General features: G+C 52.6%; 2 protein-coding genes across 2 annotated transcripts; both read right to left on the bottom strand.

Annotated features, from left to right (window-relative positions):
- Positions 1-6,524: 6,524 nt before the first annotated feature.
- On the bottom strand, positions 6,525-19,201 carry SLC60A1 (solute carrier family 60 member 1). The gene is made up of 10 exons (XM_088526899.1): positions 18,909-19,201; positions 15,479-15,677; positions 15,120-15,359; positions 11,023-11,191; positions 10,155-10,270; positions 9,616-9,789; positions 8,625-8,772; positions 7,943-8,013; positions 7,641-7,761; positions 6,525-6,946 (listed from the first exon to the last, which is right to left on the bottom strand). The coding sequence occupies exons 1-10, from the start codon at positions 19,136-19,138 to the stop codon at positions 6,882-6,884; spliced, it is 1,533 nt and encodes a 510-aa protein (XP_088383025.1). The 5' UTR covers positions 19,139-19,201; the 3' UTR covers positions 6,525-6,881.
- A 9,265-nt stretch (positions 19,202-28,466) lies between these two features.
- Positions 28,467-58,401, bottom strand: CDK18 (cyclin dependent kinase 18). Its single transcript, XM_088526897.1, has 16 exons — positions 58,177-58,401; positions 41,891-42,045; positions 35,924-36,072; positions 34,932-35,057; positions 32,631-32,687; positions 32,276-32,390; positions 32,051-32,145; positions 31,867-31,929; positions 31,338-31,461; positions 31,075-31,195; positions 30,597-30,694; positions 30,171-30,276; positions 29,915-29,957; positions 29,204-29,294; positions 28,916-28,993; positions 28,467-28,611 (listed from the first exon to the last, which is right to left on the bottom strand). The coding sequence occupies exons 2-16, from the start codon at positions 42,012-42,014 to the stop codon at positions 28,577-28,579; spliced, it is 1,425 nt and encodes a 474-aa protein (XP_088383023.1). The 5' UTR covers positions 42,015-42,045; positions 58,177-58,401; the 3' UTR covers positions 28,467-28,576.
- Between the last annotated feature and the right edge of the window lie 211 nt (positions 58,402-58,612).

Below are 58,612 nucleotides of genomic sequence, written 5' to 3'. Positions count from 1 at the left end.
ATTCATGTTGCTGACGTAGCTGCGGTATTCTCAAATGCTCAGTAGTTTTTGCATTGCAATGGTTAACACATAGATGACAGCAGAATGAGACTGGATGAGCATGGGAGCTGAACATCTGTCTTGCTTCTGGAAGCCTCTTTTTCCCTGGCGCTGCTGCTTGGTAAGAGCAGGGAGCTGAGAAGCTCGTGCTGCTCTCGCCCTCTGTGCCACGTCTGGCCCTTCTTGAGGTCCTGAACTGCAGGATGCCACTAGCAACGCGTGCTGCTACCCAAGGAGCCAGAAGAAACGTGTCAATACAAACCTATGCGTACAGAACCACACTTGTTTTGCCTCCACCTGTTTCCAGGGAATATAAACCTAGCAATGAGGATGATGGAGGAAGGTGTTTTCCCTCCCTACCCTCTAGACAAGGTCTAGACCCTTGTTTCAGAAGACTGGTTTCAGCGGTGTCTGCTGAATGTTTTTCCTGTGCTCTGGCACGCTGCAGCTGCATGTTGCAGTAGCTCAGGAGGTGTTCAAATTCCTAGAATTGGAGCATTCTTTGTGTTCTGGAGACTTCACTATCCATGCAATTGCTGGCTAATGGCGCGTGCGTTATACTGTTAAAGGCTTTAGCTATTCAGTGGTTTGATAGGATAATTCCACCCTTTGATATCTTTTCAAGCTCAGATATCTAGCAGATAGATTGTTTTTGTTTTGTATGGTGTTCATTTGAACCCCAGGAAGGCTGCTTATGTGTGTATCTTCCTTTACAGAGCTTTTAAAAATGCAGTCGTTTCATGTAGGAAGACTCCCTCGTGATTTCAGCTTGGATGCAAGGACTCCTGCAAAGTGAGAGCGGATCAGAGAACTAGACTGTCACATTGATGCAGTTTCTCAGGTGAACTGAAATGCAGAGTTCTGATCCACTTCTGTAGCATTTTTCTAGCGCTGCGCTCAGAAGCCGATCCGTGTTTTATTCATATACCCTTTTAGTTACTTTTTGCTACTGTTTTATAGCCTTTTTTGTATGTACTCATGTTTTATTACACAATTTAACCTCTTCCTTTTTTAATGCATGCTTGTTTACAAGACGCATCTCAGTGTTGTATCAAGAGGTGATCTTGGTATTTATTGTCAGCTATGAAAATACTACATCAGTAGTTAAGGAACAGTGTCGAAGTTGACAGATATTTTAAAACTTGACGTTGGGGTTTTGGGTGTCTGCAACAGTTCTGTTTTGTTCCTTAGTTCTCCTGTGTAAGAAATGCACGTACCTTGGGTATGGATAGTTTATTTTGTCTTAATTAGGAGGCATGGTATTGCAAACAGCCTGAGCCCCACAGGATCTTGAACGCAGCAGCAAAGTCGATGAACCCTTAGAATTGCAGTCACGTCATTGAGGAGCTGATTGGGGGTGTTCTTAACAACATCATAGAGTATGTCTTGCCTAAATAGGAATTTTAATGATTTGATTGAATTTAATTAAACGCTAAATGGCAATGGTTGCTCTTCAGGCTGAACAGTATTAGCAAATCTGCTTAATGTAGAAGCCTTTGGCTATGGCCACCAAGTTGAGTAGCGGTTGACATGTGAAATGCCACAGTTGAGCTGCTGAAATCGAGGGACTGTCAGATGAAGATTAAAAGATAAACTGCAGTGGCCGTTCTTGACCTTAAAGGAGCCTGAAAAAAGCTGATTCTGCATGGAGAAAAATTTTGGAAGACGACCCAAGCCCTTTCTCTTCAGCCTGCTCTTATTGCATCCGTGAGGATGCAGCATTGGATCTGCAGAGCCACAGGCTGGGTCAGCGCCGGTACCGCGCCTGGTTCCATCTCTTGATGCCAGCTAAAGCAGAGGGTTCAACTTTGGCTTTGGGTGTCTAGCGACGCCTGAATTTATCCTATTTTTGCCTTTGTACGAAGAAATAAGGGAGAATGTTTGCAGCAGAACGTTGATCCTTTTGGAGGACGCAGCTTTGCTGCCCACGACCATGCTTTTTTTTTAAAAAAAAGAAAAAGATATAACTTGCAAGGTAGGAAAGCAGGGCAGGGCCCAATGTTTTGTCTTGAATGTATATGCTAATGTATTTCCCTTTTGGGATAGCAAGCTTCATATGTATTATTCTTAAAAAAAAAAAAAAAAGTCAACTGACTAGAGCTGATTTTTATTTACTCTCCCTCTCCAAAGACTTTTGTAGAAGATTTTGATGTGGAGCTAGTCCATATACCTGCTAGAAAGCGTGCTCTGACGGCTAAGACTTGGGTTTTTATAAGCAGCGTTTAACTGGGCCGGGACTAGCTCGCTCATCCGCACATACGTGTGTCGCACACGCGTGTGAGGCCGTGTGCCCGGCGTGTTCTGGGGCCAGCCTTGCACAGACAGCGCGTGCCCTGGATCCCAGAGGAATTCTGCACTATGCAGGTGCCACTTTTGAATGTTTTGCACATATTGTTGTGGTTTTTTTTGCGGGGGGGGTGTAGCGCTCTAATCCATTTTACCACATCGTGGACTAAGTAGTTGCCAAAGGTTATTTTTAAATGCATCGTTGACGTTGTTCTATGCCGCATCCTCCAAAAAAAAAAAAAAAAGGTGTCTTAAATTAATCTCTGCATAGTTTTATGTTCATGGAACAAAAATTTGGGATTTTTCTTTTGTTTTTTCCTAACATGTGCTTCTCGGTTGAGCCCAGGCGTTGCAGAAGGTTTTCATCTCAAAGTCTTTTTTGTTTTTGCTTTGTGCCATGGTAATTCTGACCCTTTGGAAAGCGGGGGTGGTTCTTGCAGTGAGACAAGGCTTGAGCTGCGAGCGGAGCAGGGAGCAGCGGTCGGAGCCCGTTTCAGTCCTCCAGCAGCAGCAGAGCTGCACCAATAACTGGAAACTCTTATTTTTTTTTGCTTTCTTTTTGCATTTGTTGTTCTTTGAACACAGGAAGGCTTCGTGGACAGCCTCTGCATGGGTCCTAGTGTGTGCTGTGTGCTGGGGGGTTACAATACCTGCCTTTGCTCGAGGCTCCTTGAGATGTGTTGTGGTTTTTTTGGCTGGCATGTCTTAAATCTTCAGGCTTTGGAACTGCTTTATAGACTTGTGTTGACTTTTTGTTCTGCTGTTGTTCAGTTGCACAGAGTTTTATATATATGATGTACTAGTTTTAATGTTAACTCTCTGTGAACAGGGTTGAGATTATTCATTGTAGTTAAAAAAAAGAAAGTTGTATTCTGAAACTCCCTTTTAAAAATCCTGTTTGTATTCTGTTGCAGTGTTACCAGATGGCCTTATGTACGTCACAGTGTTTTGTGATAAGTACAGTAGCACATTTATGCTTATCTCCCTCCCTCCCTCTGTTTTTATAGCTGAGAAGTATATTCTTAATAATAGAGGTGAATAAATGCACAAATTCTAGTGACATGTACAGTAAGGATACGAATAGCGGTTGTTCTTTGTAACATTTATTAGGACAGCTGGAATTAATCTGAGACTGAAACACCAGGGATCAGTAACCAGCAGGACACTTTGTCTTGGGAAACTCGAGAGCTTTTTCCTGCCAGCAGGTTCGTGGCGGGGCCCAGGGGCTGGAAATGGGAGCAGAGCCGCTGCCGGATCCCATTTTCCCCACGGACACTCTGTTCCTTGCAGCTTTTGTCCAATCCCCGAGACAAGACGTAGGGGAGGGAAGTTTAAGTTAAATTGTAGAGCACTTAATAACCTAATCAGCTATGATAATATGTGGCAGTTGTTTTCTGTTTGCTTTTAAAGTGCATATCTGTTTTGGAAAGTGACTTTCGGATGCTTTTCCTGTTACTCCTCAATGGAATTTTTAAGTTAAGCTTGGAAAACCAGCAGCTGATGTCTGCAGACTTTTTTTTTATACCACAGCAGCTCTGACATCTTTACTTAGGGTAAACTGAGACAATCATGTCAGTCAACTTACTCCTTTACTCTGTGTTTCAGAGTCTATTTTACTTTCCTGTAAGTTGAATCAAACTGTCAGTAAAATTATATTGAAGGCAGCAGATAACATTTTCTACTACTCTTTCCAGAACAGAATTGCATTTAAGGTATACTGCCGAGTCAAGAGATGAAATAAATTTCTGTTATGGTGTGGAGAATGTCTGCTGACTTCCTGCACCAGAGATTTATTTAAGGATGGTTTTTTAGGAACAGCCGTGATCTCGCGCCGCTCGGAGCGTTGGTTACGGTCCGTAAACCTGCCTGGGATAGAGTAGCTTCTCAGCCTAACATCTTTTTTGGAACACACACCTATAATCCAGAGTATCTTAATGCCATTGTGTTAAAAAAAATGCTGGTATGTAATGCAAGTACATTAATAGCCAAAGTTTTCTGTAATTGTTCGGTGTTACTAAATTTGCTTTTATTTAACCTTCCAAGATAACATATTAGGAAGACCTTCAGCATGTTGATAGCATATTAAAACAAAAAAAAAAAGAAAAAAAAATCAGCTTTACTATAGCAAATATGCAGTTATTTGAATGCATTTCAGGTGTGGCAACAATTTGCAGGGCAAAGTTCTAAGCTACAAAGCTTACTTTGGAGGAGGTGCACTGTAATGACACTTCGGAGTATCAAATGCTGCTTTTAAACAGTGGCATTTTTGGCAGTTGTTACTCAAACATAATGAAGGTCTTTCCTGAGAAATCAGGTGACTTTTCTATTGCTTCAATTTTTTGTGCAAAAAATAATAAAAAAAAAATCAATGTATTGCAATCTTTTTTAAAAATGGGGTGGGAATAGTTAAAGAAAACTATTTTATGTAAGAACTGACAGAGGGATTTGCTTTGTATAATGCAAGCTGGCTTTAAAAAAGCATTGTAGCAAATTATCCAAGTCAATCATATGTTAATAGTTATGTGCAACCAGACATGCAAAACAATTGTATTTTTTTAAATAAATATTTTTAACAAAGTTACTGATCTTTTTGCCTGTCTTTGCTGTAGAGGAGATGGAAAGTTAGAGGTGCAGGACAGCGAGCTCTGCACTAAGCTCGTGCTAACCTGTCTGTTCCTAGGGGCACGGGCTCCATCCCACCGTGCTGGAGATGCTGCTGCAAGCCTTGGAGTTGCTGCATGGGCTTTTTTTGATGGATCAGGTACCATTTGATTAAGATCACCCTTGGTGAGTAGCTCCACACTACAAAATGCTGCTTGTAAAAAGGAGATTTGCATTATCAAGCACACTTCTGGCAAAAGAGAAACACTATTCCGTATCGTTTAGCCAGGTTTTGTCCACCTTGCAAGGATAAAACCAGATTTTTATATACTGCTGCCACCCTCTGTACTGACATATATGGAATCTGAGTAGACTTCTTTCAAAGTAAACATAATTTATGGTTTCATGCTGATTTCTGGTGTACAAGAGTGGAGACAGTGCTCTCACAGAGCTCTATTAATGACAGATTTTATTTTCTGCTGCAAATGGCCTTTTCAACACCACTCTTCTCATCCCAGCTATCTCAAGCAGAAGAACAGTGGCATCCTGTGGTGCTAGAGAAGAATTACAGCTCCTAGTGCTCTGGATAAGAGGTACGAGCAGGACATTTAGGAGAAAGCCCCTAACTCACTTGCATTTAACACTTTCTCTCTGCTTTGGCCTAACACACGCTCAGCTTTAGGCCTATGAAGTCAACTCAATACATCCACTCTTCTGAAAAGAATTCTGCTGAAGAAGGTATTTTCAGAAGGTAAGACACTAATGCTTGGAACAAAAAAAAGAAAATTCTAAAACCACTTTAAATTAAACAGCTGTCATAATGATTGAGTCTCAGGTGAGAGCTGGAACTGTTCAAGGTGTAGCTGATAAGGGCAGAAAGGGCTTAAGATACCCGAGTCCAGTCATGCTGAAATCTAGCAATCAATCATCTTTAATTAAACACTGCTTTATATACACACATACATATGTACATCCACATACAGCAGTTAAAGCAAAAATACATGTCCAATCACTCACTGAAGAAATAGATGTATGTAGCTTTATGCTCTTCTAAAGCCAGTCCTTTCTTCATAGCTTGTAACAGGGCATGCGTGGGGTATAAAAGAGTACCTTACAGAAGGCACCTGTTATAATTAAGTATTGCACAGATTAAGCAGCTGGAGACTGGCTCCCCAATACTTCTGTTTAAGCTTCAACTGGAAGCTAGAAATAAAACCGCCCTATAAAACACTGCAATGTAGCAGCTAAACTAATGACTGAAAGCAAAACAAACCACCACAATTCATTGTTGACTCTTAAAGCTAATGATTTTAATGATCAAGAGGCCCTAGCATGCTGAGTAAGACACTGTCTCAGTGAATGGCTGATGCTGTGTAAATATACAAGAATTATCAATTGTGCAAATATCGATAGATCCTGCTACCACTGTGCACTTGGTGGTTTGAGAGGAATGTCATTTTTCCCTTTGGAAAGATACATGGAGCTCACATATGTGCCCCAGTGTTGCCAAAAATGAATTCAAAACCAGTACTGTTCTGTAACTCATAAAGGCTCCTGTATGTTATAGACCAAAAGAAAAAATTGTTAAGTTCCTTGACTAAGCCAAGAGGTAATTAAAGTGTAATAAATGGAACAGACAGACTCCTCCACCCCACCTGTTCTCTGATTTGGTACAAAACAGTAACCGTTCTCCATCCTACCTGCTGTATCAGCCTTTTGGATACAGGGCCAGGCTGCTGTTTCCAGTCTTCTTGTTGGTACACATGACATGGGCAGCTTGTGCTTATCTTGACACAGTGTTTTAGGGCAATTTCTTGATTCTGACTTACTCCAATCTACTGTGCGTCTGATTGCAGAGAACTTGCTTGATTCAGTCATAAAATGTGAAATCATCCTCAATACTAACGCTTAATTGTGTGTTGTTTTATTGCTTGTCTAGGGCTTGTCCACTTTTCTTAGCGCTGATAAAGTCCATTGTCATCCGTTACTGCTGGCTTGTCAGGTGAGGTGGCATCCAGATCTGCAAAATGGACATTAAGACACTTCAGCTGAACGCACTAATTCTGTAGTGCTTTAAATGCACTAATTCTATTGTGCTTAAAATGCCTGTGCTCTCTTAACAGGGGCTGTTGCTGCTCTATCACTAGTATCAGCTTCATCAGCCCTGGGGGAAGGCCTCCAGCTCCAGCCAAGCTGTTTGACTGTCAAACTGTGCTGCTTTTGTGAAAGGTGCTTATAAAAGCAGCTCATCTGAGGCCGTAGGTAAGAGGGATCCTTTGTCAGTGATGCTCTTGGAAGCCTGACAGCTGCCTTGGAGGGGAGACTCCAGCTCTTCCCAGATTTTGGCTTTCGGGAAGCTTGCAGAATGCTCTACCAGCAGGTCATAACCCCCTCCTACCAGCTCTGCAGTAGCTAGTGCCCAGGGGCACTTTCACAGCATCCTATTTGGGTTACGGCTCTTCTGTGCTCCACAGAACATTCCTAGTTTTCCCTCACTTCTCTAACTGCAAAAAAAAAAAGAAAATAAAGCAGATCCAGAGCTGTGGCTGCCAAGGCTTTGTGGGCAAGTCCAAGCAGGAAGAGGGAACAGGAAGCAGAAGTAAAATAAACATTTCCTTGCATTTTGCTGAAGTGTTGCACCCTGGTTATGTATCGATGCCTATGGCACTCTTCCTCTCATTATAAAGCAGAGCTGAATGCTGGCGCTTTCTTACCTGATGAGGGCTTGGGGTACATCCTGTGGAAGAATAAGAGGAAGGCGTAGAAGGTAAAGGCCAAACCTCCAAAGATCATCCCACAGACCAGGAAACTGTAGCTGCCCTGCTCGTGTATGATCTGCAGTTAGAGGAGGGGAGAAAAAGAGAGGAACATGTCACAGCACTCAAATATCTAATGTCTTTTGGTGACGTTAGTGCCAGCTTTGCTTTTGGCAGGTAGCTCAAGGGTAGCTCATTGCTCTTCCCCAGAAGCTGATTCCAGGCTGGTTTTGGCATTCCTGGGCTTTGTCCACACTTACCGACCCCACCAGGAGCTGTAGGACCATCTCTCCGATCCCAGCTCCGGTCACTAGCACAGTTGTAGCACAACCTGCAAAGAAAACAGTGTGAGTCATGTTGACAGGGAACAAACAGTACAGCAACAGTCAGGTGGCAGCTTCTTTTAAACTGCTCTTTCACGTCTTTCTCTGCAGCATTTACAAATCCTTAATGGGTGTTTCCTTCTAGTGCTGAGAATGACTCTTCAGACACACAGTAATACAGAAAGGTAAAAATTTGAGCCAAGAAAAGAAAAAGCTTGGCCTGTTTTGTCACTTATGTCTGCATGAGCACCAACGTTTCCTGAAAAGATTTCCATCCCTCTGTAGCACTGTCCCAAAGGCTGCGGTTGGCAGGGATGTCCTGCAGCCGCTGACCAAGCTTGGGGGTTCTCAGTTCACTGATAACCAGGGCTGTGTTTGCAGAACAAGCTGCCGTGAGCCTCGAAAGCTGCTTGCAACGCACAGGAACCCTAAAGCTGGCACAAAAACGGAGCTGCAGGAAGCCAAGCACCAGCCTGGATCACTGGTTACTAAACTGGGACTCGGATACTCTGCTTTTCTGACTGCAAACCCAGAAAAAAAGGTAGTTTTCCCAAGTATATCCTGTCTTTCTAAGCATCCCTGAGCAGGGAAGGGACTTGCAGCCCCGGGTGCTGCCCACCTTTGTACTGCAGGATGTCCTCGGTGTAGGCCAGCATGCTGGGGAAGGTGCTGCTGAGGAACAGCCCCAGGCTCGCCGTGCCCACGAAGAGGAAGACGACGCTGGAGGAGAAGATCAGGAGCAGGAGGAAGGTCACGAGGACTCCCACCTGTGCGAAACAGAAGCGGAGGTAAAATGCTGACTGCGAGAGACTCAAGATTGAGGTTTTTATTTAAAAACAAAAATTACTTTGGAAAAGAAAATAAGCTATACTGAGAAAGTGATCACAGTGTCTGAAAAAACGAAATAACTAGCTTAATCTAAACCTATCTACCTCAACAATATAGGATTTGGTCCTCTTTCTAACAAAACTTTATATAATTAGTATGTCTCACTTTGACTAGCTAGACACTTAAGATGATCAGAAAAAAGTATTTTTCAGCTTTTAAATAAACCAGTACTGCCACTTCTGTAATATTCAGCTCTCTCAATCACAAATAACTTATTCAACCGGCTAAGGAACCTACTCACAGTAGCCATTCAGAACCCTAAAACCTATGAGGAGCAAAGCTGAAGAACCAACATTTAAACAAACTTGCTCTGCCTCCGGTTCACTTTAGCACAAGTAATAGCAAAAACAAGATGAACTGTTAGCAATGGCGCAGAGTGGCAGCAGAGGGAGCTCATGCCGTCTGCAACACCCATACATATTATTTCTCTTAATTGTTTAGCCTCATTATGGATGTGGGCAGTTGCACATAGAGCAGTTTGGATCCAGGATTCTCTCCCCTTTCTGCAAGTAGAAGATTAATGAATTTAAGGAGTGCAACATCACATTATTTCTTACATACTAAGCAGAGAACATACTGAGCAATCTGCCCTTTCCTGGGACTACATGGGCATAAATTTCCCCGCAACAGCTACCCTGGGCATTGTAGCAGAGTAGCTAGATGCAAAGCCAGACAGTAGCTTGGAGACCAGGAGAAGGACACGACAAAAAAAAAAGCCTCACCACGTTGATGAAGACCATGGTTGCTGGCTTCATCCGGTAGGACACGGGGATGGAGATGAGCCTCCCCAGCGTGATGAACCCCCAGAAGAGGCTGGGCAGGTACCCGGCCACCTTATGTACGACGGAGAGCGGCTCTTCCACGGCGTAGCTGTAAATGAAGCCCGAGTACTCGCCCTGCAGGGAGAGCGGCGCAGCAGGTCACGGCGCTTTGCAGACCTCCTGCTTTGCACCTTTCCCTTCCCCCTGTCCTCCGTGCAGGATTGCTGGAGAGCCCACCTGGGGACTCGCAGCCTCACCCGAACGAGCCCTATTCCCAAAAATTCCCAAGAAATTGCAGCTGGAGACAAGCTCCCACCAGAAGTGGAACACAGGATGCAAGCACTCCGAAAGGGCAGGACTGACAGCAGCATTGGGCAAAATGCATGCAAAGTGCTTAGCTTTAAAAGGGAAAAATCGTTTTTCCCATGCAAAGGCCTGCCTTGGAGGGAAGGAAGCTCCACAGCTTGGCTCAGCTGAGCTCCCCGCCCAGCTGAACTCACCACAATCCCATCCGTCATGAAGAGAACAAGCGCCCCGGTGATGTGCACCGCGAAGTAGGTGCACGAAGCCCCTCGGAAGTTTTTGCTTTGGCAGCAGCTGAACAAGTCGTCGTGACCTGGTGACAAACAGTGCAGAGCAAACGCAGCTGGACGTGGCCCTGCGGCCGGAGCGCGCCAGGAGCAACCGTGAGCAACGCGGCCACCTGCTAGCGCCGTGTCTGCTCCACTACCTACGCGTCCCGAGAGGGCAGGGGGGTTGCACAGGGGCTGCTGCCCCGCGCTGGGGGCTCCCTGCTTTTCTTATGGGTCTTGTTTGAGCAGCTCGTGCCCTTTAGGAGCTCCGTGCTGCTGGCCCTGCCCTTACAGGGCTCTTAGAGGAGCAAAACCTTATTAGACACGAGGGATCCCACGCTGCTGGTGCCCTTGTGAAGCCTCCGCAGCCCCTCACCACCTCCATAGGTAAACTGGGCTTAGATTTATCCAAAAAATCAGCTTTTTGCAGAATCCTCGTGACTTTTAAACGCAACAGAGAAGCCAAAATCTTGACCAAAAGCCGGGAGGAAATTAAAGGCACAGCTTTCACACAGGCTTAAGGGACATAGGAGCCAAGGTTATTTTGGAGTGACCCAGTCTGGGATCCCAGTGCCTGGATCCTAACCCATGTTCTTGGGTCAAATTCAAGGGTAACTAGGCCCAAAAATACTTGGGGTTGGGCACCCCTGCGTTGCATTCACTTGTGCAGTGGGGATGGTCCCCCCTAGCCAAGAGGGGATGGATTTCACGTCTTAAACTCCATGGAGAAGCTCCGAATGCCGCTTTTTCCCCCCCCGGCTCCTTCCAACAGCCGGTTCTCGCGGCTCCAACTCACCCCTCTCCGCGTGGGGCCTGTGCAGGGCGCTGGGGAGCTCGTCCTTGTCGCCCGGCCGCGCTTCCATGGCCAGCTCGTCCGCGGAGAGCAGCGGGTGGCTGCTCCCGTTGAAGCAGGGCACCATGCGCTCCTTGTAGAGCAGGAAGAACACGGCGATGGGCACCGGCAGCTGCGCGGGGACAAGAGGGGACGGGGACCGCGTCACGGGGGTCACACAAACACCGCCCGGCTCCGGCAATGGGCACGGAACCAGCCCGGTACGTAGGGGCTTCTGGTAGGAAAAGGAGCACGTGGAGAGCAAGATTCCCAGCCCAGGGTGTCTCCTGTGGTCCCCTTTGGGCTGCCCCGTGTCCCCAGTGTCTCCTCCGCTGCTACCTGTCCCAGGAGGGTCCTGGTACCACTCATGTTTTGGATGCCGCAACAGAAGGCACCTAAATGCAACCCCCGTGAAGCACCAACCTGCCCTTCACCTATGAAATATCTGCATTTCCACACGGCTGGCCAAAGAATAAAGTGGCAACGATACAAATAAAGTGGCTTTTGCCCAAGGAAATCGGAACAACTTTGATGGGCCTCTGGCTGGGAACCTTCGAGGGAAGAGCGGCTGCTCCAAGAGCCCCTTCGGGGCTCAGGGCTGCGCAAGGGCCGGGCTGGCACCTGCCCTCCCACATCCCGGTCCCCCGGCAGGTCCCGGAGCCGGGCCCAGCTCCATCCTGCTCCCTTCCCACGACTCGGCGCTGCCTCCAAACCCAGAGGGATTCGCTCTTTTTTTGGAGAGAAAATAGAGGGAAGTGAATGAGCAGGGTCTGCCCCTCTGCAGCCCTCCCTGTGCCACCGCGCTGGTTATTCCACAACAAGCCGGGAGGGAGCCGGGATATCCCCAAGCAGCAGCTCCCTCTCCGGCCGCCGAGCCCTTGTTTTCTGCCCCGTGAGCAAGCTCGAGCTCCCAATTTCCTGCATTTCACTGGCTCGTGGCAGCATTTAAATGTATGGAGAATTCCCCCCCTGCTTCCCCCTCCCGCCTCTCTCGACTGAATTCATTTACGAGGATTTCATTGTTCTGGGAACAATGGGAATCGGAACAGTTAGTTCGGTCCCATGGAAGAAAAACGCATTTGCTTGATAGTTCTAACCCTTCCGGAGGTCAGGAGCAGATTTTATTCTTCTAAACTGCAGATTTTGCAGAAAAACAATAAAACACACACGGAGGGACTGACCATACGGATAGGTGCTCCCAGCCCTAAGGAGCCTGGGCAGAAAAGGGCCACGGATCTGGCCTTTGGAAAGCCCCAGGGCTCTGCATCCCGTCTCCAAAGGCTCCCTTGTCACTTAATGAGGATACCGGACCCGGACGCTCAGGTGCACAAGGGGACCCTTCCTATGGAGGCTGCAGGGAAGCAGGGAAAGCCAACGGAGCAGGATGAAGGGCAGGCAGCTGCCCGGGGCTGCTAGACCCACGCTGTGCCCCGCTGGCAAAAGGCCTGGGAGAAAGTCTTCCATGACGGGAATGCGGGAGAGGCTGGCCATAAATCCAGGGGGTGGACGGGGCCGCAGCGCCCGCGAAAGCAGCTCGGGAACACGGAGAGGAGCCAACGGAGCCGGACGCGCCCGTCCCAAAGCCAAGGGACACAAGGGACAGCGGCCCTTGGACCCGCTGTCCCCGCAGGGCTGAGGGTGCCCCCCAGCAGCATCCACCCCGGCCAGCTGGGATCCAGGGCAACGCGTCCCTGCACGTGGGGCTGGTTTTGCAGGAGCCCCTTTGGGGACATGGGGTTTTCTTAGCCGGGGAGGAGAGGGCCACGACAGCACCGGGCACGGGGGCGAAAAGCAAAACGAGCAGCGCTGGCCCTCGCGCTCCCACGCGGCAGCCGTTCGTATTCCCGAGCTCCACGAGATTCCGCGGATGCGCACGGAGGCCTCTCCCTGCGGCTCCTCCTGCTCCCGGGCGCCCCAAGTTGCTCCCTCCTATTGTCCCCCCGGCTACTTTTGAGCAACCTAAGCACAATGGAGCGTCCCGCGCTTCCCGTGGGAAACCACCTTCCGGACAAACACATCCCTCTCCGAGGAACATTTTCCTGAATCCCAGCCCCTTGGAAAGGGCTGGATGATGAAATTTCCGTTCTGTGGGAAACTGAATTTTAAAATGTGTTTTTGTTCCAAATCGGGATGAAAAGCCAAAATTTTCTCTTAGAATGAAAAATTTTGGCTGGGAGTCAGCCAAGCACTTCATTTTGATAATGTTGAACCATTTAATTTCACTAAAACAAAAACATTTTGCTTCAGTAACCCTGAAACAGCTATTCTAATAGCTTTACACGTTGCACTTATGCCAAAATAAAATAGAGACATTTCAACTTTAAACAAAGCAAGAAAATTGAAATGAATCATTTTGTTGCTGTCAGAATACACGCATTTCTGAAAAGACAGCATGGAATTGTGTTTTGTATTTTTCTGACAAAAAAAAAAAACACAACTTGATGGCCTTGGTTTCCATTACTGCATCCTACTCATTGCATCCCCTTCCCTGGGGTTTTGCATGCCAATCACCATCTCCTTTCTGTGGTGTTTACACCTAAAAGAACGGCCATTTCTGGAGCAAAACCACTCTCACATCTGGGGCCGGCGGGTTGGGTGGTTTAATTTAAACACGGAACCAAGTCAAGTCACTTGGCAAGGGCACGGGGACTTTGCTTGGCCCAGGAGGGGTCTGAAACCACCCTCTCCTCTCTGCGCTCCAGGGATCAGGCACTAAACACGGCCCTTAAAACCAGAACAGGAGCAACTGCTAAAATAGGTAACGCTCTGGTGTAATTAAAAGCCCGTTTCCCACAGCATCCGCGGCCTCCGAGGTAATTAGAGGTGGTTTCTCCTTCCTTCCCAGCTGCAAAGACCCATCGTGGCGCCTGCCCTTGGGCTCCTTGTGCCAGCGCGGGCCTGGGGCTAATGGAGGCCACCGGCTACGAGGCCCTGGGGCGTTTAGTTAACCAGGAAACCCACGGAGAAACCTGCTGCTCTGCCCCACGCAGAGCAGGGGGTTGGGGAAATAAGAGACCCCGATGAGCTACGCTTGACCAGACCCATTTCTGCAGGTGATGAGTAGCTCCTTTCTGATTGCAAAGGGCTATTTCTCAAAAAGAAACCCCACTATTTGCAAGCCGCTCTGTCCAGAGCCTTGCAAGGGGATAGCTGAAAAGCCTGGGGAAATGGCAGGGCCCTGTGCCCTGGGGCGAGCTGAGCACGGGCCGCTCTCCCCAGGTGGCCGCAGCCTCGCGGGGACCCCGGGACCAGGGTCCTGCCCCCGGGTGAGGCTGGAGGAGCCGCTGCGGCTTCCCAAGGAGCTCCCGAGCGCCGCGGGTCCCCTCGGCACCTATCGCTCTTATCGCACTTATCGCTCCCATCGACACGGGCGATCGCAGCCGCTCGCTGGGCTCCTGCCGCCGGGAATGGGACAAGGAACAGGCCACGACGGCAGCGGGAGGGCGACCGGGGGTGGCTACGGGGCTCCCTTTCTGCAGATCCCCCTTTCCTGCCGCCTTGCCAAGGCTCGGTGCGGTGCCCGCCGCGGTGCCGGTGTCGGTACCCGCACAGCGGGGATGACCCGGGCCAGCACCTCGGGCCCAGCAGAACCAGCAGCACCAGCCGTTCCGCAGCGCACGTTTCCCTGTGACTAAGGGAGCGAATCCTCCTCCTGCCAAGTCTTTTCCAAGCCCTCAAGCTCCTCCCTGGACTGACCGCAGAGGCCTTGATGGCCTTGGTTTCCATTTCCGCATCCTACTTATTGCATCCCCTCTGTGCATGTCAGTAACTGGTGTAACCCCTGGCTGCAGGATGCTGGAGTGAGCCTGAAGGTGGGAACAGCTTCCAAAGAGATTCCCAAAGGCCGGTGCATCAGCCACGGTCACACTGAATGATACACACACGTCCTGTCCTCCTGCTCCCAGCAGGGAGCCAGGCCTGGAAAAAGGAACCTCTGCTCTCCACCAGCAGCACCATTCCCGTTTTGCTGCAGGGAAAAACCCAACAAGCGCCGACACATCCCGGACAGGGCTGCAAAGCCAAGAAGCAGGACGGGCTCCTGCTCCGGCTGCACCACTTACGTTGATGAGGGCCATGATCCAGAAGGCGTAGGAGACGTGCGTGACCACCAGGCCCTTCATGGGCAGCTCGTAGCGGGACAGGTTGCCCGGGTGGTGCGGGACCAGGGACTTGCGGATGTGCGGCAGGTTGCTGGACGCGTTGGCCGTGCCGTTGGAGAGGATGCAGTTGGTGTCCGAGAGGAAGGGGTCAGCGATGAGCGGGCTCAGCAGCGCCCCAAAGCCCACGAAGAAATGAAGGGCCTGCAAGAGACGAGAGACACAAGGGCAGAGGTGGGATTTACCGCCTCTCTGCGGGGAAGATGCTCAAGGCCTTCGCTCCTGCGGCCTCCTCTTCCTCAGCGTGGATGCTCCCCGCTCACCTGCAGGAAGATGGCCGAGTCCTTCTGGTAGATCTTCACCAGCTGCATGTTGGAGATGGTGTCGATGCAGCCCATGGCCAGGCCGGCCACGGCCATGACCACGGCCAGCACCACCACATTGTGGCACAGAGGGATGATGGCAAAGACCAGGGAGATGGCCAGCGACGAGGCGAAGAGCGCGAACAAGGACTGAGCCAACCTGGGCAGGGAAAAGAGGAAAGAAAGAGGAATTACCACCGTGGGAGCAGCATCTGCGCTGCAGCTCTGCCTTGCAACTTCAAATGCAGGTCCATCGACAGCATAGGCACCTGCAGGAGATGCACCCAAAGGCTGCGACTCCAGTGTGTGCTCCTGCTCGCAGTGCAAGGGGGATGCTCCGCACGTTGCTCTGCTGCAGGAGAGCTGTGGAAAACCCCAGCTCCGGGCAAGGAGAGGGAGCTGGAGCTGCCGGTGTCCCCGTGTCACCCAGGGAGCTGTGACCCCCATCCCAGCCCTCTCCCGCCTTGCACGACAGGGAGCCCCTGCCCTCATCTCCTCTTCCAGCAGTATTCCCGGTGCAGAGGGCGGATTCCCTGCGCTCGCAGCCCATCCGAGGGGATGCTCGTGGTGCAGCAAAGCGAGTGCTCTGGTTACATCACACGAGCAGAGCCGGGAGGCTGCTCCGCGCGCGAGCGGAGCCCAGGCTGGCACCGCGTGGCCTGGGAGCTGCCAAGCCTGGAGGCAGGAAGGAAGGAAGGAAGGAAGCAGAGACCAGACAGCAAAGCACCGCGCGGCCGAGCCCAGCAGATAGGAGGGACTGCAAAGCCAGAGCGAGGAGCACAGACACATCCCAACCCCAGGGCCTTCCCGGCCCATTGCAACCACCTGCGGCTGCGGGATCTCTTAGGAACAACCAACCTCCTCAAAGGCACCTTTGATGAGGTGCCCTGGGACTTCTGAACCCACATCCTGACGATGGGAAACCAACACGGCCCTCAGCAGCGTCCTGCCAATGCGCTGCGTGATCCTGCCCTCCCCGGCACCGCACAGCTTTGCACCAGGGCACGCTCTCCTCTCAAAACCTATTCCCACTCATACCAAAGACTGATTCTGAGATACTTCGTTAGAAATTACATTCTTCTGGCCCACAGCTGTAATTGCAACAGAGCAGACACCAAACACAGCTCAGCAGAAACCAGCACACTTGTTCTGTGGACTTGGTGGTGATATGAACCTCGCGGCTTGCAGCTGCACGGGGCATTGGCATCTTCCTGCAGTCCAGGTTTGCGCCTCCCAACAAGCCACGGAAGAGACCGCTCAGCAAATCCAAGTCTCAGCACAGAACAGTGAAGGGGACACCTGCATTTCTGCACGATTTGAGGAAACGCACAAGGGCAAGCTTTCTTCTTCCTTGAAATCCAGTAAATGGGGAATTTTGGAGCTAATTCCAGCACTCCAGGCTCGTAGCAAGCTGCAGAGGGAAGGCTGCCATCATTATGTTCTCTTCTCACAATGCTCCGAGACTCTAGCAGGGCCACGAAAGAGCCGAGACGACGACCCAGGGTTCATTAACGTCTCTGGAGAGAAGAACCGGAGGGTTTCGGTCCCCCTACCCCTCCGCAGCAGCACCTGGTAACGGCGGCACTTCCCTGGGCAGGCAGCTCAGACCAACACTTGGATTTTAACCTAGAGCAAACAATGCAATCCAGGTCCTATGGACACTGCCAACTGAGCCTGGCTTGGACCTACGGACACTGGAAACTAAGCCTGGCTTGGACCTAGAGCCTGTCTTGTCTGGGGCTGTGGGGAGGTGACGCTTTGTGAGCCTCCAGCAGCAGGGAAGCACCATCCAGCACCCCCAGCCCAGGGCTGGATCGCCAGGAATACTCCAATTACAAACCCCAGGATTGCCCAGAAAAAGGGGATACCATGGGGAGCTCTCAGAACCAAAACAGTTCACATTTTTATCCAAATACATGTTTGGACACTGCATGCAATTCCGCACAACAGCAGCAAGCCACCATGCTCCTGAACGTGCCCTCCGGCCCCACGGAGGGGCTGTCCCTCCTCAGGGGACACTTGGCCATTGCTCAGACGGGCTATGATCAACAGCCTCAAATGCACCCCGGTTCGTAGCAAGACAAACTCGCTCTTCTTCCTGATGCAGAGTGAAAGGTTTGGAGAATCTGCCCACGAAAACCCGAGCTGCTTTTGCACAACCAGCACCGGCCGCAGGTGGGAAGGCTCAGGGAGGAACCTGCAAGAGAGACAATTCCGCACTTTCCTCCCCTGCTCCTCAAGCGGGTGCAAAGGTGCCGGCACAGGCAGCACCTGCTGACCCAGCAGCCTCAGACCCAGGCCCAGGACAACGTCCCCACGTGCTGTCCCTGTTCTCCAGTGTCCGACCCAGCACCTCCTCTCCTGGCACAGCCGCTCAGTGCGGCTGTGGCTGCTCCACGAAGCCTTCGGGGTCCACACGGACCAGGGGACTGGGACAGGGGCCCCAAAGCCGCCCTCCCTGCCAGGCATCACTCGGGATCCTCCACAACTCACGAGACAGGAATTTAGCAGACACTTAATGGCATCTTACAGAAACTAAGGTCTTTTATAAAATCCTCTCCTATGCTTGTTAAACATATACATACGTATATATGACCCACACAGGAGAGATGCACGCTGAGCTAACGCCTTCCACCTGTGCAGGAAGAACCAGTGACAAAGTAAATCCCCAGCTGACACTCAGGAGGGCAGAGCTGTCACCACGCATCAAACCAGCTGCCTGGCTGGCAACCTTCGCGGTTTCGCCTTGGCGTGTGATTTATTTCAAACACATCCTGGAATGGAGACGCGGAGCAAATCCCCACTTGGCTGCGCCCGGACGTCTTCCTGATTTGTGGAGTCCCTGTCCCCGGCGCGAGGCGGAGACGCTGCCTCTGCCCGGGCTCCCGGCGAGCCTGGCAGCACCTCAGAGCCCGACACCGAGGTTATTAAAACAGGATTTCAGCAAGATTTTTGTGCTAAGTGGTTGGGTTAAGGAAAACATCCTCCAGGAAGCTCTGGCTGTAACTCCAGCTACGGCTGCCCCAGGCTCCGGGGAGCTGGTGGGCACCGGTGCAAGCGCGGGAGGAGCTGCCAGCGGAGCGGGACCGCGGCCCCGTGCTGTCCCCCGCGCGCTCAGGTGAGCGGGACCACGCGCTGCCCACGCGCGGGGCCGTCCTCCCCGCAACGCTCTGCGCTCGGCCGCCAGACCCGAGAAACGCACAAGCATCAGGGAGAAAAAAATGCAACAGCAGCAAAAAAAAAGCAGGTCAGGAGAGGAGGAGGAGGAGGAGGGCTGCAAAGCCGGGGAAGGACGGGGGTGCCAGAGCAGCGGGCAGGGAGCAGCCAGGGCAGAGCGGGGAGGCAGGGGAGCCCCCCCGGCGGGAGGTGCGATGAGTTTGCCCGGCCTTACGTCCTCTTGAAGACCCCTCCGAGGCAGCTGCCGAGCAGGAGGCAGAACTGCTGGGAGAAGAAGACCCAGGTGATCTGGGAGAGCGAGCTCTGGGTCTGGCAGCGCAGGTCCAGCAGCGTGGGCCCCAGGAAGGCGATGCAGAGGCCGAAGCTGAAGAAGACGCTCCAGTAGGTGAGCGTGGGCTGCAGGTTCCTGCGGAACCGCGCCGAGACCCGCTCGTCCCACCACATCGTGGGGCGGCGGGAGCCCGGACCGCTGCGGCCCCCGCTCCGCTCCCGGCCCCGCGCCGCCCGGCCGGGATGTGGCTCCGGGGGCCGCGGCGCCGCGCGGGCGCTGGCTCCGCCTCCGGCACCGGGCGGAGCGGAGCCTCCCCGGGCCGGGCCGGGCCGGGCCGGGCGGAACCTCCCCGGGCCCGGGCGGAGCAGCGCGGAGCCTCCGCGGGACCGGGCGGAGCAGCGCGGGGCCGCCCCGGAGCCGGTTCCGCTTCACGGGGCACCCACGAGAAACTGCTCGTGCCTCCTGCCCCCCAACCTCCCCCCAAACTGTCACCTTCCCCCCCAAAACGTGACACCCCCCCCAGGCACCCTCAGGCCGCCCGGGCGAGCCCTGGGGCACCGCTGCGGGCAGGAGCGCAGCCCATCCGAGGAAACGGCAGCGAGGAAACCCGGCTCTGCCTTTGCTCTAGGCAGCCTGGGTACCGGTAAATAAATGCAACTGTTCCAGACAAATGCAATTAAAGTTGTCCCTGCCCCTGCAACGGGCAAGAAGCCTCAGATGGCTCGCTGCGTGTCTTTTAAAGTCGGAGCGGCTGATGCTTACGCAAAAGGTCTCCTCCAGAGGATGGATTTATAAATATTTCACCTACTTTAGGGAAAGGCTGGTAATTTTTAGAACACTCTTTCCAGGCAAGCCAGAGCTGCTGGAGTTGGGCCATGATAGAGGGGCAGTTCCTGGCCCTGCCGCATGCCGGGTACCTTTTCATGCTGGGGGAAACACATGGATGCTCATGTGATCCCTGAGCCGTGCCTCTGGAATGCTGCTCCGAAGCCTGCAGGTGCTCATTTCCACCTAGCCACAGTTTAATGTTTAGCTAATGCAAACTGTGTCCAGCTCTCTGCTCTGGGCATCAGCGGGAGCCTTCCCTGAGTGCGGTGGGGAGGCTTTTGTCCCCTCTCCCCTGGACAAAGTGACCAAAGTGACTGTGCAGGGACAATTGCAATGGGTTTCAGGTGGGAAAGGGAGCCCTGATGGCTGAAGGGAAAACACCTGTGGTTGGAACCAACCTGCACCTGGAAGCAATTAAGCAAGTGCAGCTCGGCTGCCTGGAGGGATCCAGCAATGCTCTTACCCGGCTTTACGGATGGGGAGACCGAGGCCGGAAAGGGATGAAGTGATTTGCTTGCGGACGCAGAATGAGTCAACAGCATGACGGGAAATGGGTCTATCGTTATATCTCTGCGAGCATCTGTTAACGGGCCCTAAGGCAGGGGCCTGGGAGTGTTTGAGAAGTCCTGCTACCCAAGACTACCTTTGTCCCCATCCAAAAGTGGGGACAAAGCAGCGTGCAGGAGGCATGAACGTCCTTGCATGAACCAGCAGCTGCCTTTGCCCCCAGCCTCCTCACACTGGGTGCAATTCCCCAAGAAAAGGGCTGTTGTGCCTTGTTGCAACTCCCCAGGGGGGTTCTGCCCAGGTCACGCTGTGCCACAGCTCATCAGCCCCTCAGCCCTGGCCCCCTGGTTATTTCTAAGTGTTTCCGGGCAAAATGGGTTAAACTCCATCCTACTGCAGTGCAAGTTGCCAGGCATTTTACACATACTCTGCAACTCCCTTGATAAAACTTGGAAATAGTCCGTTTTCTGCAAAACCTGAAATGGAGCAGCCCTGAGAGAGGAAATAGCCACAACTCTTCTGCTGACAGTGGCAGGATATGGACTACACGGACAACTTTGTTCTCGTGATGCCAAATGGCTCTTGAGGAGGCCTATTAGGGGTGGCCAGATGCTCTGTATCTGAGACAAGGATCAGCTTCAGAGCAGCAGAGAGGGAGCCAGGAGACCTGCAGTCTACTTTCCACTTCCATTACTCCATCACCATAACTTGATAGCATTGGCAGTCTGCGCCTTGGCTCCTCCAGCTACAAAATGGCTGCATGATGTTTTCTGTGCTTTTTTTAAGCTCACTGCATGCACACACTAAAAAGGCAGCATCTAAGTATCAGGGGTTGCAATTATTAGGACAGCCCTGGCCCCAGCTATAGCGGGTGACCCCGCTTTGCTAAGCAATGGCCTAAATGCCAGGGTGCTGCTTCCAGGAATATCAGGTTGTTTTGCCAGGGATAGCACAAACCATGCAAGATATGCTTGCAAATAAGAACTGAAGCGTAGGTGGGTTAGTCAGCACAAGAACACACAGATCCATTCTGGCTCCATATACTGAAACCCAGATCCTCAGAGGTAGCTCATAAAAATGCAAGCCATAGGATTAGGAGTATATGCAATCCCAGAATTAGCTTCACGAGGAGGCATTTCAGGCTGTTTTCCAAACTGAAATCTATGTTGTACTTGCAATGAATTAAACACCCACATTTCTGTGCTTGCTGCAAACTGCAAAGTGAAATCATGAATGAGTGAGCAGCAGAGCTGCCTGATGACAGGCGGCCGCGTCACCCTGGTGCCAACGCTGCTCAGAAGGACCCGCCGAGCACTGCAGAAACACCCTCCTTTTGCTTCCTGTGGCCTCGCACATTCTTCCTGGTGCAGCAAGTGGCACAGCAGGTTTTTTTTTTTTTTTAACAGAGGCCAATTATATAAGATTAATGTTTTCAGCTAATGGATCAATTACCTATTTAACATGTTAGGGCTTGGTTTGCAGCAACTGCTTCACGGAGCATGAACCCCAAAGCCCCATTTTATCAGATTTGCTCTTGTGATACTGGCATAATTTCCCTTAGCTCCACAAAGTGGGGGAATCAGCTCCAGTAACAGGTTTGCTAAGATGTGCGGGACCAGGGCTACCAGCTCCGCCTAGGAAGGGGCTTGGTGCTCCATGAGCTGCTGGTCTCCCAGTGTGTGGGATTGGGATAGCGGGTATTTGGGAAGATTCCCATTGCTCTCCAAGCAAGCGGTTGGATTATTCCTGGCTGTGCGAACCGTACTCAGCAATCCCGGCTGGATGAGCTGGGCATGGGCAATGGCAGCACCTTAGAGACCTCTCAACCTCATATAATTTGGGGTCAAGAGTTTCAAAACATGCTGTGTTATTTGGCAAGCCCGGCTCCACCTTAGGTCAAACATTATCCTGAGATCTCAGCCTAGTTATTACAGACATTGCAACGCTTGTCCGGGAGGAGGAAGCGCTCACCTACGTGTTTTCCTAACGTCCAACTGAAATAATTCAACACGCCCACTCCATTTTAGCTGGAATCAATATGCTTCCTCCTTTGCCACGCTAGAACTGCCACACAGGGATCTGCAAGAGACCCAGGGAAACAGTCAGACCGACCTCCTGAAATGCTCTGTCACTTAACCATGCAAGCTAGTCACACTGGGGACAGTTGATATCACCCCTGCTTTGCAGAGAAATGCTGAGAGACCCGGGAAGCAATTACTGGGGTCACTTGAGCAGGCACATGAGGCATCCCAAGGTATCCCTAATGAGCACGGAGCTCCTGGCTTGGAGCAGATGGTGACATCCTGACTCCTGAGAGCTCCGGGGTGCAGAATGTGGCTCTCGGCCGCTCGGCCGCATTCCTCCGGACCCGATGCCGGCCCTGCCGCACCGGAGCAATGCGGAGCAATGAGCCGGCACACGGGGGAACTGGTTTGACAACAGCTTGTCACCGGGGCCAGCTTGTCACCAGGGCCCTGCCCACGCCGGTGGCCACCTGGCTCCAAGGGTGACTCACATGGGCTGGGCTCTCACCAGAGCGTTGCCCCGTCCCTGCTTGGGGACCAGGTCCCCAAACTGTCCCCATTTCCACCCCTGGCTCTTCCCAGGATCAGACAGGGGGCTGGGGTTCTTTCCAGCACTCCCTGGGTCACGGAGAGCTGGGCTCATCCAAGGTGAGCAGCTCTGACCACACAGAAACCTTCTGCTCCGAGGGATTCTGAGGAGCAGGACATCCCTGTCCCTCCACAGCTCTGCCCTTGACGTGGTTTGCACCCCCGGGCAGGACATGCACCTTCTGCGCCTTATCTGCCCCACAGGCTTATGGCAATATTTGTTTAAGCCCTTAGGACCCACACAAGGGACTACAGAAACATTTTCCTCTTGCGTACAAGTTTCTTTTGTTTCATTTGTTTCAACTCACTGGAAAGGTCAGGTAGAGGGAACCTCCCCCCGCAGTCAATCTGTTCCAACCTGGGAATCCAGTCACCACAGCCCAAGAGCAGGAACCGATACGGAAAGTTGCTCCTCTCAGCAGCCCATAGTGGTTTTGATTCCCCTGGGGACAGTGCAGGGCTGCAGCAAAGCCCAGGGCAGGACAGTCCGGAGAAGCTCAGGCCAATGGTGCAAAGCGGAAAATAAAGATCAAGGCAGCAGCAAGGCAGCCTCCGAGTCCTCTACGCAGGCAGTAATTCAAGCACCAAACCTCAAACTTTAACAACCCTGTCCCGAGCCAGGCCCTGCAGAGCTGCACACATTGGCTTGACCAGGAGGAATCCGAAGTTTTTATAAGGGGTTTCATCGAAAAAAAGATTCCCTGAAAAGCATAGGAAAACTGCTGTGGGGAACAAGAGGGGAAAGAAAATACCCACTTTAAGGTCCGAGCAGCCTCCTGGCCTGCTCACCCCATAGCAAATCAACTTACCTGCACAGGGAATGTACTGCACCCCCGAGACACCACTTCTGCCTATTTGAAGTTCAAAAGCAAACTGGATCCTTATCCTACCAAAAAAGAATAATTATATCCTGCACAAAGCTATCCTGTACCCAGTAAAGTTTATTGTCCGATCTTAGCTTTGGAACAGTCACAACACATCTGTAATATTGCAATAGTAGCCTCAGCAAGAATGAGCACATCCACAAAACAGTCCATGTAACATCTGAAATACAAAAATGCAAATATTTTTATAAAACATTCAGACACAGGGTTGATGGATGGATACAATCTTTTATTCTTATGATGTATCTTTCCATTTATTCCAGAAAAACTTTCTATAAAAAAAAATCATTGCTCCTTTTGGAATAAATCTTTAAAACCGTTTCTTTTAAAAGGCATCTTCTGACCCTAGTTAAATGCTAGTTAAATACATTATTGGCAGTCTGCAAACGAGTCGCACCGGAGAGCATTCGCAGTGCCTGTACCCCGGCCGCTCGGGCTGACCTTGCTGCTGGAGGACAAGCGCGATGCTTAGGATGGAAGAAGGCGATGGAGAAACCAGAACGTTCCCGAGGATGTTCCAGAGCGTGGGACTGGGGTTTTGCGCCCGTTAGCCCCTGTCACTGCTAGCGGGGCTCAAAATGCAGCTCGGGGGAGGCCCGGGAGTGCAGGGCTGCAGCAATCTGCTCACGTAGAGGATTTGGCATGCGAGAGGACGGCCCTTTCAACTCGAATTCTCATGCAAACCCTTGCAGGACTCCTCCTCACGCTGGGTGCGGGCTGCATCCTCCGGTTAACCCACGGGCACGGATTTAGCATGTACTTACTGTGATTAGACACTTGCCACAGGAATGGCCATCGTGACTAAGCCCCTGCTCCCCTAAAACACCTCTCTGCACCAGGGCCAGGCGTCCGGATGGAGAGTGTGCTCCCGGCTGCAGGCTCCCGCCTCTTCCAATCTCTTCCCTTATTCTGGGACACACAACCAACCCCCTAAATCTGTTGATGCTTTTTGCTCCAGCAGACTAGACCAGTTCTCCGATGTCTTCCCACCTGTCTGTTCCAGCCTGATCCTGGGAGCTCTGGGTTTTACAATAGCCTAGTTTCCGACCAAAGATATGTCCTGGGAAAACACACAAACAAATTAAACCAAACACTTGGGAAGCTTGGGAAAATGGTTTTCTATTTTTAATTCACCGTGTGTTAGGGGAGGGAAAAAACACCTATTATCTCCTTCGTTTCCAAGATACAATGTAGATTTGTTATTTAAAATCTTAACATAGATCTGGCAATGGGCTGGGCCAGGAAAGGCGTGTGCCTATTTCTATGGAGAGAATAAAAAGAAAAAACTGCCTGTAAAGTTTTATTGTTGTCCTGTAATGCAGACCTTGGTACTGACATTATTTTACTTGCATTTCTTTAATTAGCTATCAGCTGGAGAGATGGAAGAACGCAGCCTTTCCTGAGAGCACATCCAAACTTCATTTTCCATCTGAACTGGCAAAAATAAAAATTGCAAGAAAAAACGTCTGGAAGACAAGCAACAATTTCTTTTTGTCAAAACTCCCTATCTGTGCAAAAGTGCCAGCTACATGGTGAAGCTGTTGATGGAGAACCCACAGAATGACAAAATGAAAAACAGAAATTCCCGAGCACCACCGAAATTCCCAGCATTTTCATTAGTGCTACTTTAAAATCCAAATTTGGAACCGTCCATTGCTCCAAATGCTCCGAAAAGCCGGCACTGTTGGCTGGCTAAGAAAGCTGAGCGCGAGAGCAGCAGCCAAAGCTGCAAGAGCAGCCGGGACCTTGGCAAAGACGCGGGCTCCTCGCTGGGGTTTCGGCGAGGGGCGATGAGGGACATCGCTCCGCATGGAGCGTTTGCAACCCGCTGGACACCTTGGTGTTGAGTTCTGCCCTCCCGAGGCCTCCCTGGGCTCTGTGCAGCGGGATGGGAGCAGGATCCAGGCCCTGCATCCCGTTTCTTGGCAGCGGGGCAGGCGGCCGCGGGCACCGCGCCACGCGAGCCCGGGCACCGCGCAGCCAACACGTGCAAGCGCAGGAGCACGGGGAGCTTATAAATCCAGCCTGGCTCTGCGGGGTGCCAAATATTTACACACGCTATTGCTCTCCTGAATAGGAATCAAATATCCACTAAACGCGGTGGAACAAAAGGGGTTATCTTAAACTCGGGCTGTTAGTAGCGCACAGGGCTAATAAATAATATGCCTCTGCACAAAGATCTCCTTCAGGACAGACCCAAAAGGCAAAGACTGTGAAAGAATAAACAGCAGCTCACAGGCCCTTTCTCCTTGCTCTCTGACCCTGGGCAAAGCGGAGCTGTTTGCGCAGCGGCTGCTACGTCTTTGCTCCAACCTTCCCCCCCCTGTATCGCGATGCTCTTCCAGGAGGTGACTTTGCCTTTCAGGAGCAGCGGGCCCTGCGGGGACAGCCGAAGGACAAGGTGCTCCTGTCACCCCCAGGAGCTCGAGGGGAGCAGTAGCCCCTCTCTGCACGTGCCCATCGTCACCTCTGCCCCACGCGCGCCCGTCACCGGGCCCTGGTCCCCAGCGGTACCTGCCCCGCGGGAGCCGCTGCCTCCTTGAGCTGGCTGCCACCGGAGCTGCTAATTCGGGACAGGCGCTGGCTGCCCTGGAAAGCGCAAGTCTGCTGCACAGATCCCTGCTGGGCCAAGGAAAATTCCATGTAAAACGCCTTTGCGAAAGAGAAGATGACAATGTGCGTGTTCAGCCTTACTCCAGCCAGCACCTCCCTCCCTTCTGCTCTTTTAAAAAGCCCCATGCAGCAGGGCACACGAAACCAGGCAAAACACCACCCTGTAGATGCGCCTGTATCAGGGCAAAATGCGTCACTGGTGGCTGGTGGGGCTCTTCATGCGCTCCCCTATTAAATGGAAACAATTAATGAACTATTCAGCCCGCTGTACACTGGACATACCGACAAAGGCACTGAGCAGGGATGGGCAAACCTCAAACAATGCAGACGTCTGGATGCTTGTCTAGGACAAACCCAACTTAACAGCTTTGGTCTGATGGGAGAAGCGCTGAGCTCGGGGCAGAGCCACCTCCTGAAGCCTCGAGGAGATCTGGGATCTGCTGCTTTATCCCCACACTTTGCATTTGCAGAGAGGCGCCAAAATGCCACTCAGCAAAGTGGGAAAAGGGGACAAGGGGGCTCCAAGTCCCTGCTCACTGGGGCAGCAAAGGCATGGAGCGTTTCCACCCCCTGAGCAATGCCTGCCAGGCTGGGAGAGCTGCAGGATGGGCTAAGACACTGGCATTTCCTGCCAGTCCTACTGCCAGTAATGGGGTCACAGAGCCTGTCATGCCCAGAGACTCCCAGCCATTTCCTAGGGCTGCAGGAGTGAAGGGTGAGAGGACGAGTCATCCAGGAGAGCCAAGAAAAAGACGTAAATATTATACAGGAGAAAAACCTCCTGCAGTGCTCACATACTTGAAGACATTTCAGACTGTAAGCTGTGAAGAAGTTAAGCAAGGCCTCTTTGCCCTGGATTTGGCATGTTCCTGAAACATACAGAGGGGAAAATGCACCAGGATCCATCCTCAGCCAGCAAAGCACATTCGGAGCTATGCACACATGTCCGTCCCGTTGCATGATCCGGCATTCCATGCAGAAGGATTTCATGATGTCGAGGCCATGCGAAGCGGGTTGAGGGATGCTTTCTGCTCCTCGCTGGGTCTATTTCTGGTCCCACAGCTGAGCTGTGGGAGGTTTGGCACCTCTCCCCCTTCCTCTAGGTAGGGATGCGCCGAGGTGGGTGTGCAACGCTTTGCACAGAGCCTGGAGACGGCTGGGTGGGAAGAGCAGCTCAGATGCACCCGAGATGCTGGGAATCGTGTCCTGTCCCTCGTGACAGCAGAGGACATGGTCATGGCCTAGCAGGGTGGCAGGCTCTGGGGATGAGGAATGGGCTGTGACATCGGTGCCTCGGAAAAGGCTGGACGAAGGGCTCATCATGGCAACAGAAACCACTGGGTGCTTGGTGTGTGTTTGGCCCTGCTTCTGTACAGCTCTACCATCCTGCATTCCAGGCAGGCTCCTGGAACCGCTTTCCCAGCTAGGGTTATCTCCGGAGCAGCCAGTTGGCTGTATTTATAAATGCAATGCTGGCAAGGAGGGGGAGATGTTGGGGGGAATCAATGGCAACCCTTTACTCCCAACCGCTCCATCCTTCTGTCAGGATTCAGGTCCAAAGATAGGGAGAGCAAAAGGGTTCCGTAGGCGGGGAAAATGAGGGAGGGCTACCCCATTTTTTGAGTTTCAGGCTCTCCAGTGCCTGTCCATGACCCCAAGTCTTAATGTGGCTGCAAAATGTCTCCCCAGGAGACAGAGGGTGCGGAGGCGGCCGCGTGAGCAAAGGTGGTTGCCAGAGATGCTTGTCCAGGCCAAGGACACTACGTACCAGGATTTGGCCACTGCTCAGCTCTTGGAGGAGCCACCCGCTGCTCAGCAAAGCTCCCCGTCCCCAAGGGCAGCAAGTAGGTCCCCTCAGGGCCAGCACGCGCCCCGAGCTCAGGGCAAATACTCCCTAAAGCACCTGGACAGAGAGTAGCAGCTCCTGTGTGATGAGCACAGCATGAAAACCAGTGAGGAGAGGGGTCACGGGTCTTGTGATGTGTGCTGGGGGCGAGGGGTGGTGGGAGAGGGTTGGGACGGGCAGGGGAGAGCCTGTGGCCACGGGTGCTTCAGCATCGTCCTGCTCGAGGCAATAATTCTTCCATGGGTCAGGTGGGAGCGGGTTGCTGTCTCCTTTCTCAGTGCTTTGATCTCCATGGCGACAACGGGAACACGAGATCCAGGTTTAAAATATACTCTGCCTCCTGTTCTTCCCTCGGGCTGGGGAAGAAAGAGAAAGATGGGTCACAGAGGGTGGACGGCGAGCGGCGCTTTGCAGGGACACCCCCCTTGCACCAACGGGTTGCTTCGGGGATACTGCCCCACAGCACCTGGATGCAACTTGGGTGCAACAAGTCAGGATGCCCCAGGGGTAACTTGTGGCTGCTGTGGACTAAGGCGGGTGGCAGGGATCCAGTTTTTCTTTTCCCTACACAGGGAGCAGCTGGGAGTTACCCCAACGCCCATGTGGTCCGTGGCACCTCTGCAGGCTCTCTCAGCCCAGTATCATTTTCCCCAGTGCTACCTGACTGCTGAAAGACTGAGCCTCGGTAGCCAGGGTCCTTTTGAAGCTGGATCTCCTTCAGGGAGAAGATGGAGACATCTGGGAAGAAGGGGCAGATACAGAGGTCAGTCCAGCTGTAGTCTGCAAATCCAGGGTCAAGACTGTGCCACCCTGCCCATCATACCCCAAACTCTTGCTCCCCATCCCCAAACCCCACGCACGAGCAGCGCCTGAGGAGCCCCAGCCGCAAAGCACCGCGCGGAAGGTGCGGAGCAGCTCGTTGCACCGCGGGCTGTCGCACACACTCACTGTCGGGGAGGAGCTGCACCCGTTCCCCCAGGCTCTTGAAGTACGCGTGCCGCAGAGCTGCCTCCGCTGAGATCCGGCTTTTGGCTTCATACTGCGCAGAGCCCCGGGAGAGGAAAGCAGGCACCGTGGGCACGTGCATGACGGCACAGAGGCCTGCCCGGGGTGCGTGCACATGCGAGGATGTATGGATGTGCAGGTTATGGGTGTGTGCCCAAGGAATTTCATACGCTACGTGGGTGGGAGTGTGTCCTGAGCACATCATGGGGATGTGCAGGCAATTGTGGGTGCCTTCTGCATGTTCACAAGGACCTGCATTACCCTGGGTGGCTACGGGAGCGCCCCATCCGTTTCATGCCTTATGGATCATGACTTTTTGTTTGCAGAGGCTGCGGGTGAGAGGATGGGGGAGAAGGATGGTTCACCCTTCAGCAAACGTGATGAAGGGGAGACAAGGGCTCTGAACAAGCAGGGCATAAACTCATGAGGAGAGAGAAGCACATCCCCAGAGAATTTTGGAGTGAACCCACTGCAGATCAGACAGTGAGATAACGGGAGGTGGTTTAAGAAAGCATCTACATGGCCATAACTGTATGACCATGGCTGACTCTGCAGCCCCAGCCCCTCCTCTGCCTGGATCCAAATTAGTGTGAGGACTGCTGAGGTGCTTCCACAAATCCCAGCGCCGTCCACCCGGATGGTGCTAGTGCTTACCAGGAGGAGGTTCATGAGCAAGTCGATGCCTTCCGAGTCCAGCCTGAGAGAAGAAGGAAATAAACAGTGCAACATTATCACGCCCAGGGGACACTGCAATAGCCATTACATGGCTCAAGAGTCATCTGGGACCTCCAATGTCCCGCTTCATGCAGAGACTGCCATTTCCACGCTGTGGAAATGAAACTGGTCTCCGCAGGTTCCCATTGAAGACCAGCGCAAGCCTACCATGCCTTATGCATGCTCAGGAAGGTACCTTGGGGCGTGATTTATTAATGGCTGGGCTCGGTACTGTGTGAAATTGTAAGCCTTAAACTCCTCGTTGGATGTTATTCCAGGCCAGGTGTCTTCTGTTGGGGTTCCTGAGAGGGGGAGAGAGGGAACCCTGTCATGATCATTTGGTCTAGAGAGAACAGCTTCATAGATGCAAGGACAACGGCTAGTGCCACCTCTCCCAAGGAGGACCCAGGACAGAAAGCAGGAATTCCACCATCAGACCTGGACTTGTGGGCACATCCTGCAGCCCACGAGGCCGGTGCAGGATTCGGGCCCCAGCTCTGCCCACCCGCTCCCCTGCTTTGCCCACGGGCCCTGTGCGGGCAGCGGAGGTGCCGCTTTTCCACAGTATCTGCAATGAGCCACTGCCCTCACGTGGGGATTTGGGAGATAGCAGGAGACTCACCCAGCAGCCTGAAGATTAAATGCAGCTCTTCCTTCACCGTGGAGCCGGGGAACATGGGCCGGCCGGTGACCATCTCGTAGTGGATGCAGCCCACTCCCCTGAAGGAGCAGCACAGCATCAGCAAGGTGGAAGCCTTGGAAACATCCCCCTGCCCCTTAGCAAGGGCTGCATGGGGTCCTGAGGCCCCAGCTGATTGATTGGGTCCCAGAACCACTTCCCATCATGGATACAGATAACCATTTACATGGAAAGTGTGCTCCAAAGACCTCAAGATCCATGGGACACACATAGCAGCACTGCATCGAAGACAGGCAGACACCTCTATTTTAACCATCGACTCAACACTGTCAGCCCATACGGGGCTGCACAGGCCGCTGGAAGGCTATGTCCAACCCTCTTGTCTTGGAAACTTCGGGAATCTTAATTTGGAGGTTCCTCTCTCCCCCACTCCGCCCTGCAGACGAGCACCGGGACTTACCACATATCAATAGGTGTGGAATATTCAGTGGATCCTAGCAGGACGTCTGGGGGCCGGTACCACAGCGTGACCACCTCATTGGAATATGTTTTTGTAGGGACTGACTTGGCTCTGGCTAGTCCTGGGAAGGAAAGGGATGTGCATCAAGGAGCTGCATCCAGCTGCACCTTGCTGCAACACTGTCTTCCTCCCGAAAGGCAGAACAAGGCAGGAAAAGTTCAGCACAAAGCAAGGGGCTGCGCTCATGCAGAGATGCTACCTACCAAAGTCAGCCAGCTTGAGCTCTCCTCTCTCATTGATGAGCAGGTTCTGGGGTTTGAGGTCTCGGTGCAGGATTTTTCTTCCATGACAGTAAGCCAGGCCACGCAGCAGCTGAAACATGAAGATCTGCAGGCAGGGAGAGCAGTTGGCAATTAGCATTGGGGCACAGGCATCCAAAGCTTGTCTTAGGAACTGTAAAATCTGTGGACAGGTAAGATGCCTTGAAGCTGGCCTGGGATGAAATGCACTGTAGACAACTGCTCAAGCCTCTGATCAGCAACTCAAAACAATGCCTGCCACAGTGATTTTATTTAATATAGTTGTAGCTTAAGAAAAGCTGGTGGAACGTCAGAGTCTGCTGAGAAAGGTCAAAGAAGGGTATTGGGAAAGGACTGATTGAAGAGAGGATGGGTATCCCAGCCTCATCCCAGCTCCGTGACGTCCCGGGATACGCTTGGGCTGAGCTCCCCGCAGCTCCCACCTCTCTCTGGGAGGGACGCAGGGCACAGGTCCTGGGCAATGCTGTCCTACCTTCACATTGTGCACGCTCATGAGGCTCCCACAGTTATCCAGGTACTGTTTGAGGTCGTTATCCTGCAAGGAGAAGAATCCATCAGCTTCGGCTCCTGCCTCTCTTGCCCACTAAACCTTCCGTATAAGCAAGCCCGGCTCCGTTTCACAGCAGCCGTCCCCACCAGGACTCCCCCAGACCCACCAGGTACTCGAAGACGAGCGTGAGGGAGCGCTCCGTGTGGATGATGTCGTGCAAGGTCACGATGTTGGCGTGCTTCAGGTTCTTCAGCAGGGACACTGCAAGGAAAGGAGATGGCAGCTCCGGGACCACGGTGCTGCGCGGTGGCAACGCCGATTGCTCTCTGCACAATTAGCGACACCAGACCTCGCTCATTAAGCTTGTGATCTAACCCGGGGAGCCCCTCACCTTCCCGTATAGCTGTGCAAGGGGCCCCTTCCTCGTGCTCCAGGCGAATCTCCTTCAGTGCCACGAGATTTTCTGTCAGCTTGCTGCGCCCCTTGAAGACGGTGGCATAAGTGCCCTCGGGAAGACAGAAAATACAGGCCATGCACACCATTTTATCAGGATGGCACAATGCGGATATATTTTATGCCATTTGCAGGAATGACAATTTGAAGCTAAATGGCCAAGTCTGAAATCCGCAGAGAGAATTGATCTAAAGAGCCTTAGATATTGAAGAATTTACTCGTCTGTATTTTGCACTTTAAGCTGTCCTTACAACTTAATTTAAATCGTTGTAAGGGATTCATACTCTCCTTACCTCTCCCAGTTTGTCCAGTTTAACATAGGTTTCCAGCTTCCCAAACCCGATATCTGACTGCAAAAGAAAAGAGAGAACATCACTGGGGGAATCTCATCCAGGGAAAGCTTTGCCACCTGTGGGAAGGTTAAGTCAAGGATGCAGGGCAGTAATAGCTTTAGGGGCAGATAAATCAAGGCAGGTGTTTGCATGCAGCAGCCCAGCTGATCCAGGTACATTAAGCCTATTACTTTTCCAGAGAAGCAGTGCAGGCAGCCAGGCAATCCATCAGAAACCTCCACAACTGCCTGTTTAAGGAAAATGGATGACACCTGCTTCCTACAGCACAGCGCTGGCCCTGGCTCCGTCTGCAGGGTGCCGGAGCCTGGAAGATTGCTCCTGCCTGCTCCCATGGCTCCAATTCCCTTTTTCTTCTCCCCACTTATCCCTCTCACCCATCATCCTGACATGCCACCAGCAATGATTCAGTCTAACAAGAGCAGTAGTTTTTAAAGTCCAGATGCTCTTTGTGCTGGAGAAACCTAGTGGGATCACCCTGCCAACGCCTGGCCCATTCCTTGAGTGCTTTCCTATGTGTTGATCTGTACAAGCACTCAGCCCATTTCTCGGTGTCCTTTCCAAATCAAGCATGAAAGAGACATTTCCCTATTTGGAACAGTGAGTCTTTAACGTATTGCTCAGATCTGCTCTTGTATACGTGGTGAAAGAAAGGGCAAGCACCGCGATACAGGAGATTTAGGTTTCACTCCTAGCAGATCTCTTCAATCACATGTAGTCTCAGGTTTCCTGTGCGGAGAGAGACACTTCCTCCATTAATCCGGATTATTCACAGGCCAGGGCATGGACTGGTTCCTAGCAGAAGCACCTGAAACCTGAGGCACTCGTTGCTCCTTTAGCATAAATAATAAACTCGCGTCATTCCCCCTGCAACACATTTGCACCTGGGGAGTCCCAGGCGTGGAGCCAGCTCTGCCTCCAGGCTGGCTAAAGCTCCCAGCCCGGTGCTCGTGCTGTGCCGTGCCGTGCTGCAGCGCGGAGAGACCGGAGCAGCCCCCTCTGCCCCACGGAAAGGCTTTTTCCTTGCACCAGGCACCAGCCTCATCCTTGAGCTCTCACAACGCTACGGGGAAGACTGTTTCCTGGCTCACAGCAGCTGGCTTTGAACTGGAAGTCCCAGGGGGACGCAGAATTACTGACTCCAGCTCCTCCAAACATGCAGCTACCCCCAAAACAGACACATCTCGGGCAGGGAAATGAGGTGGCTGCTGCAATGTGAAGTCCTGCAAAACCCCACAGTGCCATATGGCGAATTTTCCAGCAGCATGCCTTATTCATTTACGGGACCATGAATATTAATAGCACGTTGCTTTGGCCAAATCTATTTTATTCGTTAGACAAAATGTGCAGGTAAATACGAGCTCTCTGTTCTCTACCCTCCCTCCCCCTGAAGGGCCATAACAGATCTGGAAATGCCTGCCAAGACCTCTGTGCACCACTGAGCATTCCTAGGCAGCAGGACACATGCTTGCACATTTATAAACAGGGCACCAGGTTGTTGCTGCCACATATGCTGATGCTCTGCAGTAAAAAAAACGAGAAGCCAACATTAATGCAAAGGCTAATTCATTATTTAGCACCACTTGCATTTTAACTAGCAGAGGCTCCGGCACTTGCTAAACCACAAGAGGATTTCCAAAAGGCTTTCCACCTCCTCCCCTTGCAAGGAGTCATGCTGAGAGAGGAAAGGCAGGTATGTGCAAAGGAGAGTGAAGGAATGTGCAGGCAGGGGGGTTTGCACAGCTGTGTGTGCAGAAAGGGATTTGCATGGGCAGGTGTGCGTGTACGTGTGTGTTTGTGTGTGTACAGGCTCAATAATGTGTAGGGATACAAAGGAGCTTGCACAGGAGGGCAAGGCTGCACATAGGTGGAAACAGCACATACATCTACATACACACATACATCACTAGAGGTAATGGCCACAAACCGAAGCACCAAAAGTTCCACACGAACTTAAGGAAAAATTTTTTAACAGTGAGAGTGCCAGAGCCCTGGAACAGGCTGCCCAGAGAGGTTGTGGAGTCTCCTTCTCTGGAGATCTTCAAAACCGCTTGGACACAGTCCTGTGCCACGTGCTCTAGGTGACCCTGCGTGTGCAGGGGGTTGGACTAGATGACCTCAAGAAGTCCCTTCCAACCTTAACCATTCTATGATTCTGTGATTCTATGATCTGCTGGCTGGGACCTATATGCATGAAGTGAGATGCTGTGCCCGGCACTGCTCGCTCTGTGCGGTGAGACTCACCAGGGAAGCCCGTCGGGACATCCTGCTGAGGGGCTTGGGGAACTCCGGACTGTCCATCTGCAGCTTCTGGAGGAACTCTGGGGGCAGGCGGATGTCCATGGGCAGTGAGAGGCGCTTGTTGACATCCTGTGGAGAGGGCCAGAAGAGCTGGTCATGACAGTGTCTTGGTCCCGGGAGGACAGAAGGGTGCCTGTGCATGCATAGGGATGAGCCCTGGTCCTATATTCTGTCACGGTCCCCTGAATGACCTGAGGAAGACACCCATCTCAATGCCCAGAAGTGATGGACGACAAGGTGACCATGAGGCAGCAGTTGCCCTTGTGGCCAAGAAGGCCAATGGGATCCTGGGGTGCATGAAGAAGAGCGTCTCCAGCAGGTCGAGGGAGGGGATCCTGCCCCTCTACTCAGCCCTAGTGAGGCCGCATCTGGAGTATTGTGTCCAGTTCTGGGCTCCACAGGACAAGAGGGATGTGGAGCTGCTGGAGAGAGTCCAGCGCAGGGCCACAAGGATGATCAGGGGCCTGGAACATCTGCCCTACGAGGAGAGGCTGAGGGAGCTGGGCCTGTTCAGCTGGAGAAGAGAAGGCTGAGAGGGGACCTGAGCAGTGTCTAGAAGTACCTCAAGGGAGGCAGTGAGGAGGATGGGGCTGGCCTCTTTTCACTGGTGGCCACTGACAGATCTAGAGGAAATGGCCACAAACCGAAGCACCAAAAGTTCCACAGGAACTTAAGGAAAAATTTTTTAACAGTGAGGGTGACAGAGCCCTGAAACAGGCTGCCCAGAGAGGTTGTGGAGTCTCCTTCTCTGGAGATCTTCAAACCCGCTTGGACGCAGTCCTGTGCCACGTGCTCTAGGTGACCCTGCGTGTGCAGGGGGGTTGGACTGGATGATCTCTAGAGGTCCCTTCCAACCTTAAGCATTCTGTGATTCTGTGATTCTATAGAGAGCCCCTGCATCCCTGCTGCCCGCTGCAGCCTGCAGCAGCACTTGCCTCCATGGAGAAGCGGCGCTGGTTGTTGCTGTTTCGGTAGCGCACGGCCACCGGGGACTGCCCTTCCGCCTCCGAGGGCGAGATCGGCGACGTCCCTGCCCGGAAATCCCTGCCCAGGTGTCCCAGCTGCAGGTGCCCTTGAGCGAGGTCTGAGGATAAAGAGCAAAGAGAGTGACCGGGCTGGAGCCGCAGGGAAAGCTGCGAGGCCCAAACCAGTTGTGTTGAGCACAGAGTGCACCCAGGGCAGGGAGCTCTGGAGATTCCTGGACACTGAGACAGCCTGAGGTCATGGAAAGTCCTTTTCCTCTGCATGGAAGAAGCAGAGGGAATTCCTGCGCTTTGCTCCAGGCTCGTGGTGCGCTGCCTCCCACGCAGCTTACAAACACACTTATCTAATCTGCTTCGGGAACCACCAAAACTAACAGACATCAGGGTGAGCACCTTCCTCCGAGGACCAATTCTGAGCAGATGATGTTTGGGATTAAAGGCTGCAGAGTCATTTAGTGCGAAACAAAACACTCCAAGCTTTCCTGCCCCAACCTGCTGCTCTTACCCAGACACACAGCCCTGAGAAGCACAAAAACTCTCTTGAAAACCAAAGCAGCTCAGAAAAATCTCTCTCCTCTTGAGACTCCAAGTGTGAAGCCCCATCAAGCCCATGAAACCTTGAAAGGAACAAGAAATCGGAATAAGCCCATTGAGCTTTCTCTGGTCTCCAGTTTGAGTTTGCACTTAGACCTGCTCGCTCTGTAATTACTGGCTGGTTGCTAGGAATATTCTGGCGCGCAGCAACTCAAACAGCAGCTCAGCAAAACCCTGACCCCAGCAAAGCGGATTCCCCTCGTTCACAGAGAGGCTGTTTCCACGGAGGACATTCCAGATGGGACAGGGGTGCTCCCTGTTCAAACACAGGTGGACGGAGGAACAACCACATCCCAGAGGGAAGAATGTGTCTCCTTTTATAGGATGTTGAGCAGAGCTGGAACAACTATTTTGGCCCATTCCTGGTGGCCAAACAACGCTCTCCCTTTCAGTCTAAACTCTGTTTTTATCCTCCACGCCAGCAAGGTCTATAGCAGCCTCCAGGATCAAACAGCCCTGCCACAAATCCCTCGTGTGCTCTGTGCTCCGGGAATCTCCGCAGTGAATTTGCAGCATGGAAACTGCCCCGGGAAGCCTGGCAATGCCCAAGGCCGAGCCACCGACTCCTGCCGCTTGCTCGTGCGCTGCCAAGCTCTTGATAGGAGCTGCACAGAGCCGACCTGCTGCTCCAACGCCGACGGGAGCAGCGCGATCCTGCGCTGAGCTCCGTGCCGCAGCCCCGAGGGCAGCGCTGGCACCTGGCTGCACTTTGTCCATCTGATGGATGCGAGATGGCAGGCAAATGACCTGGGAAAAGCTGTGTTTTCCTACTATGGGCACTAGGGGAATAAGGGGATGGAGTGCAGGGAAGCAGGATGTCGTCCTCCAGAGACGGCCCACGCACTCGCTCTCTCCAAGTATCTATCCAAGCAGGAAAGAGCTAGGAAATTCGACTGGAATTAGCCACAGGTATAAAAGTGCATCCGTTAAAGTGTTTCAAATCGCTTTAACTTGCTCCCCTCCTGAGCAAATTATCTTAAACAAAAGGCCATTTAGCATCTGAATGACATTACTTATCGCAGGATAGATTGCAGTTCAGCTAATCCACTGAGCAAAGGAGGATGCACCATATAGATAAGTGTGTTTGCATTGGCTTTCCCCTCCCGCTGACGCCAAGGAGAGCTTGCTGATGGCCAGACAAGTCCTGCAAGTGCCACTTTGGCTGGAATGGTGGCCACTGACGCGAGACAAGGGCCACCCAAGTCCCCAGATAGTGTCAACATCGCATTTCTATCAAGTCAGAACAGATAAGAAGGTTGGCTGGACTTTCGCAAGGGCAAAATCGCAGCAGATGAAGAACAGGAAGAGGGAATTGGCTCCCTTTGGGGCATGTATGGCAAATCCAAGCTGAAAATCCCTCTCTCCGGTGTTTTGGCTACCTTGAGGCTGGAGAGCGCAGGCCGCATTCGCTAGCCCGGTCTATCCTGGGTTCCCTGCAAGGTGCACGCAGAGCCCGGAGCAAACGGCAAATCCCAGGAATGCTCTGGCAGGGCCGATGTGGGGCCACTGGGGCCTTGGGGACCTTGCTGGGGGCTCGCGGGAGGTGACAGGGGCTGTGGACAAGCCAAGGGGGCCTGTTTGGTTCTGCTCTGCATTGCATTGGATTACAGTGAGCCCTGACACCGCACAAATAATGAGGCTGCATGGGATATCAAAGCAAATTAAAGTGAGACCGCAGACACAGCGGCTGCCTTTGACGAACCTCCCACTTTTTTTTTTATAAATATATTTAAACACAGCTTCTGCCAAAACAAGCTTTGATCTCCCAAGGAAAGGGGCCAGAACCCTTCACTACTTGCCTGACTTAGAACTTTTAATTACTTTGCTAAGTGTGAACTCTTCTCTCAAGGCTCTGTTATGCTCACAGGGCAGAGCTACACTCAGATCTTGGATTATTCATCCTCCTTCCTCCCCCTATTCATCATCCCTTCGTTGTGACCTTGTGTTCCAAAGGCCAGCTTTGCCTCTGATTTATGCCCCTGCAAGCTAGGAGTTATGCACGCTTTGCAGCCCATTTATAGGACCTTATTTGGCCTCAGAGGACAGCCCAGGCAGTAGCCGTGTTGGGGCGAATCCTTAGGATGGATGTGAACTGTTGCCACGGGCCCTGATCAAAGCAAAGCGGAGCTACCACAACTCAACGCCTCTGTAAATCAGGTCTGGGATGCTCGGGACGTATGACTGGGGAGCAGGAGAGGAAAAGAAAGAGCTCACTTGCCTGGAGCATGAATGTGAGGTTGGAGCAGCCATGGAGAAGGAATCTCATCTCCAAAGATGCGCTGCTCCTTCTCTGGGGGTGGCCAGTGCCAGAGAACAGATACTGCACAGAGCCCAGCCTGGAATTAAGCTCTGACCTCCTTCCTCTCCCTCCTCCACATCCTCAGGCTCTGCCAAGGTGACATTGCCTGGGACGGAGCTTTGCAAGCTGCAAAGCTGTTTGCTTTTCCATTTGCCAGCTCTGCTTCTTCCCCGCCTGGTTTTATCAGCCTCAGGGACGGCAAGGGAGGTCAAGAGACTCAGGATGGGGACATCAGGGGTGGGATTTCCCACTGCACCACCACCAAACCAGGCAGGTTTCTACCCAAAGAAGGCTGTGCCTTGTCCTGCTGTCAGCATCAGGGCAACTCTCTGCATGCTGAGAGCATCTCCAGCAGGTCCTTCGGCCTCTGCATCACCCTCCCCTTCAAGAGCATTCAAAAGCCACCTAAGGACAGGAATTGCAGACCGTCAGGGACCTAGGAGTTCTGATAACCTGTGATTTCTGATGCTGGGGGTGGGAATAAAAATTGCGAGTGATTCCCCAAAGAGCTGTATGAAGTGATGAAACAAAACCGGTTTGCTGATCTTCACTGCGATTACTGCTCTTTTCTGGTGCCAGCGATCACACTGTGCTGTCCCTGGGCACCCTCTCACTTGCAGAGCGGTGATCACCAGGACAGGCAGCCCTAGGGGCACGTTCAGGGATCCAGAACAAGGAATAGGAAACCTGAAGCAAAACTTTTCCCTGTCTTATATGGGAGAAGCACAAGTGTAATTGCCATGGCTGTAGCCTCAGCTCTGCTCACAGCCTTCTGCATGACCTTAGCAAACTGACTTTGCTCTCTCTGCACCTGGATTTCTCTACGTGTAAAATGAAGGAGACCGATACCCCAGGCAGCTCCTGCTTCCCTGATTCAGACCCCTCTCCAGATCAGGCAGCTCCTCAAGAGATCCAGTCCCCACAGCCAACCCCTGCAAAAGAGGACCTTGCCCACTAAGCCCCATTCGTTTCCCCTCCCGCATCCCAGAATTGATCCTGCCTCCCAAAATGTTCCTGGGGGTGCTGGGCTTGTGCCCCCAGCTCTGCAGCCAGGTCTCCAGCTTGCTTCTGCTTGGCACAAGTCTGCAGGCAAAGAGCTCCCAGCAGAGAGGGGTTTATTAGAGGCTGGAGATTCCTCAGATAAATGTGGCTGTCAGGGCTCTTCATAAACAACAGCCGCCGCTTGCAGGAGACGGAGATTAAGGGCACAGTGGAGGTGACTTCTCAGGCTTGTTTACAACCCAAGCGAGGCTTAATCAAGAGATCCCAGCCGGGAAGGAGCTGGATCAGGGTGATGGAGGAGGCCTGTCAGGTCGAGGGGCACAACAGGGATGGCAATTCCCCACCTGTTTTGCATAGGAAAAGTGTTGGGTGTAAATGAGGGTACACAGGAAAACACGGCACAGCTCCAACATGCTGCATCCAAGCAGGGAAATGGTGCCGGGCTGGCACTTCCCATCCTGGATACTCAGCGGTGTGAGGGACCGCACATATCCCACGGGATATTCCCAGAGCCCAGGGCCAGCTCCTGGCGCGCTCCTGCGTCCATGCAAGACCATCTCCTGAGTGCCACCATGTCACTGCCTGTTCTTGTCTCCTCAACAACCACCCAGGCTGGGAGCACCCCGGGAAGCAGCCCCAGGCTCACTGTTATTGCTGTTATTCTTTCCCGGGGATCTCAGGAGGACCGGGACCACACAGTGAGGGAAAGGCAGATGCTGCACGTCCTGCTTTGCCTTCCAAGGGCGAAGGAAGCACCGTGACTGAAGCCTCATTAAAGCAGCCGAGCAGGGAAGAGGCTTCCCCAGCAGCGCCCTGCTTTGCACAGCAGAGATAACAAGGCTCAGACATCCAGAGCTGCCATCCCCTAAGGCAGGAGCAGCTGCAGCCATCAGTGCCCACCAATTTCTTTGCCTTGCACCCTTTTATCCCCACATCTTCCATAAAACTAATTAAGGACTTGAGACTAATTATAGTCTGCTTGCTAGAGTGCAAGAGGGGTGCTTGTGGGAGCAGTACCACCTCCTTTTGGGGGTACTGAGATTCTCTGTGAGGACTCAGGTGTCAGTGCAGGAAAGGAGGCTGCAAATGGGTGATGTTCAGAGCACCTGGGTGTGTGCAAGGAGACAAGTGTGTCAAGAGCTGCAGGAGCGGCTGCAAATTAGGTTATCACATCTCTTATTTCAGGCAGACAGAGAGATGATCCCTCCCTGCTGGGGCAGATGTGAGTGCCAGGCAATTACATCACAGCCTCAGCCTCTGCTTGCAGCAAAAGTTTCTAGCACTTACGGCTGCAGGGCGAGGGAAGAAAGAGCTGGAGCGTGTCCTAAACGGCGCCGAGGGCACCCACGCAGGAGCAGGCTGGCCCGTGGCGAAGGAGGCAGCAGCAAACACACGATGCAGCTGCAGCCACAGCAGCAAATGCTCCCCTGCACGAACCACGTCCAGCTCCAGCGGGTTTCCAAACGCCCGCGCGCCGGCGGCTCTGCCTGCCCGCGCAGGCTGCTCCCAGTTCCCGCCTCGAGCATCGCCTCTCCCTCCGTGCATCCCGAGCCAGCGGGGCCTGTCCCGGCCTGCAGAGCGCCAGGGACGTGCCCGGCTCAGCCCTGAGCTCCCTGGGGCCCTCAAAACTGCACCACGCAAGACAGGACCCGGAGAACAGGATGGTTTAGGGAGCCCCGGATGCTCCCCTGAGCACAGACAGCTGGTCCCAAGGCCTCAGTGCAATTTGTATCCTCAGAGGGAAGGCTCAAGCATCACTGCCACTATTGCGCAGACAGGAGATCTCACACTTCCACACCCTCTGCCTTAACCAGACGTGTCATTCCCCTCCGTGTTGTTTGCAGACCAGATTTACCCACGGCGTGTTCTTAATCCTGCTGCAGAGATTGGAGAGCAAGACAAAGGGGCAGTGACTTTCCACAAGGAAAGAGGAAGGTCGGCGGCCTGGGGACACTTCCTGACAGCACCGGCTGCAGCTGCCCCTGGGCAGCCCTAGCACGGCCAGAGGGACCTGGGGCTCCTACCTTCATTCCGGCGGTTGTTGAGCTGGTTGAACTGCTCAGTGAACTCTGTCAGCGACTCCTCGATGGTCTCCGTCCGAGGAACCGAGAGAGAAAACCTCCGCTTGAAGTTTTTCATCTTGTTCATTTTACCTTGTGCTGTCAGAGATGGTAGAGCCCTGCAGAAAAGGGAGAGGAAGAGGCTGAGAGGCTGGAAGGAGCACGGGACAGCCCTGCTATCCCCTGCAGCTCCTGCTCGCTGGAGACGGCAGCGCCCAGATCCAGGTTTCACCCGCTGGGGATGCAGGGCATCCTCGGGAACATCCTCGAGGTCCTGCTGCTGCACCGAGTGAAACAGGAGCTTTAGGGTCCCCAAGGGAGTCAGGTTCTTCATGTGTTTATGAGCTGACCATGGTCAAGAAGTGCACAAGACCGTTCTGAGATATTAGACATGAGCCCAGGACATGGTTATAGGCACTAAATCATACATAGCAGCACAGGCTGTGCCTTAAAGCATCCTTGGAAACTTCAGGGATGGCTACAAAAAGGGAAAATGCAGCAGAACCGGGAAAGCAAGAAGGAATAAAGAGCATCAGGAAAGACTCAACAGAACATTCCTCCTTGTCCCACAAGGTGCCCCTGCCCCAGCAGAGGTTGCTTTGCTCTTGCTAGTGTCACTCCCCAGCAGGACAAACCCATCGAGTGGCCACCGGCGCTGCAGACCCTGGGCACCCAGCTCACTCCCGGGTATCCGAGCCCGGCAGCCCTTCCCTGGCTCTCCCTGCCCCTTCCAGCCCTCTCTGGGCTTTATCAGCACTAACAAACGGTGCCCGCATTCCAGACGGATGCGATCAGAGCCGGCATCCGGGAGCTAACGCATCGCGTCGCTCCGGCAACGGGAGCGCTCGGGCTGACATGCCGGCATGTGGAAGCTTAAAGGATTATCCATCCCGGATCTAAACACCCTGCTTGCACCTCGGCCACGCTCCGCTGCCGGGCACGGCCTCCTGTCGCAGGTGCCATTCCCTCAAATCCTTGGGATTCACATGGGTGCCGGGGATTCACCCTGCCCACATATCCCTCCTGCTAGTAAACTCCATCCTCTGCCACGTTTAATGCTGCAGAAAGCTAAAGCTGGGGGCTCGACCGCAAGGGCTGTGCATGCTATCTGGAGTATTGTGTCCAGTTCTGGGCTCCACAGGACAAGAGGGATGTGGAGCTGCTGGAGAGAGTCCAGCGCAGGGCCACAAGGATGATCAGGGGCCTGAAACATCTGCCCTGTGAGGAGAGGCTGAGGGAGCTGGGCCTGTTCAGCTGGAGAAGAGAAGGCTGAGAGGGGACCTGAGCAGTGTCTAGAAGGACCTCAAGGGAGGCAGTGAGGAGGATGGTGCCGGCCTCTTTTCACTGGTGGCCACTAACAGAACTAGAGGAAATGGCCCCAAAATGAAGCACCAAAAGTTCCACACGAACTTAAGGAAAATTTTTTAACAGTGAGGGTGCCAGAGCGCTGGAACAGGCTGCCCAGAGAGGTTGTGGAGTCTCCTTCTCTGGAGATCTTCAAACCCGCTTGGACGCAGCCCTGTGCCACGTGCTCTAGGTGACCCTGCGTGTGCAGGGGGTTGGACTAGGTGACCTCGAGAGGTCCCTTCCAACCTTAATGATTCTATGATTCTATGTGGAACCAAGGCAGGGTGCCCAGCCGGGTGGCGTGGAAGGGAGGCTGGAGGGGCAGCAATGGGCAACGGTGCCTGCTGACCTCCCGAGCGGCGCATGGGGAGCGACCCTGCAGCTCATCCCCACCCCTGCGATCCACGAACCGAGCAGGGAGGACGCCAGCTGCCTCCACTTGAAGTTCCAGCTGTTGAAATGCCTCTCAGCACTGCAGAAATACGCTGCGTCAATGAGGATGCTCTCACTCCTAAATGCTACGTTAGCAACATGTCTGTGCTGGCACTTTCCTCGAAGCCAGGAGCACCACCTCCGAGTTGCTCCTCCTGAAGGGAAGGCAAAACTTGATGCTCGCTTTGGAAAGTGTCCGTACAGCCCATGCTCTGATCCGGCTCCCTAGCTTGCAAGGAAAGCAAGTTTCAAACTAGGCAGCCCAACAGCGAAGAGGATACCCATGCCCAGGTGGGCAGAAAGCCAGCGAGGGGAAGGGTCTTTCCTTCCCCCAGCACTCACCCTCCTCCAAACAGTGCAAAGGATTTAGAGGACAAGCGCCTTAACACTGACAAAAGTCTGAGTGCTCTAAATTGCAGTGCGATCCCTTCCTCTCCTTGCCACCTACTGCAGTGGCAGCTGCTAGAGGCCACTAAATATAAACTTTGTCAGTAAGGAAGTGCGGCAGGGTAAAAATATCACGGATTCTGCAAGCTACCTCCCCTGCTATGCACAAACCTGTCCCGGACTCTGCATCTTTACGGCTCAGTGCAAGTGTGCAGAGCAGAGCCCTCTCCCACGGTGTTGATATCCAAATAAGCCCCAGCAGCGATTGCCTCGCTTTACATTAATTATAGCAGGAAATGGAGGCACTTATTGACCTTCTGAAAGAAAGTGACACTTGATAGCAAGGCAATGATACTGCTTGGATCTCAGCCTGAAGGATCGCGAAACACCCGGAGGATTGCAACAGCCTTGGCCTGAACTACAGCCACCTCTGGGATGGAAAAAGCCGGCTGATTAAAACACGCAGAAACATGACATTGCATGGCAGGACACGAAAGGAAGCAGCAGGCTAAAATGGCAGGCAGGAATTCAGGCACCAACAGGCAAAACCCGAAATCAGTCCGACTGGAATTCGGCCAAGCAGCGGGGATTAGAGCCAGCAGTGTGGATGATCTGCATTTGCTGTAATACAGTCAGATAGTAAATACTCGGATAAAACACTTCAAAGAGCCCAAAGCTGAATCCCATCAGGAAAGCTAATCACATGATCAAGACAAGATGTTAACGATTCTTTAAATGCTTAAGTCAGAGCCACATTAGCTGCACTAGCAGTAACCGCTCGCTATTTTTCCAGGAGCTATTCCCACAGGCATCCAGGCTGGGACTATCCACACGAATCTCTCTTGCACTGTCAACCCGCTGGGCTCACTGTGGCCTTCAAGAGCCAGGTATTTTAGACACAGACAAATCAGCAGCAGCATTTGAAGTGTCCCCTTTTTCCTTCAGCGTAGGGGCTTGGGAACACAGCTGGTATCAACAACCACTTCAGTGCTGCTCTGAAAAGGAGACTGATTCCATTTTTAATTGTTACCATCTTCACAGATTCCTGCCCTCATCTCTCAGGTGAGAGGAAGGAAGGTTTGGGGGTGATAACACGCTGTTTTTTACCCTTTTTTCCTCCCCAGAGAGATTGGCAGTAGTGTGTAGAAGGCAAAAGGCCTGGTCCTATCAAGCAGCGACGAGCTCTGCGAGAGCTGATGCCGAGATGCCGGCGATGGGGGAGATGCCGACCCCGCTATGGGGCACATTCCTGCATGAACGGGAGCGCTGCACAGCCCAAGCGCTCCGGGAGGAGGAATTCCTCCTCGGTATGGCACGGTGCAGCTCCTCATAGAGGAATACGGGATGGGAAGAGCACTGCCAAAATCCTTGGCTATTCTTGAGCTTCTGATAGAAATTATAGGACCCTGGGGACAACTTTAAGGTACTCCAGGGCAAAGCTGAATTCCCTGGAGCAGCTGGGAATCCTCCAGGGGTAAGGGCAGGAGATTCCCTTGTCCCTAGGAGGGGTGGAATGGGATCCCAGCCCCTGACCACCAGCTGCTCAGCTGTCAGCAGGAGCAACAACCGGAGTAACCTGCTCCCAGCCGCATCCTTGCAGCCGCCTCGGCAGAGCAGATCCATCTGACCGGGCCTTTGCAGGAAGCCCAAGCACGGACTAAGTGTCTCCATGGATTAGAGGGATGGAGGCAACTCTGAGCAGCAGCAAGAGGCCGGGCACGGCCCATAGTACCCAGGTTGCTCATGCAAGGTGACCGTTCCCAAGTCCTTTATCCACAGGGTGGGCGCTGGGACGAGGACAGCCCTGCACAGACCCCTGGGAGAGCCATCCCTGTTTGCTGGGCACTTGTTTGCAGCAATTCCTCTCCAGAAAAGGTGAGCAATACGGGGAGAGTGCAAGGGCGGCCCTTCCCTGTACACACTGCTATTCGGGGGACCTGACGTTTCACTCCTACACAGGGAGGAAAACCCCTGCCAGGAGGTTGTGACTGTGCAGGGAAGGGAGTACAATCAATTCCTAGCAATCTACAGGAGGCCTGTAGCAAACAGCAAGACCTTCATCCCAGAGCAGTGACCATGCTGAGCATATCCCTCAAACCTGGGCTCTGAAGAGCATCAGTTCATCTTCATGTTGTGACTTTTTTTCCCTCCTGTACTGGCTTCCATAAGCACTCGAGAGTGCAATTCTGGTAGCCAATAGTTTACTGCCCATTCTCTTCATTCCTGCAATTCAGGCAAGCCTTGGAAGAAAAATGATCCTGTAGCAAATGTGCAAGACTGGCTTTGATTACATCTCTGACTCTCTTGGCACGCCTGCGTTTCCCAGACATAAATCAAGGATGCCAGGGCTTCCTGTTTGCCTTCTCCTTCCTTGTGAGAGTCTTGCAGGCAGACCTGGTCTGTGGGACATGCAGCACCCAACACAACAAGGTTCCCATCCTCTTCTGCAGCGGCTTCCTTCATTTGCACCATCACGGTTGTGGACGGGGAAAACGGTGGGATAACCGACAACCGTGCAGGCAAAATTCAGGCTCCGTGGAGCACATTCCAACCCAAGACCCAAACATCCATGCAGGTAGCCTAGAAAGGGCGAAGGATATGGAAAACAGCTTTTTCCAGGCCCAGCTTTTGGAGCCTTTGCAAGCCATGCTTGGTGCAGGAGCAGCAGTGGGAAGGGAGGCTCTTTTGCTAGATGAGCAGTTCTGCGCTCGCTTGCCCAGCGCTGACAATGAGCCCAGTAAGAGCAGCACAAAGGGGGCTTGTTCCGCTCTGCTCTTGTGTATTTTGCCTTTCTGCGGGTCCGGCGGCCCCGTCAGCGGTTCCCGCTCGGCTCCTCTCGTCCCAGCGCTTGCGGAGATGAGGGCAGCTCTGAGGAAGGCATGGAAGCGCCAGGCATTATTCCGGCAACCACAAGACTCTCATTCTTCAGCTGGAGATAACCTGAGAGAAGTGTCCACTGTTTGCCCAGCTCAACAATAGGCTGAGAAGAGCCCGTTTGTCCCTCGTTGGGGACAGACAATCCAGCCCCACACCCGGGTGCTCAATGCCCGTGTTGTGGGTGGCTCTCGGGCCCTCTCGACTCCTGTTGGGTCGCCCAGAAGGTGCTTGTGTCACTGTGTCCATGGGACCTCGTTAGCATCGGTGGATTAATGGGCTGGATTTGCTGCCTGTGTAAATGAGCGGGCTCTCTGCGCCAGCTGATCGTGCCCTGGTCTGCACAAACTGCTGCCCGGATCCGCAAGGCAACTGGTAGGAAAGAAGAGTCAACAAAAGTGCATGACTTCCTCCTCTCCGGCCCAACACAACTGCACTTAGCTTGGAGGCAGGGATGCTCTCTGTGATGTTCATTCTGTTCTGGAGCTAAGTCACTGAGCTTTAATTTGCTGGCACTCGGGAGTTCAGTCCCCACGTCCCGCTGTCCTGGGAGAGCCAGGCTCTAATGTGACATTTGGGAGCGAGGAAGAGCCGGACTGTGACGGCCAACGCAGCAGCACTTTACAGCCCAGGCTTGTCCTGCTCATCTGCTCCATGATATTAGCAACTATCTCCCCTTTTCCATGACTCACTTCCTCCCTGCATCCTTTTCCTACACAGCGCCGAGTCCCTCACAAGCCTCTCGCTCTGTGTTTGCCAAGTCCCTGACACAGCGAGGAGCTACTGTAAAACCAACACGGGCAATTGCCAAAGCGGAGCATTTCCAGCAAAAGCCAGTCTGGTCCTTGTCTTTTATGACACTCAACCAATTACTGTCTGACAATTAACTAACACAAAGCAAGCTGCCTCCTGGGCAAATTGGTGCTTCCCCTTATGCCTGGGTGACCTAGATGTGATGCCAGCCTGCTTGGAGACAGGATGCCCTGGGCCACCTGCAGCTCCTGCACTTCTGCAGGAGGACACGGAGGCCTCTCTCTGGGCATGCACGTGAGGACAAGGCTGGAAGGAAGGTACCGTCTCCCTACGGACAGCCAAGGAGCCATTTCTTAATTGCAATGTGGAAGATGGATGCAGGAGTTAGCTGTGAAATGCAGCTCGGGGCTGCAGTTGTGGCTTAGCTGCTATCGGCTCTGCTGAGCAGCTGTGCAGAGGGATCAGAGTCCTGCTATCCGGGTCCCCTTTCTAAAAGCATTCCTGGGAGCGTATTTAAAGAACAGCAATTCCACGCTGTACACCTGATAGTTGCATGGAATTTGCTAAACGCAGCTACCTCCGGCACACAGAAAAGAAGGGCGACAGCAACCGGCACACAAGGAGGATGTGAGGGGAAGAAAGGAAGGTCGGATTTTCAGGAAACGCCTTAAAAGAGGGACCACAGAATCAAAGGATCTTGCCTGGAGCTCATTTCCTGGGGGAAAAAAAAAGAAAAAAACAGAAAAATGCTTTTAATATAAACAGAAGCACAACACTTATAAGAAGCACCACTACCACAAGCACTCAGAGCAGTTAAGTGCTCAGCTCTGCTGCACATTTTCTAGGAGAGGAGAAACACTCGGAGTCCAGCTCATCTGGCTCTACCTTGCTGAGCTGCCCTTGCGGGAGGGCTGCGACCTGCAATTTGCTGCAGGTATCTGTATTTCTGGGCCAACATGGCTGAAAAAGCAAGCTCCCACTGCACTCAGAACAATCCATCTGCAGCAACAGGAAAAGAAATGAATGAAAGACGGTGTTTCTGCCCTATTTCTCCCCACTCCAGCAGCATTTACAATAGCAGCTAGTGAGTAGGTTTCTCCCCAGGCCTGCACTGCAGAGCGGCAGGGCCCCTGCTTAGCATTAGGCACATAAAACTCTTTGCAGCAAGGCTTCAAATCTGTTTTATTTAAAGCTCTGAAATGGTCACATGATAGCAGGGTAACGAGCAAACATTGCGATTCCACTTCCTTGCCAAGGATTGCACTAATCCAGCATTTAATCTCAAACCAGTCGCGCGCCCGTCCTTGCAGGGCTCTGCGCACGTGCGAGGATGTATTTCCCTCTCAGATGTGAGCGAAATGAAGCCACACAGGGAGGCAAAACAACAAGCCAACGCTTGAGGATCCCCAGGATTTCAAAGCACAGCACGAACTGTAATTACTTCTGGCATCCCCGTCTCCCCTGTGATGGGAACAGCAATTCTGCAGTGCTTTTCGCCTGGACACCTCCTTATCGCTGTTAGAGCAGTGGTGCTCAGGGGGTTGGATGTGCTGGCGAGGCCAAAGAACTCGCTGTGATCTGCACCGTAACATGAAGGCTGAGCTAGCGGGAACATCCCAGGCCTGAGCACGGAGCCTTTCCCTCAAACCTGGGCAAGGAAGGGAGAACGTCTCTTTTTTGGGAACAAAACACCATTCAGGTGCAAGCAACAGTTCAGGCAGCAGCATGGAAAGCAGGATTGCCATCCGAAAGCACCTGCTGCAGCCGTAGAAACAGTGCATTTGGGCAAAAAAGCTAGAATTCAGGTGGTCTCACAGGTAGGACCCTTCTGCCCTTGCCTCCTGGATCCACAGCCTCCAGCCTAGGGACAGAATGGCCCAAATCTCCGTCCCTCCTGAATCAGGAGGCGACTGCTGGGAATCCCGGCGTGATCCTGGCTGTTTGGTGCTCCTCTTTGCTACCTAATGCCAGGCTGTTTGCAGACACTATCACAGCATCGTCCTCCCCTGCTCCCCATCGCTGCAGAGCTCATGGCCCTGTGCTGCCTTGGGGGGATGCTCGAGTTGTGTCCCGCTGCCCCAACCACCCACAGCCCTTCCTCTTCACAGCAATTTACCCGCCTTTCCCCTTTCCAATCGCAAAACTTTTCCCTGTCTCCAAATATCCCCGACCATTTATTTCTTTTCTGGCTTCTCAGATCTCAGCTCTGATAAGAGCTACCAATAACACCAGGCTTGTTATTTTTTGTGCATGAAGCATTTCCACTTTGCAAAGAGCACAGTGAAAACCAGACATTGTCTGGACGCCTGCAGTGAAAAAGTAATGCAGAAACAAACACTAAAAGAGATTTTCATGGTTGCAAACGTCTTGAGGAACAACTAGTGAAAGCAAATGAAGCAGTCCCACAGTCCAGCTCCACTTGAGATTTAACTAGACCTGACATTGGGCTCCCCCAGATGTGTCAGCTCCACATGCCCGAGGCCTGAGGCTGACAAACAGCTTGGATTTGTGCCCAGATTACAAAAAAAAGACTCCTCAGTAACGGTCCTGCCTCCTCCAGCAGTTTCCTTACAAAGAGGTGGGTAGAGCAGGAAGGCAGACGGTTTGTCTGGAATGGAGACGTGTCTCTTCTCTTTGCTCCTCATATTGATGTCCTCAGATGTTCCTGCCTCCTCCAGCCCAACCAGAATTCCCACGCTAGCTGGGGAGCCCTGACCACCCTTTGGTGCTACCCAAAAAACCTCCTCTCCGATATCCTTAGCCCACCGCAGCTTAACACAATCATTACGACAACATTTTCAGGTTAAGCAGCAATGTTTTCACCAAACGTGGATACGTCTGGGTGCTGAAGAGGTGTATCCCAGGTGAAACATGTACAAACACATTGTGCCTCGATGCCCGCAAAGCCCTGCTCACTTCCTTGTGCAGGGCAACATCTCATGCATATCTGGGAACGCTGCGAGCACACACTGCTTAGATAAACCTTGTTCCTTGTTAAACTGTAAATAACATCTGCTTCTCCAAGCCAAGCCCCGGTTCAGTGGCCTGAAAGCAGAAACGTCGCTAATGAGCACGACAGAAAAAGCAAGTGCATTTGCTGCTGTTTAAAACACAGATTAAAGGAAAACAAAACCACTCATATTCCACTCTTCCTGCCTTTTTCGCTCCCAAACCATCTCCCTGTTTTGGGAACTATCACAATTCTCACTGCAGACCGGTTCAGTCTCCCACACGACTACCCCCAGCCCGGGTGTCCTTGACAAGTGAGCTGCATTTCTGCAGGAACCTTGGAAACTGGGGGAGATAACGGAGCTGAACACAGGAAAATCAGAACGGAAGTGAGGGAAGGCGGACAGCAGAAGCACGTTATGAAATGAGTTCAAATCTAACCCCCCAAATCAAAGCATATTCATGTTTCCCTACAGTTTTCAGTGAGACACCATAGAAGTCAAGGAGAGTCAAGCTTGGAAAGCCAGGGAGAGACCGTTTTGAGTTACGACTGTTTTTAAGTTCACTTGGTTGTATTCAATCCTGTTCCTCTCCTGCTTTGCAAGCAGATAAGCTCTTTGCTTCACAGGAAACCCTTGAGATGAGCAAGGACTATAATCCTGAGAGCCAGAGCAGCGAGAGCTGCCCTACGCTCATTCAGCAAATCATTAGCAGACCTGAGTGCACCCTCCTAACCACTAACCAGGTCATTACCTGTTTTGACACCGGTAAAGTTGCTTGTGCACATTGCGCCTAACTGGACTTGCAACACTGCTATCATAGTGGCACAATTAATCATTAATAAGAAGGGGCTGGAAGGGATTATGTACTTAAATAGAACACACGCTGCTAATGTTAATTTATAAAAACACACCTTCTCACTCTGATACTGTGTCATGTTTTCATGCAATTAAGATGACTCAGCTGAACCTTTTCTCTACATCTCCCACCCTGAGAAAACGCCTGTTGCCACCACTGCAGAGCTGCATCCTGGGCTGACAGGAGCTCCTGATTCCGCATCCTCCTCTGACTCCCAAGTAGGCACTGGCCTCCTTCCCGTCTCCCCAGCGTGCTGATTTACATTGCAAATTGTGCCTGCAAATCCTGACTAAACCCTGGGCACTGGGAAGGCGGGTGCAAGGGTCCACCGGAGCATTCCCACCTCTCTGAGACTCATTCCCGCCTCTCTGAGACTCTCCTAAAGATCCGAAATTGTTCAGAAGTGCCTTAGGAAACACTCACAGGGCTCAGACTCCCATTCCCCAGCTTCGCTCGGCCCCAGCTCCATCTCCTTTCATCACGGGTAGAATCTCCATATTCTGGTGATGTCTTTTTGGAAAGCTTGTGATGACACTGACAGGCTCTCATGCTCCACCTCAGAGAAGTTTCCTGTCTTGTAGCAAAAACCAAACTGGTGCAAAAACAAATTATTTGGCTCTTCTGAGCAGGGTCTGAGGAAACCCTTAGAGGTTTTTTGCTTGGACTACACCAGCCTGCAGCGAGACCTGGTCCTGCAGATGCTTCCTCTGCATCAGGCAGCAGTTCAGGATCTTCCTCTAAAAAGAAAACACGTCGGATTAAGGAATCATGCAGCCCCCAGCTGCCAAGAGCAGCGTGCTCTGACCCTGCACGTCCCCAACGTGCACAAAAGGACTCGGAGCCGCAAACAGCTCTGCTCAGCGCCCAGGGCATCCCGCGCGGGCTGTGGGGACGGCTCCTCAGCATCCCACATGGACGAGGGAGCTCCGTGCCCGAGGCTCTGCTCCGGTGCAGCTCCCATCCGCGCTGAACCTGCTCCTGGGAAAAACAGGGGCCTTCAGGGCTGCTGATTTACCTCCTGTGGCCAGTGCTCTGCTCACTAAGCACGTTGCATCGATGCCCTTATTGCAGGGGCAGGGCAGGACAGCAAAGGCTCTCCCCTACATGTGGTTGTCTTCGAGCAGGACAAGGGGACGTCGGCAGCACTGCAAAAAAGGGTCTTCCTTGCAGCCACAGCCCAGCACGTAGCTGCTCCTGGCTCCGGGCTAACGCTGGCCCTCAGTCTCCTAACTGCAAACATGCAAAATAAACAGCATAGAGGTATCCAGGCTCACTTGTCATGCCCCTTCGAGAGCTTGACAGGCAGGGCTGTTAGGCAGATACCATCACGATGGGCAAAATACAAAGGACAGATAAGAGCAGGCTGGGATTTGCAAGATATAGGTTTGTTCCCGGCTGAATTTACTTCCTGTATCATGTGGCACAGCGATTACTGCGCTGTAATTAGTTAATAATTACACGCTGACCAACCCGCGGGAACTGCTGCCACAGAAGGAGCAATATGTGCTTGAGGCTGAGCACAGATTTCCCTGAGAGCTTCCCCCTTTCACTTCAATCACTGATTGAATTTGAGGCATGAAGAGCAGATGCCAGTACAGGTTATTACGCCTGCAATAACACAGTAACAGCCCTTCATCCATCTATGACTGCTGCTCATTCAAGGAGAGTCAAGCATTTCACTGGTACTAGCTGTACCTCAACCCAGCTGTGAACCTGGCTGCTATCCCCAGCACGGAAGTGGGGAGAGCAGGAATACCAAGATGGAATGGGAATCGCTTAAGGTCAAACAGCAAGTCAGAGCAGTAAGGAAAAGTATCCAGGAGCTCTGGACGGCACCTACGCAGCACTATGGAACTCCCTTTCCCTGTCTGCTCTGTCACTTACAGATCACTACTGCCAAAAATCTAATTACTGACTTCGGCGGGTGCAACAGGAGGACAAATTTTGTGGGTGAAAAGAGATCTCCTCAGCTGCTATTACCATAAAAAACCCTTCAAAACACATTTCTAGAATCTAAAACACAAAATGGAACCAAAGTGCCATTGAAAATCCCTGTAAGTAGCAGGCTGCATCGCCGGGAGCCTACGGATCAGCAGCATTTGCTTCAGCTCGGGTTCAGTGCAGATGATGCCAATCAGAGCTGCCTTTCCATCAAACAATTCCAGTCATGCTGGAAGGCATAAAACCTTGCTCTGGGTGATGTTCCATGCAGGAAAACAAAGAAATTACAAATATCATTCTATATGTGCATGCTTGTGCATGCACACTTAAGCCTCCAGTCCATAAACCCTGTCAGATTTAGTAACTAATAAAACATACAGCTTTAAAAGAGCGGGCAGTGCTGGGGAGGAGAAGCAATACTGGGGGGGTTTCATAGCTAAATGTGACTGGGATCATGAATCACAGCCCCTGAGTGACCAGCATGTTAACATTCACCACATAATTAACTAGACTGAGTAAAAATAAACCATTTAAATCAAAATAGAGAAATAGCAGGAATAAATGGAACGCCTGGAATGTTTCCACTTCCCAAAAAGACACATTTTGATTTGTCCAGAGGCTGTAGTGTTTACGATCAGCTTCAACAGTCTCTTCTTTTTAATCTGGCAATTCAATTAAAAAGTCATCAAAACAGCAGCAGCACTTGGGGAACTGCTCAAATCCAGCCCCTCGCCCACTCCAAAGCCTCTGGCTGGGTAAATTCAGGTTGTTTTAAAAGTATCAGCCAAGTGTTTGAGAGTTCGGGAAGAAAGATAGGGAGGTGGGGAGCACCCATCCAGCAGCCTTCAGCAATAAAAACGTCGCCGCATGGCAGATCATGAGCGAAAACTGAAAGGGTGCCCAAAAGACAAATAAAATCCATGTCCCATAAGTGACCCTCTTGAAGAGAAACAGAAGCGCTGGTGCAGGCATCTGAATCCAACTGACCCGGGTAACCACCCCAAATCTGGGAGCATCCTTTTATGAACCACGTTCCGGCAGGTCCTGGCTATGCCTGAAGCTGTGGCTGTTCAGCACATAAAGGGAATTTTAACAAGGGCTCAGCTGCTGCTCAGGTACTACAAGAAATGATGAGATTTTCAGCGGAATTCAGCCCAGCGGGCAGGCGTGCTGCAATGGAGATGTGTGTGTGCACATTTCCCAGTGGGGATGCGGAGCTCCGAGCCCTCCTGCAAAACCCAGCCTTGACTGCGGTGGCTTGGAGCTCATCCATATAAACAGCAAGGAAACCCAGAAGGCAGGAGAACGCTGATCTCGGGTTGTGATCGGAGATGCAGCAAAAATAAACCGTAAGAAAGGAGAGAGGCAAGGAAAGAAGAAGAGAAATGCGACTGTAGCAGTGTCAGAAGCAGAGATGAACCCCAACCGTCTCCAAAGAGCTTGTTCGCCCTACTCTGTGGGCTGAAAAAAAATTCACACCAGCTCCTACTCTATCCAGGCTGGCTAGACACAGATCCAGGCCATGATTGTGAGTGACTGAGCAAACAAGCAGCGGATGAGCAACGCTGCCTGCAGGCAAAACGCTGCCTGGAAAGAAACCTTGATTAGGAATAGAAAGAGAGAGCAAAAGATGATGCACCTGATTACAGACTCTGCAAAGTTAATTGTCCGCTAGATTGTAATCTGGGCTACAGCATCTACATTCATCAACAGGTTGCATTCAGCTATGTTTTCCCTTTACCAAAGGCAGAAGCAAATTAATGTGGAGAAGAAGGAAAAAGCAAACCCACCAGGCCAAACCGCTGCATGGATGGTTTGTTAAAAACAGATACAGGGTCTTTGCAAATAGAGAGCTCTCCCTGCCCCCTCAATCTCAAAAAGACGCAAACTGAGACCACATTATGGTAGAGCAGAGCTGTCGGGGTGTCAGCACATGCATTACCTTGACTGAAACTCGTTTAAGTGAGTTTAGATCTTTTTTTCCTAAACTCTGTATCTGGCCAAGGAGTCAGGACCCCATGTCCTGTTATTTATGCCTTGGACAAACTGCTTTAACTTTGCCTCAACTTCCCTGTGTGTGGAACAGGAATTTGGGAGGCTATTGCCAAGCATAAATCCTCCTGGAAACTCTTACTATTATTTGGACATGACTCCAAACATGTGTCCCAGGTTTTCTGGAGATTCTCAGACCCCCTGGACCAAACCTCAGGTCTGTAAGGAAGCCAGAGGAATGTTTCAAGGTTTACAATGAATGACCAAACATTCATTTCTTTTCAGAAGGCCAGAAGAGGGGGATGGTCTCAGTGGAAACTGTAATGTAGATATTTTAATACACACATGACATCTGGGAAGTAAGAGCAGTCCATGGGTGTCTAACATCCATAAATATAACGTGCACAAATATAAGTATTTCTGTCTCCACCAAATGTTGGAAAGCAGCAGATACGACAGAGCTGAAAGCTCCTCACAGACTTGAGAGATCAGAATTCAAGACGCTGCTCCATATATAGGCTCCCTATAATAACTCCAGCAAGTCATTTTGTCTCTTCCCTTTCCCAGAGGTAAAATGAGGCGCCTTCATCCATCTTTTCTCCGTACAGAGTGAGCAACAGAAGGCAAAACCCGGCTCCTACGGCGCCCTGCTCCTGGCTCAAGAGGGCTCTCCCCAAGCGCTAAGTAATACAGCAACAACAGCTATAACTGCACAAGAAATGCAGTAGCTAAAGATTTAAAACAGCTCGTTTGCAAGCCGGGAAGCAGCGGCACAGCCCGTCTGCTCTATTTCAGTCACCTGTAGTGCATGAATATGTGACGCCATCGCTTCGTTCTTTGTCACAGACTCCATTCAGGGGACCGACAAAGAGCGCTTGTTCAGTGAAAGGGGCCTTCTCAGCATCGGAACAAATATTTTAGTGCTTCCACGGCTATCTCTGCCAGCATCCCAGCGCTCCAGAGATGTCCGTGAGCGCAGCTCCGCGAGCAGCGCAAGGTCAAGTGGTAACAGATGGGGAAACTCGGGGATGGGGATGCAGTAACTGGTCCAAGGTCAGAGAGAATCAGTGGCAAGGCCAGGAGCAGCGTCAGATCGCTGCAATCCTGCTCTTTAGCCACATTTCCTCTCTTTTTCAAGCAGAATAAGAGAGCAGGAACTCCCGGCCACTGCTGCAGAGATTATTCCACTATTGATTTGTTAATTCACCCTGATCCTGCCCCTTGACGTGGGGCCTGTGCTTTTTGGTGCACGTGGCTGGACTCCTGGAAACAAACCTGTGAGATCCGCAAAACTTCCCATTAAAGGGACGTGATCCTGCCTGGAGAAGGGGCAGCAAAACTGTCATGGAAGCTGCCTGGTATGATAGCGAAAAAGACCCTAAAAATCAGAGCAAAGGGGACACACACATACCCACAGAGGATGCAAAGCTGCTTCACGCACAGGATGCTGCCTGGCGAAGCAGGTTGTCACCTTCGGTTCCTGCCTCTGCTCCTCCTTTGCTTCAGGCTCTTGGACACATCTATGGATCAGGAGGATGTGCAGGGATTTCCCCTAGGGAGGAAAGGAGCCTCTGGACCACAAATGCACTTTGAGAGCTAAGCGCCAATCTCCACAGCCAACAGTAACCCATCTATTACCATCAACACCCAGTGTTTGGATCAAAAGAATCTGCATTTCGAGGCTGTCCTTTCATTTTTGATGACCTCTCCACAAACAGGGGGACCCACAATCCCTGTCACAGACCTGCATGGCTCAGTCTGCACTGGCCACATGTTGCAGCTCAACGTGCTGCCCGGTTGCCACCGAGAAGGAAACAAGTGCCCTCTTCCAGCAAAGAAAAGGGGATTTCATTTTCTCACAAAACTCATCCAAAGACATGAACTTGCTGCCTGCTGCTTGTTCAAATCTCTACCCTTCCCCTCCAGGCCCGTCCTCCGGGCCCCGGCGCGTGTGTGTTGCATCCCTGGTGCAGGGCAAGGCCAGCACCCCCAGCCTGATCCCGACGCTTCCTCTCTTTTGGAATTAATGCCAACACTGTGCCCACCAGGCTGCGAGCTCCTTCCAGGCTGCTTTTGTGCCAAGAGCAGCCAGAAGTGCAACCGGAGCTGGTGCTGGCAGGGCAGGGAGGCGAGTGCTCCCCAGGCTGCTCTGCTCTTGCCAGGGCGCCCGGGGGCGACTTCTTTGCACCCCAAGGAACTCGACAGAGCACCAGGCACAGTGCAAAGAGGCGGCTGATAGTGAGAGCGGCGAGAAGCGCCGCGCAAGGCGAACGCCGGGCTGCCGGCCAGCAGAAAAGCTCCTGCGTGAGCAGGGGAACGCGCCGGACAGACACCCTGGTGCCACCTCGCCCGCGAGCGGCCCTGGAAACTGTCCCAGTGGGGACAGCGGCGCCCTCCTCCTCTGCCACCCGACTTCCCTCACGGAGGGACCGCGACAGAGATGTGACAGGAGGGCAACGAGGGTTCCACGAAAATACGCGCAGGGATCTCGTCCGCCAGGGCAGCGGCCGGTACAAATCCCTGCTGCGCTTTGTACAAACCCTCCCTCACCGCATCCCCAACTTCTGTCCCCTCCCCTAACACTGGCAGCCCCCAAACCTGCCCCCTGCTCGCCCGAAGGGAGCAAAAGCGGCCGCGGGCAGCAGAGGGGGTGGCCCGGACAGGGGGAGGCCGCTCGGCCCCTCTCCCGGCTGCACCTGGGCTCTGTTTACACTCACCGGCCGCAGGGGCAGCTCCGGCGCCTTCCTCCTTCCTGCCGCGGGGCTCGGCCGGGGCCCGGCACGAACGGGGGCAGCCGGAGCGCGGCCGGTGCCGGAGCGGGGCTGGTGCCGGTGCCGGGGCGGGCTCGGAGCGGGGCCGGCGCCGGTGCCGGTGCCGGGGCGGGCTCGGAGCGGGGCCGGGTCCGGGAGCTCCGCTCCGCGCTGGCTCCTCCCCAGCGCCGCCGCGGGGGATCCAGGCGCGCTCGGCCCCGCCGCCCGCGCAGCCGGGATGCGCCGGGACGGGCCGGGAGCCGCCGCGGGATGGGGCCGGGAGCGGGACTGGGCGCCGAGCGCCGCTGCAGCCGGCGGGGCTGCGCGCAACGCACGAGACACAGACACAGACACCGCTTATAGTGCACACACGTGCACACACACCACTCACACAGCACACACA

Source organism: Tinamus guttatus, unplaced genomic scaffold, assembly GCF_059628265.1.
Source record: "Tinamus guttatus ecotype Peru unplaced genomic scaffold, ASM5962826v1 Tinamus_guttatus_pri_ptg000259l, whole genome shotgun sequence".
Classification (NCBI taxonomy): Eukaryota; Metazoa; Chordata; class Aves; order Tinamiformes; family Tinamidae; genus Tinamus; species Tinamus guttatus.
This window is presented reverse-complemented; position numbering and strand designations above follow the sequence as displayed.

Coding starts and splice junctions, on each gene's coding strand:
- CDK18 (XM_088526897.1), bottom strand. CDS start 42,014: ATGAACAAGATGAAAAACTTCAAGCGGAGGTTTTCTCTCTCGGTTCCT. Junction 35,058..35,923: donor AGCGCCGCTTCTCCATGGAG/GCAAGTGCTGCT, acceptor CCCTCTCCACAG/GATGTCAACAAGCGCCTCTC. Junction 31,930..32,050: donor CGCTCGTCTTCGAGTACCTG/GTGGGTCTGGGG, acceptor TTCTCCTTGCAG/GATAACGACCTCAAACAGTA.
- SLC60A1 (XM_088526899.1), bottom strand. CDS start 19,138: ATGTGGTGGGACGAGCGGGTCTCGGCGCGGTTCCGCAGGAACCTGCAG. Junction 15,678..18,908: donor GGAGGGGTCTTCAAGAGGAC/GTAAGGCCGGGC, acceptor TTCCCTGCCCAG/GTTGGCTCAGTCCTTGTTCG. Junction 9,790..10,154: donor TCATGACGGATGGGATTGTG/GTGAGTTCAGCT, acceptor CTCTCCCTGCAG/GGCGAGTACTCGGGCTTCAT.